Source organism: Sebastes umbrosus, chromosome 8 (assembly GCF_015220745.1).
Source record: "Sebastes umbrosus isolate fSebUmb1 chromosome 8, fSebUmb1.pri, whole genome shotgun sequence".
In the NCBI taxonomy this organism is placed as follows: domain Eukaryota; kingdom Metazoa; phylum Chordata; class Actinopteri; order Perciformes; family Sebastidae; genus Sebastes; species Sebastes umbrosus.
The window spans coordinates 3,974,922-4,047,010 of NC_051276.1; the positions used below are offsets into that span (position 1 = coordinate 3,974,922).

The following is a 72,089-nucleotide window of genomic DNA, read 5'->3' on the forward strand; positions in this document are numbered from 1 at the left end:
ATCAGGTTTGCCAGTTCATAGCCTTATCCATCTATATGATGATAAAGAGCCTCTTGATGAGCTGCTGTCTCTTCTGGTGCATCCTGCTCTGTGGGATACTGCTTCTACCAAGAACCACATACCAACCACTACATAATGATTACACTGGCATTATACATTTAATGTAGCAAATCAAATTGATCTAATCATTGAATATAGTTTGGGGATCTCCCTTATTCAGCAGGACTAAACAAATGAAAAGTAATTATTATCCAAAATGTAAATATGATACTGTAAGTCAGTGAGAAATTATGCTTTTTGGTTTCCACAATATGTTTAGGGAGAAAACATTTAGCTGCAGTTCGCAGCCAAACAACACCTTCTGAATATTGGTAGGAGGCGTTCACCAACCATGCTGACACCAGCGACTTGATAAGACTATGAGCTTTTACATTACGTAGATCTGACAAATGCGACTGCCGCGTGTTCACAACACAGTAAGATTCAAAAAGGCAAAGTCTGTGCATTTGGATTTAGTTGAAGATTTAAATGGGTGAGGAGAAAACACTCTCGTTTCATGACATTCTCACATTCTACAGGGACATCTAGTGGCCACAAGTGGTCAAAGCAATTCCATAATAGTCCATTATTAATGCTCACCAAATGGGGTAAGATTGTGGTGTGGAGCTTTGTAAAACTGAATTTCTTATATTTATTTTCCCAATCTATTATCAAAATAAATGACAGAACAAGACAAATAAGATGTGATTACAGAATTCTTCATATGAATCTGGACTATTCACTTAAAGCTGAAGTAGACGATATTAGAGCAAATATGATTCAAAAAACGGTCGCTATATCCTGACGGTAGTACATGAAACAGGCAACCTGAAAAAATCATGTCCCTCTGTGTCCTCCGGTGTCCTCCAGTGCTCCTAACGGCATCTGCAAGATTTCACAGACTGGAGGAAAACAAGCAGTAAGAGCTGATCTGAGGTCCGCTGTCCAGCTTCTGTCTATGAGAGCCGGCTGTCAATCACTCTTGAATTCTGACCAAACGGTCAAACTAGGCAGTGCTGATCAAATATGAATCAATATTCTGTTACGTTTATGCCTATTTATCTCCTCAAATGTTTTCAGAATCATCTTGTAGTGCACGGTTTAGCTGTAAAATGAGAAAGTTTGTGACGCCGCCGTCATTGTGAAATCTGGTGAAGGAACGCCAAATTCCGGTCACATGACAGCCAATAGGAACGCTCTCTCAATGGAATGACCTGTGATTGGTCAGAGTCTCCCGTCACAGGCTAGATTTTTTAAAGCCTGTAAACAGAGCCATGAGGAGGTGCAGAAGTCTAGTTCACTCTCAGAACATTTGAATTACAATATGCTGAAAGGTTATTATGGAATTTTTGCCCAGAGATGCCAAAAACAATCTGCCTACTGAAGCTTTAAATTTCAATTTGGAACAAGAAAGTGGAAAAAAGTCGTATTTAAAGACCCTGAAAACCATTTTCCCTTTCAGCTTCTCACTGTGAGAGATGAGGTCCTTCTTGAAAAAAAATGTATATTAAAGTTGGAACAGTGCTGGTTATTTGCCATGAGAGTTGTGTTTTTGTCCTTCGTCTTCTCACTGGTTTGAAATGGACAGGGCTCTGTGGTATCATATTGCTGTGCACCAATCAGAGTTGAGCTGCGTGTGAGTCACAGCTGATGACAGTTGTGTGGTTGTTTGTTTTAAGTTGCCAGCACTGTTAGTCATATGTGATCAAACCACACCCAAACGCATTAGCAGAGTTACAAAGCAGAGTACCCAAAATGATTCTTTTCACACTTTCATTGTTGCTCGAGTATCAATCTCATGAAGAAAACTCATTTAAAGGTCCCATATCATGCTCATTTTAAGGTTCATACTTGTATTTTGTGTTTCTAATAGAACATGTTTACATGCTGTTATGTTCAAAAAACATTATTTTCCTCATACTGTCTGCCTGAATATACCTGTATTTACTCTCTGTCTGAAACGCTCCATTTTAGTGCATTTCAACGGAATTGCAATGGAATTGTGTTGCTAGGCAACAGTGTGGGTCCATGTTTACTTCCTGTCAGCTGATGTTATTTACATACACTGCAACAGGAAATAAACTGGGACACATTTAGAATATTTACGTTTAAAACTGTGTAATGGTCTAAATATTGTATATTTGTGACATCACAAATGGACAGAAATTGTAACGGCTTGTTTCAAACACACAATTTCGGAATACGGGCTGTGTGTATTTCTCCGTATATTGAGTGTTTTCATAGTTTAACAGTATTTATAAAACACTTAAACCTACTTTATAATATAAAAGACATGAAAATCTCGCTTTATACAATACGGGACCTTTAAATAAATGTACACCATTTGGAATAAAGTGCTTGTCACTTTGTTTTGCAGTACTAGTTCCTGACACCATTAACTGTATGTAAGGTTGTCACAATTTGTCCTGTATCTAATGTGCAAAACTCCTTACTTGTACTTAAATATTAAAAATTCCAAACACAAAATAGTCGTTTTATAAAGGAGGGTTCACTATTTTGCATAATGGACATGGTATTAAAGGGATAGTTCGGGTGTTTTGGAGTGGGGTTGTATGAGGTAGTTATCCATAGTCAGTTTATTACCGACAGTAGATGACGGTCAGCATGCCCCCAGTTTGGAGAAAAAGACAGGAGTACCACCATGGGAGCAAAGCAATGTACTGCTGTAGACGGGTCCAGCAGCAAAACATATTTTAGCCACCGAAAAAAAAAAAAGATTTCAGTTTAAGTGAACACTATATTTAGAATTATATTCACCACTCTATCTTGCCGTCAGACAGCCCTTTCCCTCTCCTTTCCGACAGGGAACTGAAATGAAAAACAGTCTCATGGCAGCTTGTGAAATAGTCATGAATTTAATGTATTTGATTCGTGTACATAGATACAAATTGCCCTTTTATTTTCGTGACGCTCAGCCAACTTTCTGTATTTTTTGTGCTTTTTCCTACAAATGTCCAGCAACACGTGATGCACGTGTCAATTTCCGCACCAGTCTTTTTCAAAATAAAACTACTTAGGTTTAGGAATATATTGACTTGGTTAGGCTTAGGCAACAAACTACTTAGTTAGTTTTAGGAAAAGATTGTGGTTTGGGTTTAAATAACTCCGGAAGTACCCTAACTTAAGTACAGAAGTTACATGACAAATAAATCAACTTTCACTTGTGGTTTCACACGGGACATGAACACCGGTCCACCCCGACTTCCTCCCAACACGGCGTTCGCCGCTCTTTATATTTCCTGGTTCACAATTACGTGGATTACATACGGATTGATTTCATGCTGACCATCATGAAAAAAAAATTTAAATTTGTGTCTATGTATAGAAATCAATACATACAATTTTGTGACTATTTCACGAACTGCTGTGCGACTGGGCTGATCTGAAAGTGAAACTTATCTATGTTTTCTTCAAAGCCAGCAGACTCCGTTGACGACAGTATAGATAAGTTTCACTTCGGAAAATATGCTAAATATAGCGTACACTTAAACCCATAAATCGATATATATCTTTTTTTTTAGGTGAGCCTTTCTTTAAAGGTCCCATATCGTGCTCATTTTCAGGTTCATACTTGTATTTTGTGTTTCTATTAGAGCATGTTTACATGCTGTAATGTTCAAAAAACACATTTTCCTCGTACTGTCTGCCTGAATATACCTGTATTTACCCTCTCTCTGAAACGCTCCGTTTTAGTGCATTTCAACGGAATTGCGTTGCCAGGCAACAGTTTGGGTCCATGTTTACTTCCTGTCAGCTGATGTTATTTACATACACTGCAACAGGAAATAAACTGGGACCCATTTAGAATGTTTACGTTTAAAACGTGTAATAGTCTTAATATCGTTTTATTTGTGACATCACAAATGGACAGAAATCCTAACAGCTTGTTTCAAACGCACAATTTCTGAATACGGGCTGTGTGTATTTCTCCATATATTGAGCGTTTTGATAGTTTAACAGTATTTATATAGCACTTAAACCTGCTTTATAATGTAAAAGACCTGAAAATCTCACTTTTTACAATATGGGACCTTTAAGGTGCTAGAATATGTTTTGCTGCTGGGTCCGTCCACAGCGGTACATTGCTTTGCTTCCATGGTGGTACTCCCGTCTGCTTCTCCAAACTGGGGGCGTGCCGACTGCCATCTACTCAAAGTAATACACCAACTATAAGTTCCTCATACAACCCCAACTTCAAATCACCTGAACTATCCCTTTAAGTAGAATTAAAGCATCTTTGTCCTGTTGAGGCAAGTCTCTACGGAGCGGACTGGAGATGATGATTTAATTGTGGAGCTGACTCAGATGAAACTTTAAAAAGCTCAAGGAAAACATGAATGGCTCAACATAATTTATTTTCATTTTATGTTAAAATGTACAGAGTTCTTTGAAAGTACTTGCTAAGAAAGAAAGAAAAAAAACAAAACAGAATAAATGGAAATACATACAGGGACAGAGTAGAGTTGAGGCCGCTGAGCGCAAACCAACTTTCACTGCGTGCCCAGCCGTCACTCCTCTCGTTATTTTGCGCTCTCTCTCTCTTAGCATACAACGCAACATGTACAATTACAAAGGATACAAAAAGGGAAGCGATATAAACAGACAGAAATATACTGAGCTCCTTTTTACATGCCTCTTAAATGTAAGGAAGTCATCCTATACACACACAAGTAAAAAAAAAAGAAAAGAATGCCAAGTGACCTTTAGATATTTGTAGTCCTTTTTGTTTAAAATAGCATTAATATACTACACAAAGATAGAAAAACTCTAGAGATGAGATGGAATGGAGAGGTTAAAGGCATCTTAAAGTCACTAAAAGTGAGTGGTAATTTTTTTAAATTTTGAATTTCTTAGTAATTATTACCCAAGAGGCGAGCTAAAAAATATGTATTGTTTTTTTTTTTTTCCTGAAACAGAAGTGAAAAAAATGACAGTACCAATATCAATGTCAGAGTTTCCTTTTTATATTATAGAAAAAACATTTTTCTCTACAATAGGTTTTTCTAAAGTCAAAAAGAGTCAGCTTGTGTCATAAAAGAAAGCTGCCCAGTCTGATAAAATTCAGAAAGAAACAAAAACACAACAGAAGTACAGAACAGAACAATACACACAAATAAAGTATGCAATGTCAGGTCTGTAAGAAAATGAAAACTCCTCTTTTGACTTTTGAATACTGGTACATGGAGCGACAAGGTCAACCACTTCACCCCTGCGGGTTGAACGCCACAACCAGCAGAACCTCGAACACTTCCTCGCCTCCGACCCTGCTTTTATATGAGTGTGCCTCTATGTGAGGGCCGAACCATACACTAGATCAGGCATTTAGGCACACCTTTTAGAAAGGTTTACTGTCTACTGCCATATTTCTAGCCAATGGGAGTGCAGAATTTTGCAGAAAAGGAAAATAAAAAATACAGTTTTTAATAGAATACACCATTCAAAAGCAGACTCCTGGACCTCTCTGGGTCACTAACACTTAAGGAGGAGAGGTCAGCTATAGTTAACCGACTTTCCTTAAAGCAGTTAAATGGAAATCCCACCGTTTTGTTCTGCATTCCCTAAACTGCTAAAAAAAACAAAGGCTGACATAGTACACCGTCTGTCAGTGGAGTGTGGACAAGAACAGCTGAATGTTTCCTGAGCTAGCCACCGATTGGCGACGGCTAGCCGGCGTGTGTGTGTGTGTGTTTGTGGGTGTGTGTGTGCTGGATATCGGGAAGTACCAGAATATTTACATCTAAACGTTTCAGAGTGGCGGCAAACTGGAAAATAATGCTACTTGTTTGGACATTTGATAAGACAGTGACGCGCTCGTCTCTTCCGTGTCTTTGCCGTTTTTTTTGGTACAACGAGGTCCATCCGGGGAAGACTCTGGAAACAGCTCAACACCTCAAACACCGGAAGGCCCCGCTCCCGTGCTCTTTCTGGAAACTAGGTGAAAAGCCGTCTGACAGAGAGGCCGCAAGAGATGTTTGGGGGTTATTTCTGAGAGAGCGAGAATGGTGTTGTCACCGTTTCAGAATGCCACACATATAAAGACCAAAGCATATAAGAGGTCGGACTGCACACGAGTATTTCAAAAAACAACAAAAACGACAACAAAAATAAGATTTCAACATTATGTTTAACAAAAACAAAAGTCCGCCTACAATGTTTCATCGTCTCTTTTTTTTCCAAGGTAAGGCTTCCTATATCAATTAAAAGATTGTGTGCATGGATGAATATATTCAGTTGACCACTGTTTTTCATTCGCAGTCTGACAAAGCGAGCTACTCCTGTATTGTCTTTCTCTGTGTATCTTCCTCGTCATTCTTGTCCTCCCCCTGCTCTCCTGGAGCCTCCTGGGCCTGTGTGAAATCACGTTACAGAGGACTGTGTAGGCCTGGCCCGAAGCAGCATGGCGCGGCAGAGGTCCGTGTACACACCACCCCCGACCCGGAACCCCCACCCACTTGCTCCCGTACGCAGCCAGCTGGGAGGGGAGGGGAAACGAGCCCAAATGAAAAGGGACAAAATGACAACATAGAAAAAACAGAAGACCCTCTCTGTCTCCGACCACCTACGCTCCCGCGTGCCTGCCGTGGGCACTGGAGAGGGTGAACAGGAGTAATGGACATTTAGAGTACAGCGAGTATCAGCTCTGGCCTCATGTCTCCTTCCTCAACTTCTTGGCTGCTCATCTGCTCATGTAAGGTGACTGTTTTGGGACGCCGGCGTAGCTGTGATGGGAGGGGCCAGTGTACATCATGTTGCCGTGGTGATTGGGCTGCATAGGCTGCTGCGGGTAACCCTGCCCTCCCATCATGCCCATCTGCATCTGCATGGGGTACTGAGCTGGCTGATTCATGTAAGGGGGATTGCCGTGGTAACCACTGTTCATCATGGGTTGGGGCATTCGGTAGCCGGCCGACATGGCGTTAAGGGGCATGTTCATGGAGTTGTACGGCGCCGGCGTGGGCATGAGGTTTGGCATCATGCCGCGCTGCACGGCCAAGGTGCGCGGCGTGCCCTGCATGGCCACGGCCCCTGAGCTGCGGCCGTAAAGCTGCTGCTGGTGGGGGGCCGGGGCCAGCTGCTGGGTGGCTTTGGACCGGATGGAAATGTGGCCTTTGACTGTCGCCATCTGGCCCTGTAGCCGCTGCGTGTGCGGCGGGGGTCCCAGGCCGATGTTGGCGGTGGGCATGTTGCATTGCAGCTGCAGGGAGCCCAGGTTCATGGAGCCGGAGCTGAGGTTGGGGGGCGGGGTCATGGTGGGCTGGCCCTGAGGGAGAGGGGTGTGGGGCGAAGGGGCCAGCCCCGGGTTGGAGAGGGAAACACTGGTGGCGTAGGAGGTGACCGAGGCCGAATGGGAGTAGGGCATGGGGTGGGGGTCCATGATGGTGTTGGTGAGCTGCTGGAGTTTGGCCAGGCTGAAGGTCGCCGAGGGCTGGGGGTAGCCCCCCGTGCCAAAGTCCTGACCCATGCGCTCGTACAGGGAGGGTCTCCCTCCTCCGCCTCCACTCTCGGGTATCTCCATGATCATGGGCGTGGAGGCGAAGCCGTTGCCCATGCTACACTGGGACAGGGCCTGCTGTTGTTGTTGCTGCTGTGGTGGAGGTGGTGCTGACGGTGGAGGCTGGGGGTTGGGGGCTTGTTGCTGCTGAGAAACCTTTTTTTGGGACTGCTGCTGCTGCTGCTGTTGCTGCTGCTGGTTGGTGCTGGGAGGCCTCTCAATCACACCACAGCTCTGAGGAGACTTAATGCCACAACCGGGGGTGTTGGACGGTGGTGGGGGTGGGGGTGGCTGGGGCACGGCGCTGCCTACATTACTGGCACCCGGTCCGCTGTTGGGCCCCGGTCCTGTTTGCTGGATGAGGCTACAGCTGCCCATCGCTAGTTGGGATCCTCCCGTTCCTGTGGAAGATGTGAGGCTGGGGGTCGGCACGAAGGAGCAGCTGTTGGACTGGGAGGAGGACGGGGTAGCAGAGCTTGAAGAAGAGGAGGCTGATGACGAGGAAGCCGTGGAAGCTCCTGCGACTACGGCGGCAGACATTCCCCCTCCGTTGCCCCCGTTCCCCGTTCCATTCCCCCCTCCGCCCATGGTGGAGTCGTAGCTGCTGGGGTTGTCATAGTTCTCCGTGGTGCTCTCTATGCTGCCCAGGTCACTGAAGCCGCTGTCCACCACCTGCTGCGAGTGGTCCGACACGGACGGTACGTCCATCATTGGCGACGTCTCCATGTTCTGCTGGGAGGGGGCAGACAGTGAACTGGGATGCTCTGGCGTGATCTGGGTGTACCCCCCTCCGGCACCTCCACCGTTGCCCCCCGTGCCTCCGGTGGGGCCTGGCGTCCCTCCCCTCTGCCCTGCTGGTGTCGTGTCCATGATGCCCGAGGGCAACCCCGGACTGTTCACCGAGCGCACGGATTGACTGGGCAGGGGCGGCGCCGGGGGGTTAGGAAGGGGGCTGCTGTGTTGGGAGGCCCCGCACTCCTCGACTAAGGCCAGAGCTTCCTCCTCGGCCTCCCCCGTGTGGCTGTAACTCTGCAGCGTCCGGCAGGCAGCTAGGGTCTCCTCGCAGTCCTGGTATGCCCCGTGGTGTGGCTGGGGTTCCGTCTCTTCGTCCTGGGCTTCCCCCTGTGTCAGGGACTGGACGGCCTGCATGGTTTCCAGGTCCAGCTCATTGGAGTGGTGATGGGGGTGGTGTGGGTGATGGTGGCCCAGCTCCTCTTTGAAGTCAGAGTGCTGGTGAGGGTGCGAGTGCGGATGTGTGTGTTGGGGTTCCATCAACAGCGTGACGTCCTTGTCGTCGGAGTGCAGGGACTGGAGCTCCATGGGCTCAGAAGGAACAGACATGGCCGTCACCGTTTCCACCGCCGCGGCAGCTGCAGCAGACTCCTCCTGCTCTCTGCGCCGCCTCTCCTCCTGCTGCGGGTCGGCCGAGGAGGGCCGACACTTGGCCTCCTGCGCCTCCTCCTCAGCCTCCTCCTCCTCCTCTTCTTCCTCCTCCTGCTTGCTGACATAGTCCCGGGCCACGCTGTTCTCTATGTCTAAAAAAGCCTCTCCGCCTTGGGGTTCTTCTTTGACCGGAGGAGAGCTCGCACGGGAGGCGGGCTCCTCCTCCTCATCTTCGTCGTCGTCTTCGTCTTCAGAGTCCTGACTTTTTCTCTTCTTGCTGCTGCTGTTGTTGCTGCCGTTGCTCTTGTCCTCCAGGTGTCCGTCGCCTTCGTCGTCCGCGTCGTGGTCTTCGCTGCGCCTGCTTCCCGAACCTGGCGTAGGTGCCGTTCGCCTGTTGATGCTACCGCCGCCGCTGCCCATGCTGCCGCATTCCTCTTCCTCCCTCTCCTCGTCGTCGTCGTCCTCTTCCCTGTCGCCCACATCTGTGTCCTGAGGCCGGGACTGTGGGGCCCGGGGCCCTGAGGTGGAAGAGGAGGACGAAGGGGACAGCAGGGGACGGGACGGTGGACGGCTGGGTTTGTCTTCCTCCCAGGTTCTTTCAGTCTCCTCCTCCTCATCCTCTTCCTCCTCTGGTTCAGAGGTGGGAGGTGGTTTGGGGGCAGGTTGTGGTGGCTGGAGGAGGGGGCGGATCTTGGGCGGTCTCCCTCTTGGCCTCTTGGCCACCTTCTGCTCAACAGGTTTAGGGAGATAGTCGTCTTCGTCAGAGTCTTTCTGCTTGTTGTCTCTGTCGATGCTGGTTCTGCAGACTCTCTTGCTGTTCCGGTCGTCTGTCTTGAGCAGCTGAGGATCTTTGTCCAGCTGCTGCTCCAGCTGCCGTTGTCTTTCCTGCTCCTGCCTGTCTGCCTCCTCCTGGGCCCGCTGCAGGTACCAGCTCCGGGGCTTGCGGCCAGGCTTCATCTTGATTTTGGGGGGTGGTGGATCCCCACTTTGGGCCTGGCCGTCTGTGGCCGCTCGCTGGCCGGGTCCACCGCTAGGTGGTTTTCCAGGTCCTCGTTTCTTCCAGTGCAGCGGTTTGCGGCTCTTTCCCTTGGGCCAGCCTTTCTTCTTCTTGACTGGGACCTCAGGGTTGGCCGCCGGGGTCTCTGATGGAGTCGCTGGCAGAGCAGCCGCAGGCTTCAGCACAGGCGTTAGCTCTGAGAGGGGGGGCAAGAGGATAAGCCAGTGTTAAATAAAGCCGCACACATACTCTTTATATAAACACAAACCAACCATCGCTAAATCCTGCTCACCGTCTTCCTCTGAATCTGAGAGGTTGGAGTGCCGGCCCCGTTTGGGAGCTGGGTCAGACAGCCTCATGGCAGAGCGGGCTGGGGGGTAGCGGTGCAGCGGGTGTCCCAGGGGCGTCTCTTCCTCCAGCCTGGGCATGGGCCTCTCCGAGTCAGAGTCTACAAACGGCTCATCCAACACCTCCGTGGTCTCAGAAATTGTCTCCGTCACCACGCTGCTGTGAGGGTGGCTGCGCTGGCGAAAGCGGCGCTTCCTCAGTGGCTTCTGGGTAGAAACAGGACAAGTTACTAGGTGCGACTTTGAAATTTAGCTTGAAATGAGAACTACTGACGTTAAGGACTGACCCAGACTGACTGAGATCAAGATTATAGTAAAAGGCATCGACATAAATCCAGTTTTAAATACAACAGAATGCAAATTTATAGGGCTGGGACGATACACCTATCTACCGATTCGATTCCATCACGACACTCGGGTGCCGATTCAATATGTATTGCGATTTTTAAGTATTGCGATTCGATATTACAATTCATTGCGATTTTTGTTCACTTTTTTAACACTACACCATGGGGAAAAGTTGAATCACACACTTCTAAATTATTACAGTAAAAATGTTGATGATTTTCAGCATGTATGTAGTCAGAGATGTCCTGAAGTCAAATATGTCAGTCATTGTGGTTAATGTCATTAATGGTATTTTCTTTTTAATTTATAAGGGACATGTAATGTTTTATACTTCTGGTGAATATAATCCAATCAATCTTATTTCCATATATGTATTTTGTATATACAGTTCCCTTTGTTAACACCTTATTTTGTAAACCAGACGTAGTAACACATGTATACTTCCGCTAACTCCGTCTATAGCTCTCCCCGTCAGCCCCGTTTTCTTTATCCATCCATGAATGCATTGAACATAAATGTCAGTGTATGGGTGCTCTACAGTTGTAGCGTCGGCCCATTTGACCACGGAGATGAGAGCGACGGCCGGCTCGACCGCACGTTACCACAATACGATAACGTTTCCTGTCCATGACCGAGTTAGCATGCAGCTTGTCTAGCTCTGCTTTTCTTGGTAATGTTTGAAAGCCAAAGTGTTTCCATCCTTTACTGGATGTGTAGTGTTTACCACGTTGGATTTAAAATGTGAAGGTGCAGGTCGAATCCACGCAGACCCTCTGTCATTTTCTGCTCTTCGTTTCAGCTCGCTGCGGCCGGCAGGGGGTTTGTTTCGGTTGACGGATACGGAGCGGATTTGGCGTCACGTTACTCAGACTACAACAATAAACTAATAACCTTCTACCTCCATATAGACTCAAATGATGCAAATATATTCTGGCATCAAAAAATGTATTTCAAAATTGTAAAAAAAATAAATAAAATAAATTGTGATACATACAGTCATGAATTGATTTCTTTCCCAACCCGACTAATTCATTTAGATTTTTTGAGCCACAGAAATTATGAATCAATCTTAATTGTGAGATTTTATCATGACACTGTTAAAGTTTCTTACCTTGCATTTGAGCCCCATGGCAGGCTTGGTGAGGATGGGCGGGGAGCATGCTCTTCTCTCTTCGTCGTCTTCGTCGTCGTCATCCTCCTCTTCTTCACTGCTTTCACTGAAGCAGCTCTTCCTGACAGGCAGAGACTCATTCAACCTGGAAACGGCAGGAAGCGGTGCCAGCCCCTCTCCGGGCCCTTCCAGCAATCTGGGCTTCGGGCCTCTCTTTTTCCTCGGGGGCCGCCCTCTCCGAGTGGGGGTTATGGAGGGGTGCCTGGCCATGTCCAGCGAGTGAAAGGCTGTGGATTCTGCTTGTCTGTCCAGGGAGAAAAGGGAGGGAGGGCTGCTGGCAGAGCCGGCGGTTTTCCCTCCCTCCGTTCTCTCCTCGTCTTCGTCGTCCTCGTCCCCTGCTGGGCGGATCTTAGGTGGCCGTCCCACCCGTGCGCTGTCTTTCACCTTGCCCCAGGGCCAGTTTTTGGGCGGGCGCCCCCGTGGTCTGCGCTCTCCGTTTGTTGGGGGAGGAGGACGTGGTGGCTCTGGGACGGAGGGTGGACAGCGAATGGGAGGGGAGGAAGTTGGAGAGCTTTGGCTAATGGGAAACCCCAGGAAGCCCTTTCTCTCCTCTTCTTCCTCCTCGTCCTCGTCGTCCTCCTCATTCCTCTTCTTCCCTTGGCGCATGTGCCAGGATATTGGTGGGACTTTGTGACTTGGTTTGATCTATTTACACACAAAGTAAAATAAAAATCAATCAATAACGATGTACAACAAGTTTAATGTCGATCTATTATTTCCAACTTCAACAAATTCAACGTATTTACCTCCTTGCGCTTGTCTTCCTCTTGTTCTTCATCCTCCTCGTCGTCGTCATCATCTCCGTCGGGATCAGAGACCACGGTGTTGGTTACGACGACGGGAGTCCAGCGGAGACACTCGGGGTCGACATCCAGCTGCCGCGGCCGGGCCTTGAGACGGGTCATGTGGTTAGACACCAGCTTCTCCCGTCTCACCAGAACCAGCCTGACGGAACCACAGCACAAAGAAACAAGAGCGTCAGAACTCTGCATGCAGGTTTTCCTACATGCAAGCATAGAGAACTTAGAAGAATGTGTGTATGTCAGTATATGTATGTGTGTTATTGTTAGCTGGCCACACCCATTAGGTGTGCATATGTGTATGTGTGTGTGTGTGTGTGTGTGTGCAGTAGGGGCGTAAGAAAATATTGATACATATATATTGCGATATTATGTTTTGCGACACTGTATCGATTCTCTAAAATGCTGTGTGGATTTTTAATTAACCTCTTAAAAATATGCCGCTATTCAGTCTTTCGTAGGTTTTGGCGGGCTCAAAAAGCTAGAGGGAAGTTATTGATATCATATGAAACGAGAAACTCAAAGGAATCAGGAAGGAGTCACACATACTTGATATGCATGTTGTGAAGGAGGCTAAATAACGCTTCAAAGTTAGGCTAAATTTTGGTGAGGAAAAACTGGCATGGCCATTTTCAAAGGGGTCCCTTGACCTCTGACCTCAAGATATGTGAATGTAAATGGGTTCTATGGGTACCCACGAGTCTCCCCTTTACTCTGACCCAAAAACCCAGTTTCGTAGGTCAGTACTGACCGTACATTTTTAGTTTACTGGCATAAACTGAAACTGTGCCAATTACACTTACACCAACTGCCCATCATCCTTCCCTTTCAGTCCTACTGTTGCTAAAAATTGGCTGAATAGTAAGTGTCAAATGACTCGGGTGTAGGTCAGTATTTGGGGGCGGCTGTGGCTCAGAGGTAGAGCGGGTCGTCCACTAATCAGAAGGACGGCGGGTGTGATCCTGGCTCCTGCAGTCTGCATGTCAAAGTGTCCTTGAGCAAGATACTGAACCCCAAATTGCTCCCGAAGGCTGAGCCATCGGTGTGTGAATGAGCATTTAGATTAGATCCTGATGGGCAGGTTGGCACCTTGTATGGCAGCCTCTGCCATCAGTGTATGAGTGTGTGTGTGTGTGTGTGTGTGAATGTTGACATGTAGTGTAAAGCGCTTTGAGTGGTTGGAAGACTAGAAAAGCGCTATATAAATGCAAGCTCATCTGACTGTAATGCACAGTGGGTTACCTCAGGAAGATATTTTGGCTGCTTAGGCCGAGATCCAACATTTCATTTCATTTCATTGTAATTAAGAATTCTATTTAGAACAGAAAGTGTTATCAGGGTTTTAATTTGAATAAAGTTAACACCTGTGTCAAAAAGCTTTACAAGAATAACTGAGGACGCAATTAAGAGCTGCAGGGGGACACCTAACCTCAGTGGAATTTAAATACATCAGACTGCATCCACGTATTATTCTAGGGACTGTGAGAGCAATGATTTTACTATAGTCTACTTTAAAGGCTGGTTTTGTTTACATGCATGGTGTAACCCGACTCCAAACCACATTCTGTTTCGCTTGGGTTACAAGAGCCTTTCATACTTTGTGACAGAGTACTGACTCACATCCAGATCCTCATTCTGTCTCTCACTGCACTGTAGTAAATGATATAATATGTAGGGCTGTCAAAGTTAATGCAATAATAACGCACTAACGCAAATTTGTTTTAACGCCGCCAATTTCTTTAATGCATTAACGCAACTTGTGATTTTTAGGTTGCAAATAGGGGTATCATACAAAACTAGAAAAACCTAAGGAACCCATTGGTACCAACCATGTCATACTAGCTTGTCGTGAAGGAGGCTAAATAACGCAATTGATATTTCTGAGGATGTAGCGGGCTCAGTTTTAAAGCTGGAGAGTGAAGATACTGGTATTATATGGAACTAGAATACCTAAAAAAATCCATTGGTACCAAACATGTCATACTAGCTTGTCAGGAAAGAGGCTAACCGTAAGCTAAATTTTGGCAAGAAAAAACTGGCATGTCCATTTTCAAAGGGGTCCCTTGACCTCTGACCTCAAGATATGTGAATGAAAACGGGTTCTATGGGTACCCACGAGTCTCCCCTTTACAGACATGCCCACTTTATGATAATCACATGCAGCTTGGGGCAAGTTATAGTCAAGTCAGCACACTGACACACTGACAGCTGTTGTTGCAATGTTATGATTTGAGCATATTTTTTATACTAAATGCAGTACCTGTGAGGGTTTCTGGACAATATCTGTCATTGTTTTGTGTTGTTAATTGATTTCCAATATTAAATATATACATACAGACGTAGGCAAAATTGTTGGTAACGTTCCGTTAAAGAGAGAAAAACCCACAATGGTCACTGAAATAACTTGAAACTGACAAAAGTAATAATAAATAAAAATTTACTGAAAATTAACTAATGAAAATCAGCTGTTGCTTTTGAATTGTGGTTCAACAGAATCATTTTAAAAAACAAACTGATGAAACTGGCCTGGACAAAAATGATGGTAGCCCTAGAAAAGATGTAAAATAATTTGACCATAGGGACATATTAAACTAAGGTGTGTCCTGTAATTAGCATCACAGGTATCTTCAAACTTGTAATCAGTCAGTCTGCCTATTTAAAGGGTGAAAAGTAGTCACTGTGCTGTTTGGTGTCATGGTGTGTACCACACTGAACATGGACCACAGAAAGCTAAGGAGAGAGTTGTCTCAGGAGATCAGAAAGAACATTATAGACCTTCATGTTAAAGGTAAAGGCTATAAGACCATCTCCAAGCAGCTTGATGTTCCTGTGACTACAGCTGCACATATTATTCAGAAGTTTAATGTCCATGGGACTGTAGCCAACCTCCCTGGACGTGGCCGCAAGAGGAAAATTGATGACATATTGAAGAGACGGATAATACGAATGGTAACCAAAGAGCCCAGAACAACTTCCAAAGAGATTAGAGGTGAACTCCAAGGTCAAGGTACATCAGTGTCAGATCGCACCATCCGTCACTGTTTGAGCCAAAGTGGATTTAATGGAAGACAACCGAGGAGGACACCAAATCATAAAAAAGCGAGACTGGAATTTTCCAAAATGCATATTGACAAGCCACAAAGCTTCTGGGAGAATGTTCTTTGGACAGATGAGACAAAACTGGAGCTTTTTGGCAAGTCACATCAGCTCTATGTTCACAGATGAAGAGATGAAGCATCCAAAGAAAAGAACACTGTACCTAATGTGAAACATGGAGGAGGCTCGGTTATGTTATGGGGCTGCTTTGCTGCATCTGGCACAGGGTGTCTTGAATCTGTGCAGGGTGCAATGAAATCTCAAGACTATCAAGGCATTCTGGAGCGAAATGTGCTGCCCAGTGTCAGAAAGCTTGGTCTCAGTTGCAGGTCATGGGTCCTCAAACAGGATAATGACCCAAAACACAGCTAAAAACACCCAAGAATGGCTAAGAACAAAACATTGGACTATTCTGAAGTGGCCTTCTATGAGCCCGGATCTAAATCGTATTGAACATCTGTGGAAGGAGCTGAAACATGCTGTCTGGAGAAGGCACCCTTCAAACCTGAGACAGCTGGAGCAGTTTGCTCACGAGGAGTGGGCCAACATACCTGTCGACAGGTGCAGAAGTCTCATTGAGAGTTACAGAAATCACTTGATTGCAGTGATTGCCTCAAAAGGTTGTGCAACAAAATATTAAGTTAATGTTACCATCATTTTTGTCTAGGCCAGTTTCATTAGTTTGTTTTTTTAAATGATTCTGCTGAACCATAATTCAAAAACAATATCTGATTTTCATTAGTTAATTTTCAGTGAATTTTTATTTATTATTACTTTTGTCAGTTTCAAGTTATTTCAGTGACCATTGTGGGTTTTTCTCTCTTTAACGGAACGTTACCAACAACTTTGCCTACGTCTGTATATTGGCATAAAGCAAGCAAATGTGCACAGTCCCATGTTGATAAGAGTATTAAATACTTGACAAATCTCCCTTTAAGGTACATTTTGAACATGCGATTAATCGCAATTAACTATGGACAATCATGCGATTAATTGCAATTTCATATTTTAATCGACTGACCGCCCTAATAATAATGCTAATGCAGGAGAAATAATGCTGAAAATAATTAAACGAGTACAGCTCAGTGTTTTCATCGTGATGTACCTGTAACACTATGCAATCTGGAGGAACTTTCAACTATGTGGGATCTACTGTGTGAACCACTGGAGTGCATCCTTGACCCATTTACTAAATAACATGGAGCGTGTCTTGAGTGTATGAGCCAGTCCTTTTCTCTGACCTGTCTCCTCGCTGCTCCAGCATGGTGAGGCTGTGCAGGGTGGTGGTGATGTCCTGCGGGCAGATCCCGGTCAGTTTGCTGAGTTGTCGTATGGTGATCTGCCGATCGCGGACCTCATGGAGACACTCCAGCACCACGCTGCGCCAGTAGGCCATGTAGGACAGTCGCCCTAGGTCCGACAGAGGCTTCTCTGGAGAGCCTGGCTGGCCCTCGCGCTTGGACAATAAGTAGCCTGCAGGGAGGGAGGAACCAAGGACACAGACATCTTGAGCCAAAAAAGATCATATTTTTCTATTTTTTAATTGATTCATTTTGTCTATCAAAAGGAGTATCAACAGATACATTTCCAAGTTATTGGTGGTGTGCGTTTTGTTTAAGGCTGAAGCCACTTACTGAAGTCGATGAGAAAGCGTCCGTAGCCCCTGCGCTGGTACTGTGGAAGAATCATGATGCATGACACGTTGTATTTCTGTTGACAGTGCTTCTCCTGGAGGAGAGGGAGAGACGCAGACACATTCCACCATTAGAAAAAAAAAAAAATAGAATGGAAAGTACCTCACAGAGCAGGCCTGTGTGGGTGTACAGCAGCAGGGTGTTGATGATGCTGCGTCCGCTCACTAACTGCTGTGTTTTTGGCAGCGAGGTGGCATGTTAATGGGAGCACCTGCGTCTGCAGAGTCCACTGAGGGTCAACGGAGCTCACAGCGCCCCAGTGTTTATCTGGGACACAACATGGACATCTGTATGTTTTTGTAGGAATGCACCTGTGTGGGGTGATGCCGATGCTTTTCAATTTCATTTCATTTGAATATATTTTTTTCTCCATTTCGGTTCATGTCGGGGTTTTTTTTGGGGAAGTTTGTGCCGGGGTGGTTATGATTTACTAGGGCTGGGATGATACACCTATCTCCCGATTTGATTATATCACGATACTTGGGTGCCGATTCGATATATATTGCGATTCGATTTATTTACAATTTATTGCAATTTTTGTTAACTTTTTCAACAATAGACCATGGGGTAAAAGTTGAATCATACACTTGTAGGGACTTTTACTTTAGAAAATATTTAAATTAATACAGTAAAAATGTTTGATTTTCAGCATGTATGTAATCAGGGATGTCCTGAAGTCAAATATATCAGTCATTGTCAGGCATTATTTATAAATGTTTTTTAGCAATCACAAAATCAAAGAATAAAGACATTTCCCTCACAAATTCGCGATTGTTTCTTTTTAATTTCTAAGGCACATGTAATGGTTTTTACTTCTGGTGAATATAATCCAACCAATCTTATTTTTCATATATGTATTTTGTATATACAGTTCCCTTTGCTGACACCTTGAAACCGGACGTAGTCACACGTATATACTTCCGCTAACTTCACCAAGTCCGTCGCTAGCTCATCCGTCAGCTCTGTTCTCTTTATCCATCCATGGTCAGCTCCATCGGGGCCGTTTGAATACATTTAACATAAATGTCAGTATATGGGTGCTCTACAGTTGTAGCGTCAGCCGATTCGACCATGGAGATAAGAGTGGCGGCCGACACGGCCGCAATAAGATAACGTTAGCTGTCCATGACAGAGTTAGCATACAGCTTTAGCCGTGATGTCTAGCTCTGCTTTTCCTGACGAGTGTTTCCATACTTTACTGGATGTGTAGTGTTTACCACTTTGGATTTAACATGTGAGGGTGCAGGTCGTATCCACGCCGACACTCTGCTGTTTTCTACTTTAGCGTTTTGGCTCGCTGTGGTTTGTTTTGGTTGACGGATTCTAAACGAATATGAAGTCACGTTACTCAGACTACAACAATAAAAGCGGTAACTTCCTTCTACCTCCGTATAGACTCAAATGAAGCCAATATATCGTTTTTTTCCCCACCCCTATAATTTAAACAGTGGTGGTCTTGTGGACACTGAAAATAGAAAATTCAGACTGAATGTAACTTCGCCGAGAGGCTGTGGTTAAGAGGGACTGAAATCGGGAGCATCATACCTTGGAGAAATAGCCGACGAGGTGGCAGCCTTTGCTGTCGTTCTGGGTCAGGACGTAGAAAAGGAAGGGCTCCACATCATAGTAGAGGGTCTTGTGGTCCAGGAACAGCTTGGCCAGCAGACACAGGTTCTGGCAGTAGATTGTGCTCACATTCCCATCAACCTGTTGTGGGATGAGTGAAGAAAGACATCAGTACGACACAATGACAGAACGTTTCCAAAAAATCATTCAGTCCCAGATACACTGCTGCCCAGAAGTACATCATTAAGCTGCTGTTAGAGAGCTGTGGAACAAAGTGAGGGTGAATGGAGTAGAAGTTAGTGTCAGGCAATGATCTCAGCCGTGTCTCTGGAGACCTCGATGGATAGAGAGAGGGTGGAGGAGAGAAACAAAGAGCTGCAAAGAGAAAGAGAAGGAGGGAGGTTCGTGTTGGCAGCTCGCCAGTTATCTCTGCTCTCCTCTGAGCGAGGATGGACTGCAGAGCGGGGAAACAGGAGCTGCAGTGGCCATGGCCTGCAGACGGCAAGACACCGAATTAATCTGCTGCTGCGCTACGAGACCCAGAACAAGAGCTCAACTGTGAATTGGTAATTAGGAATTCTTCTAATAATAATAATAATAATAATAATAATAATAATAATAATAATAATAATAATAATAGTGACTTTCCCTGATTATATAAACAAAAGAATATTCCTCTATGGTAGGTAGGGATGTCAATTAATTATAGTAGGATTCGGACTGATTATTGTGCTGTATATGCATGATATGAATGTTAGTGGGACAGATACTCCCACTGTGTTAAATACAAATTTGTGAGTATATGACCTAAAATGTATATCACAGTATTTGTTTTGATTTTTGCGATGACGGCATTATATTGATATTACAAAATTAAAAGGGATACTCCACTCAAAACATGATGAGGGGACATATAGGAAAGAAAACAATTTTTTTTAGTGTTAATTGGCACCAAATAAGATTGAAAATGAGTAGGGATGCACTGATACCGATACGAGTATCGGGTCCGATACCGTGCTCATGTACTCGTACTCGCAAAACGGCTTCGATACAACGACACCGATACCACTTTACAGCAGCGCGACGTTAACCTCTCGTCACCATCTTTTGGGTGCTCACGCTCCACCTCCCTGACGGTGCGGGCGAGACGGGCCGGCCCTCACTTTCATTGCACCACGGGGTTTTGCTTGAACCCTCTGACTCGCGCGTACGTTAGACTCCTTGATCCGTGTTTCAAGACGGTTCAGGTGGGTGGCCGACATTGAGCCGCATTGGGAGCAGGGAGCCCCGTCACGGTGCGGCGAGGTCCGGACGGGGAGCGCTGTAAAGCTGCGGCCTTGAGCCACCTTCGCGAGAAGAGTTTGAAAACATACAGCGTAGACGCTGTTGGACCGGTACTAGAGATGCACCGATACTGTGATATCGGTCCGATGTTGACCAAAATAGCTGTATCGGATATCGTGACAATGGGGCCGATCTGGTATTAGATACCGTTATTTTAATAAATAACAATTTAGTAAATGTATTTCTATGTATTTATTAGTTACATGTTGTCTTACAAAGTTAAGAGAGCAATGTGTAAGTCAAGCCTGATGTTGCCTTAAACATGAAAGAATGATCCCAGTCACTTCCACACAGTGAGGCCTACAGCTTATTAATTAAACACCGGTATAAGATCAGTACTCGATATCGGCCGATAACCAAAGCCCAAGTATTTGTATTGGGACTGAAAAGGTCGGATCGGTGCATCCCTAACCGGTACTGTACAGAAGACACATTGACCGTGAGCAGCGCAGTACGTCTGCGGGCGGCTCATTTACAGATTCTCCGTGTGTCGCCTATTTGTTCCGTGTGATGCGTGCGGTTCTCAGCAAAAACAGACAGTGAAAATGATCTGTTGAGGGCTGGCAGCTCCGCAGCAGCAATGCTGTCTGTGTGGACGCCACAAACGTGGGCGCCGAAATGAAAAGCAAAAGGTTCCGTGATGAAACGGAACGGCGGTAGCCTGTAACCGTAGACATCCTGTGTGGGTGTGATGTAGTTTATCAGGCGTTGTATCTACCTCGTGTGTGTGTGTGTGTGTGTGTGTGTGTGTGTGTGTGCTAAACCAAAACGTGTGTGTGTTTATCACGTTAATGACAGTATTGCAAAATCCATGTCCGTGGCCGAACGTGACACCGTCGATGAAACCAATATACCGCCCACCTCTGGTGGGTTAGGGTGACAATCTATGGAAAGCATGGAATACATATGTGAGAGAGGATTCGTTGGTCTGTACTGTGACTATACTGGACGATTGTGTCTAGACCGAGGTGACTAGCAGAGTTAGAACGCTAGTCGCAGAAGAAGAAAGGCATCTTTGGTAAAGGATGTGGCTGTAGCGGCGCTGTGGTTTGTTGGTTCATCAGAGGCGTCTCTGTTACAGTGTCATCCACAATCACTCACTCACATTCTTTCATCATTCTTCTGGTCTTTCAGTTCATTAAAAGGGACTGTTTGTAACTTCTTAGACGTATAAATCATTGCGGGTCGGTTTCCCATACGCGCTCGCGTGTGGCGATGCTGTGCAGACTCAAGACTCCAACACAAACTACACGGAAGCACCAAAACCACAAAGTTCTATCTAGTGAAGCCCGTCTTGCAAAACAGTGTTGGCCGCGGTCGGAGGATGCGGGGGAGACCGTAGCTTTGGTCTCCAGGGCCGGAGTCTCTGCTGTACTCTACTCCTCTGCCTGCTTGCCTTCACTCACACGGCGCACTCGTTCTCACTCTTTCACTCCACTCTCACATGCATGCGCGCACACTCCACACTGCAGAAGAGTTAGTTTAGCTCTGAGAATATCTAGTGAATGTACAGTGGACGTTTGTGCAGAAATAACTGCTGCAGCTCCTCCAGACCAACAGAGGTTTCCCGTTTCTTGTGAAGTGACGGGGCTCCGCCGCGAGAAACGTTATCGTCTCCGACCAAAACTCCGGTGTCTCCCCTGTTCCCTCTGAACACGGTCGGGAAGCTGAAGCAGGAAAGGCCAACACTAGGATCAGCATTGATTCATTGAGAGACCTTCGTCTGGTCAGCTAACATTACTGCCAAGCAGCTGAAATATAGAGTGATATTGTGGTTTTAGCTGACGTGTGTCGCCTCACTGTTTTGAGCGATGCTCGTTCATGTCTATGAAGGGCGAGCACAAGCGCGAGCAACAGGACGCTGACTTTCGTTGACTTAACGGCCACAGGTGTCGCTGTTAACAAGCAATTTCTGATTCTTACATAGAGTCCCTTTAACTATCATCATCATTCAGTCCATCTTCTTTCTAATCAGCTCCTCACCTCGTACACGGACACATCGTCCTTCCTGTAGATCTCGTTAGCAGGGGGGTGGAACCAGTTGCACTTCTTCATGTGCTGGTAGAGGATGCTGCGACTCTTCATGTAGCGCAGGCAGAACTCACACAAGTAGAGTTTGGGTAGTCTGGAAAGGGGAAAAGGGAGTAAGGGGAGCACAGTGGAAGAAGGAAAAATGTTTGTAAAAAAGTCCCAGCTAGAGCTGAAATGAATATAAATCAGTATGTATAAATATTTTGACAATTCTTTCAAACATTCTTCTGTCTTCTATGACAGTTAATTGAATATCTTTAAGGTTTCGGTCAGACAAAACAAGCAATATGAATGTCAATTTGGGCTTTGGGAAAGTGTGATGACATTTTATGGACCAAGCGATTAATCAAGAAAATGCCAGATTAATCTATAATGAAAATAATTGTTTCTTGCAACCCTTTTCAGAACTCTTGTTTTAAATGCCTGAGACATGCGTGGAACAAATAGGATTTGAACAACAGCAGATTTGGTAAGAATAGTAAATATTCAACAGTTACATGCATGATAAAAAATGAATACACCCTCAGAAAATCTGAATCAAATTGCCTCGCTGGCTCTGGCTGGTTACCTGCCAAAGTAGGTGGTACTGTAAACAAGCTTATAATTGAGCTCCATTACGCTGGTGGTGATTTGCTATGCCTACAAGCAGGACTGTGAGCTAAGCACATTATGTTGTTGTGCTTCATTAGGGCCATTAGCTTACCTGCTGTACTCCTGGGGGTAGGGAGACGAATACCACGTCTGGATTTCAAACTTGCCAAACTCGATGACTGACGGACAGCGCATCTGAGGGTCCGGCGGACCCGTCACCCCGACTTTCTGTTTGGGTGAGCGATAAAGATGGAGGAAGAAAGGAAGGGAGAGACACGGAGGGTCAAGTCCAGGTTTACACTGCTGGAGTGATTGGCAGATCATACGGCCAAGCAGACGGATTACACACCAGGGCCGACTGGCTTAGCACCTTACACTAATGCTGTGTTCACACTACGAGCTACAAATCAAAGTTGAGCCGGTCTCAACTTCTTTCAGCGCTCCAATGACGCATCAACCAATCATATCAAGTGACAGCTGCCTCATTTGCATAATGAGGCAGAAATGCATAAAGAAATGTAAAAAGAATACAGAAATAAATCAATTTGGGGAAATAAATAAGGGGTTAAATGCAAAGGGGAAAAAAATAAATATAAAAAATAAATAAAAAATAAACAAATAAAAGGAAAATATCAATTTATGTCACATTTTATCAATTAATTAATGACTAGATTTACTTTCCATATTATTTTTGCTACATTTAATGACATAATTATTGATTTATCTTTGATTTTGTGCAGGTTCCATCCTCCATAACTGGGTGTCATCAGTAAGACATCTGCAACACGGGCCAACCAGTAGAGCCCCCAAAAAAAGATAACATTAGAGCTAAAACAATTAATCGATTAAGTCAGCGACCAAAAGCCACTTCTTTTTTTATTTCTCCCCGGGGATCAATAAAGTATTTCTGATTCTGATTATTACTTTGGGATTCTCAGAGAGACCAGGATACCTGCTGGCATGAGGATGAAGCTTTAAGTGGAGCTGTTGTCTCAGACTTTTACGAGAGCAGCTTCTGCCTGTCGTTTATGATGATCACGTCCTCTGTTCCACTGCTGCTCAACCTAGACAATCACATCTGCCCTTTTCACACATCATTTACTCCTCAGCCTTCATCAAATACTTAAACACTAGTGTGAATATTCCAGCCGGAGAGTTTTTAATATGACTCCCGTGATGCCGGCCAAACACCCGCTCTCTGGTCAATCCGCTGCTGCGCTGCATGAAAAGGGCCGTTAATGTGGCTAATTTCCCTCTCTTTAACTACACTGGCTAGGCTAACACTGTCATTAGAGCTGCTACTCAATATTCACTCCATCGAACATAGGATGTTCTTTGACACCATAGACTGTGTGTAAAGATGGACAACATGACAGCTCCCTAAAAGTGAAGCCAAAAAATCTTGATCGCCTGCAGTATAGGTCATAAGTCCCGCCTCCTCCATGTTAGCGGATGGGATATGGACCAAACTAAACAGTCAAAGTACACGTCAAATCATTTTTCTGATAAGTTTGGTTTTAATTAGTTATTTGATGCTATAAAAAGGGGGTGAGACGTCATGATTGGCAGCTGTGCGTCTCTCTCGCTGACAAGCTGTGGCTGTGCTCGGCTCGCGATTGGTTCGGGCGGGACCCTCAATACTGCGGTTCTTCCGCCGGATCACTACAGCGCAGACTCTGGCTCCAAAATGATGTCAAAATGTGATGGCAGCTCCCGTATCTGGGATTTTTATTTGCTTCACTTCTGTACGGTGGGAGGAAGAGGGGTCGTTGCGTCGTCCATCTTTATATACAGTCCAGGTTTGACACCAACACTAACTTTATGTGCCTAACTGATACATGGCAGAGGACTCGTGCACTTAACCACGTCGTGCCTCCAGGGTGTGGTTCCACTGAGCAGCCCGGCCCTTTCATACACAGGAGATTCACAAATGACAACACCATAATTGTACCGGAGTGAAGTTGTTGTCCCTCATTATTTGCATCTAGTGGTTATTTAAAACCGAACCTTTGATCCTCACTGTATCCCTGCATCGATGCTAATGTCTGATTTTAATACACACGCTGAATCTAGCAGTTGTTCCGTGGCAGATTAATCTATTAACACAACGGTCTCACAGCTCATTGCCTTTTCCACCCACAAAAAACGTGCCTCCATCCTACAGACCTCGCCTGAGCCACTGACTTCATCTTTTACGACCTGGGTGTTGTTGACTCTGCCCTTTCTGACCACATTCTCATCACCATTGACATCCAGCTCCCCTCTGCTGCACACCGCGGCTTTACATAACATCACATCCAATGACTGTAGCCTGGCAGCCTCCGTCATAGCCTCATTACAGGTGTCACTCTACGACGTGGCACCTCTTCAGGTCCTCCCTTTCCCATTGTCCTACTTCTGTTCATTCAACACATTTTAATTCATATACGGTCTCTCTTGTCTGTGTACCTGCAGTGCCAGCTCCTGGATGTGTCTGAACAGTTCGATGTCTTTTTCCGTCAGGTTCTCGTGGCCGGGCAGCTTCTCATCTTCGTCGCGCCAGTCACTGCCTTCCTGATTGTCTGGGGATCGAGACACAGAGGCGACATTAATGCAAATCTAGTGAGGAAGCTATTTAGACTAGACTGCCAAGATTGATTTTTTTACAATGGTGCTACTGCCACAGCGGGCAGACATTGAACATTGAAGCATTTATACATAGGCCTGATAATCAAACAATGTTGTTTCTCTAAAGTAGGGGGGATTTTTGCGACACATGGGGATGGATGAGGTGAAAGACAAACATGCAGGTCCTAAATCAAGAATAAAAGTCCTTTTGCCACCTTGATCTGTCGTTTACTAAACGGTGCGAATGGAGTTAGCTTCACCCAGTTCTCCTGAGTGTGTGTATGTGTGACAGAGGCGTGTGTTTTTGTATCTGGAGGGAAGCAGGGAACGACCCTGGAGAGAGCGGACGAACAGAGACGCACCAAAGCAAGTTTATACGTGTTGAGTTCGGAAACCGTGATGGAAGATGTCAGCCTCTATTACGAAAAAGACGGTCAGATTAGCCCCCACGTTGTTTTACCGTACGTATATATTAAAAGGTGGGAATCACTGGAGGCCCCATGATACAATATCATCACAATACTTAAGTCACAATACAATCTTATTGCGATTTTAAACATTTTGCGATATGCTGAGTATTGCTATAAGATATATTGCGATATATTGCAATTTATTACCTTTTTTCAACTGCAAATGATGCAGTCTGTCAGCATCGGTTTTATCTAATAAGATACAGTTTTCTTCGCCAAAATTTTGTGTAAATTTGGAGTGTTATTTAACCTTCTCCCCGACAATACCGATGCCAATAGATTCATTAGGTTTTCTATGATACCAGCATCTTCACTCTAGCTATATAACTGAGCCTGTTACAACCTCTGAAAGACAGAACAGCAGCCATCGGGTTGTTAAGAGGTTAATCATTTACATAATAAAAGATCGACACTTGACGTCCGTGTATCGATACAATATCGCCACGCAAAATATTGTGATGCTATGCTGTATTGATATTTTTCCCCACCCCAAGTGTATACGCTAGGCATTACAGTAAGAGTGTGTAAGAACTAACTTCAAAATAAAAGCGACCTTCCGGAGAACGTGATTTCACATTCATTCAATAAGTCAGTCAGTCAGTCAATAATACATACAAATAAATACATAAAAATACTTAAATGAATAAATAAAACAAAATTAATATTAAATACTGAATAAAAAAAAGCCTACTATCTGCAAAAAAGTATTTCAGAGAAAAATACAATTTTAATTGTGTGAATAATAAGTCAAACTTAATGATAAAGAATAGATTTCCAAAGACCAACCTGACAAATCTGACACCACCTTCAGAGTGTCATTGAGAGACTTCCTGTTTCCACAGACCAATTTCACTTTAAAATGATAGCGGACCACCTCAGAGTGTCACTCAGACAATACGAGGACATCCTGATGTGGAATTTCAAAATAAAAGCCCTTTAAAATGTCATATAGGCTATGAGCTGTGTTCTCCTCTAAATTCAGATTAGTTTGCTAGAATGATCAAGCTGGTATGATCGTTCGGTGAAATCAAACAGTTATCTCATCATCTCATTTCCAACAGCTCCAGCAGGAGACCCCAAACTTCCCTTTCCCGGGCCACATTAAGCAGCTCTGACTGGGGGATCCCGAGGCGTTCCGGGGCCAGTGTGGAGATATAATCTCTCCACCTAGTCCTGGGTCTTCCCCCCGTGGCCTCCTCCCAGCTGGTCGTGCCTGGAGCACCTCAGGGGGGCATCCTTACTAGATGCCCGAACCACCTCAGCTGGCTCCTTTCAACGCAACCGAGTAGCGGCTCTACTCCGAGTCCCTCACAGATGACTGAGCTTCTCACCCTATCTCTAAGGGAGACGCCAATATCGAGATATTTATCGTATATCACGGTATAGCCTAAGAATATGGAGATATCATTCATAAGCCATATCGCCCAGCCCTAGGTGTAGAGATGCGCAAGTGTTTTCAATGATAAACCTACTACTGTGGCTGATGTGGCTTTTTATTCATATGTAAGGTAAACTGGTTTGGAATCATCACTCTGGATTTGTCACAAAACTGGATTCATACAGGTTGTATATAAACCTGCTTATCCATGATTGTACAACACATTTTTCAAAGTGGGTCAAAACAGACACTGGTGCCAGTGAAACTTGAAGTGAATGCTCCCAATGCGTCTGCTCCGTCACATTTAATCTCTTCTACAGCGCGCGGTACTCGAAAAGGGAACTGCAGGTGGCCACTTCATATTACAAAGCAATTTCTTTTGATGCACAAGCAACAATTTTCCGAGGCTCGGTCTACAATTTGCAAATAAGTAACTCGAGGGCCGGATAATTTTTTACAACGGGAAGAACACTGAAGCAACGTCTATGCGTCGCAATAACAGCCGGCAGTCTGTTTGTTAGCAAACCGTCGAGTCTGATCAAAGTATTGGGAAAAGATGCACAAAGATACAGTATTTTTAATGTCACGATGCTGACGGCTCATTAAAGTGCAACTATTACCGATTTATACAGTGGAAGTTTTTGAGATGTTAAAAATCATAGCCTGCTTTTCATGTTTTCTGTTACTGCAGTGTTGCAACTTTGCTTTACGCCCTGGTCACTACACACTATACAGTACATTCACATCCCTTTATGTACATCACCTATCACTTATATTACAACTCCAAAAACATTTATGATATCCATGTCAAGCATATTAACTTTATAAACTTTACAATAACGTATTCTAAGCTGCCTCACTTTTTGTAATAATAAAATTAGGTGTGAATCTTCACTGGCCTCACAATTCGATTACAATTCACCTGTCAGCATCTCGATGTATTGCATCCTCAATTTTCTATATTACTGCCCGTCTACTTTTTCATCGATTAATGCAAGCAGTCACATAATTCTGAACTCCTTTTTATTCAGAAAGAGTTTCAAAAATTAGACCACAACATTCTACAATATAAAAAGCTTTTCAATATCAGTGTCTGTGTGACCCACAGCAGTGCCTAATCATTAGAAGAACAAAACATAAAAGTGTGCTGTAATCTACAAAACACGCATTTGTTGTAATTTACTGTCACGCTTGTTTCTCTCCTCTGATCATCGTTTGTCACCCATGAGTGTCACCGAGGGCGGAGGCGGAGCATTGGACACATTCTGTGTGTGCAGAGCTGAGAGACGGCACCGTCAGCAATATTGTACAGAGCGTACCCTCGTGGGGAAATTAAGTAATAACGGTAACAATGAGCCACCCAAGTTTTGCCATTGCATTATTTATATATTAAAAGAATTTTCATATTGGCGCAAATCGGACAAGATGTTCTCTGATACCAATATATCTGTGATAGGCTGATATCGGCGGATAAAATTGTCCAACAGACGTTCGTCGTTGGGCTCTAAATTACATACTTACATTTGTTCAACTGGACCAGTAAAAATGTAATATCTTGCATCAGAGATGTTTATCCGCAGACTGAAAGTCATCCTACAAAAGGCAGTGAAGCTAATCCTTACCTCTGTCGTCTCCTTCTCCTTTGCGATTGGCTTTCTTTCGGATGCGGCACTGCTGTGAATAGTCCACTACTTCTTGCCGTGCTTTGCGGCCCTCGGGCGACGGCGTGAAGAACTTTGTGAGGGCGTCGATGAGGCCCTTGGTCTTGTTGTTGAAGCGCAGGCTGCCCTGCGACAGGTCGTCGTCGTCCCGCATGGAAAAAAGCAGCCGGTCGTCGCCTGGGTAACCTTCGCAGGAGGAGCTGGAGGATGAGTTGGCCGAGGCCGAGCGCTTCCGCCGACCACGCCCGCCCAGCTTCTTGAAGGGCCGCCCCGGCCTGCGGAGAAAGTGAGGAGTCTTGTTAAAGACTCTGCTTATGGAACCACATATGTACTTACTGGACAAACCGTACAGTATATACTTATATATAGATAATGATAAATTACATAGAGAAAAGAAATGGCAATAAAAGAATAAAAACAGCAGTAAGCTCATTTTAGAGAGTAGGCGTTGTGGCTGGTGAAGCAGATACAGTACATCCTGCCGCCACGGCTCTCCGCTGGGCTAACAATGAGGTAGACGCCATTAGCTGAAGGCATTTCTTTACCTGTTCTTGGGCCGCCCCAGCGGTGCGTTGTAGCGCCGTTTGATTTGTGCTGCCTTTTCGTGTAAGAGCTTCTTTCCCTTTTTCCTGGGTTGGCAGATTTGACAAATCCACATGCCTGGGAGAGAAAAGAGTGAAAAGCACAGGTTCATATACCCTGAGGTGGAGTAGACAAGACGGGCTTCAGAGCAGATACCACCATGCTCCAGGACATATCCAACACATTAGCACTTAATCATTTAGTGTGACTATAACGCTCGTACAGAGTAGTAATGTATGAGTTTTGTGCATTCTTTTAGTTGAATTCAATAGGGATGCACCGATACCACTTCCTTTTAAACTCGTGCAAATACAAGTAATCACATTCGGGTACTTGCCGATACTGAGAATCGATATGAGTACTTAATAATACCATTACAGTTCCAACATTGACTTTGAAAACATGTTTTATTTCCATCAGATGTTCCTCACTTTCTGACTATAACAAATTTGATACACAACATAATGCTGTTGCTGACATTTTAACATTTTTTCTTTTCCTGATAGAAACAGAGCCCACCTTAAGTGAACCTGAGCCGGAATTGTTGCTAACTCCGGGGCTAACCCCCCCTTCACTTTAATCAGCAGGTGGCCAAGCAAGACACAGGAGTTTGGCTCGGGTCTTGAGGAGTTGTAAAAACTTCACACTCATTATCACACACCCGCTTTCTCTCTCGATCCAAGCACCCATAAAGTGTGGAGGGCTTTGAAACAAAGTTTCGTAGTGGCAAAACGGTCTGTCACGTGATGCTGCTGGGCCCATAAAGAGTTTTCCCCATAGACTTACGTTGGGAAAGAGACATCTGTAATTCAGCAGCTAATTGTTTTTGAGGTAAATCAACTTCTCAGTATGAACACTCTAATAGCCCTTATATAAATCAGTAGGTACTAAAAGTTGTAAAATGCACTAATAGCTGAGTTATTTTCCTTCTTCCATTCATGTGAGGGAATGACTGTACCGGCCGTGTGTACTCAGACTTGCATGGCTTAATCTTTGAGACAAGCATATGCTACTGGCAGGATCAACCAGGTAGCCCTCGGGACGCAGGTGCCGTTCGCGAGCGCGGACGCCCGACATTCGGACCTGTGCTCTGGGGTTTTGCGTTCGGGGTGGAATGAACGGGCGCCCGGCTTATTCTATGTTTATAATTTAGATTTTTTTGATGCTGGTTGTAGTAGTCGGGTATATTTATAGTGTAATCCAATATTCTTTATATTTTGTATTCTATGGATATATTCCTCCGGTGTTAACATGTACATTTTATGTACTGTTCCTGTGCATTGCTTGGATAACCTGCTGTTTGGGATCAATAAAGTACATCTATCTATCAATCTATCTATCTATCTATCTATCTATTCATCTATCGCTAGGCAGACACACAGCTGACAACTGCGCAGCTAAACTAATCGATGCAGTGGAGACTAAAGTGGCTGCATGTGTCCGCGACAATGCACGAAACATTGTGGCTCTCCCGGACGGGTGAACTGGGGACTTAGTTGCCTGTTTGTGCAGTTGGGGGTGGCACTTCAACCACAGCAGCCCTGCATGCAAGGCACTAATCTTGTCGGCTAATGTCACGTTGCCGTAAAGCGGTATGGTACCGGTGCATCCTGAGCTGTTTCTCATTTTCTCACGATTCTGTGCCTCCTCGTCTCCTCGCTCCTCCGGCTTGTGACCCAGAAATCGATCTCTGCGCTCCATCTTGAAGGACGTCCCAATTCCTAAAATGCATCTCGAGGAGCGAGGAGGCTTGCCGGAGGAGTTATAAGCGAGGACACACCGGTGTATCCTTTGCGGAAGTGTTTTTTGGCACCCGCGACGTTAAAGAGGCGTGACACACAGCTGGAATAATCTCAAACCATGGCAGGACTCTACAAATGTAACTGCTCCTTTTTCATTCATCAGTTGTAGTTATTTAAGATGATCTCGTAAGGCGTTGTTCAACTTGATATTACATATTACGTGTTTATTATTGAATGTAAGCTACATCCAATTCAAGTGCTATAATCTATAATAACATGATGTTTACAGCTGCAAACAGCAAATTATTATATCAATTATATCAACTCTTTATTTGTATAGCATAGTACTTTTCATACAAACATCTGTTGTGCTTCGTTCAATAAAATATATAAAAGTTGCAATGTGTGTGTGTAAAAAAACAAAATCTGACATCCGTTCATTCTTGTCACATAATGCTACGTTGTGAATTGAATTAGTGATAGTAAATAAAGCCTATAAGTTGTCATGAGCACTGTTACAGTATGAGATCATAAAATACAGCGGTAGGCCTATAACAAAACAATGGACAGCTGCTGCAGCTGTGCCACATGTCATATTTAACTGACGTCGCTTTAAAATGACGTCTCCGAGGCGAGGATGTCTCATTTTTGTTAAATGCCTTGTTGCCTCGGCTCCCCTGTCCTCGCATCTCTTCCTCGCCTCCTCTGCTAGGAGAGATGCGAGGAGTCGAGGGAAGAAAATCGAGGATGTACAAACTGGGAAATATGAAAGGCCTCTGGTATCGGTGCATCCCTAGAATTCATGGGAGGCCGTAATTAGGCAGTGAAGAGGTAGGTGATGAGTTAACGGATTCCTGTTTACTTACCTTTTGGCATCCGCGTGAGGGGAGGATCACAGCACTCCATGTGGAAGCCCCGGTCACAGGAGTCACAGAACAACATGTTGTCCTGTACAGTAAACACACACACACAAGTATTGATGATTATCAAACGCTTTAGATGTGTTCAGACAAGGTGAGTCTCAGTGACTCAATGTACATGATAAACACACGACAGCTAGAACAATATCCAGGGGCAAAACTGTGTTTTTTTAAGTCAAATAAACATCACCCATGTCCAATAAGATGCACTTTTGTTAGAGGATACATTTATTAGCAGTCCTGAGCTCCTTCTAAAGACACATTCTGATGAGATTTCCACCTATGTATGCACGAAAGTGCATTAAAATGCTGTTTATTTCATTACTATAAATTTGCCATTTAAAGTTGGATGGTACTTTTGAAAATATCCACCATGATCAGTTTAAGCTACTTCTCCGGTTCCATGTTATTCCCCCATCCTCATAGATGTATTTTATGATTGTGCATCTTGGCAGCATGTTGTGCATTTTGTCTCACCGTCAAACATTCTCTACAAACATTTGAATAACAATGATTCCTCGCTTGACAAGTAAGGAAAAAAACAGAGTGAAATGGTGCCGGTGCTGACTAAAATAGCTCAATCCCAGAGACCACAGATACGTCTATCAGCATCTCTATCTGGCACTTAAGCAGAGAAGAGAGTGTTCACAGACGCTGTTAGGCTGCCGGTCCGCCATATTCGCTCATCCAACTCACCGCATTCTTTCCTTGATCCTGACAGCTGCTGCAAGTCTTGCATTCGATGCACTGCCACCACAGAGCCTTGACTCGCGCTGTGAGCTCTGGGGAGAACTTGAGACAGGACGGGTGGCCTGCAGGTAGACAGAAACGCATACACAAACAAGTGCGTCAACGTCACAGGCTTTTTTTTTTTTTTTTGTGCCACTGCTGAGACTGACAGCCGTGACCCACTTGCATCATTGTAACAGAAGGAAAAAAAGAGCTCCTTTTGAAATTGAAAGCCCTCCCTGAATCAAACCTTGCTGCAAAGAGAGTGTTCAAACATAAATGACAATCTGTCAGAGCTGTGCTTTTGCTGTTTGAAGAGCAGCAAACAAGATGGTCTTGTCTGGGACAGAAACCCGCTGAGGGAAAGAGGAGGAACACAATCTCTCCTCTGCTTTCACTCAGCAGTAGGAAATACATATTTATACCCACAATTTCTCTGAAAACATAGACCAGCGCCAGTATCTGTCAATTGTTGCGTTCGTCTTACTCAAGTTTAAGCATTGGCATCCTGCACCCAAAAAATGGGCAGAGATAAAAGAAAAATAACCCAAATAACATAACAGAATAGGGCTGTACCGAATGGTTCCGAAGCTTCATTCATAACGTTGACATTGAAATTATAAATGAACATTTGAATGCTGCACAGATAAAGTTGCACAGTTGACAGATAAAGATCAGGCTACACTAATATTATTAGTATTATACTCCAGAGTGCTGTTTAGTCCAAAAGTCAACATTATTTATTATTTATTGAAAAAAGATAGATATAATCATTTCCAAAATTTCTAAATATATAGGTTAATATATTGTAATTTTAGTTATATATTGTTTTTCTTCGTAATTTTATAATATGTCTGAGGGAAATGTTGATTTTCACAATTGACTAATCTTTTTCCTCTGTCATTATGCCTTTGCATTTCCTGCATTATGCTGCCCATGTGCTAGCATTGTTAACCTCTGTGGCTTCTAGATGCCGACAGTAACGTTAATATTGCCACTGCTTAGCAGCAGTGTTCTCACGACTTAACCGCTTGAACGCCAAGCATATCGTGTACACGACTTCCCGTGTCGTAAACACGAGCTCACGAGTTTCATTCGAAGGCATCAGTATTCTAACCAATTCTTCTGTGGTTGTTTCTACCACAAAACTATCAAAGTTTAACCAAGTCATAGACTTAACTGGTGCTTAGACGTCGGGGTCTTACAAGTCACAAAGCAGCACTCACCACTATTGCCACAGTCGGCGCAGGAGATGAGCTCCTCCGGCCTCTTATCGCGATTCTGCTCCTTGGTGCCCAGGCAGAAGCTGCAGATGGGGATGGGCTCTGCCACCGGCTGGCAGAGGGACAGGAGAGGTGAGAGGGGGGAGGAGAGAGAGAGAGGAGAGACCGTCAGTCAACTTAACAGCTTAATTGTACAAATGAAAACAACAAAGTGGCCTTGTGTGTCCTGCCACAGTGAATGACTGTCGCCGTGTGTATTAACAAGCCAACGGCGGACTGAAAACTATAACGTCACCGCAGAGCATGTGGAGCTGTGAACAGAGAGTTTAGGATAATGAAGAGCGTGAGAGCTACACTGTGACGATTTAGCATGTATAATTCAAGCGACATGGCATGTGAGAGGCTGCCGTCGTGTGTCAGTGTCTCTGCTGACTTCCTGTGTTGTGTGATCAAAAGCTGTGTCTCGCTTCCTTTGGTTCTAGTTGGCTCAGGAGTTTAATTCCAGTGCAACGTGTCCCATTTTGACACTTATTCTGAAACACGCCATCAGACATTCAGCATAAATCTTTTAGCGTGTCCCCGAAAAACACAAACCATGTCAGCAGGTGTGTGCTCAGACACAGAACAAACACATTATCTGATATGTGCGCACGAGTGCAAAACCGAAGCCGGGTTTTGTGTCCGAGAAAACAAAAGGCAGGAGAACACTTAACATGTTGTTAGACATCAAATAGGACTGGTGTGTCCAATAAAGCTGAAAAATCACATCCCTGAAGCACTGCAGGTGCACTTCACAGGCACAGACACAAGAGGGAGGAGGGGGGAGGAGGCATGGGGTGACTCTCCTTGAAAGTTTCTGGAGCCTGGAAGCCCTGAGGGGAAGTGGTGGCTTACTGCTACCTCAGAGTACACCACAAGTCATTCTCAGCAACACATGCTGTTTACTGCGGGGTATCTAACAGATATAAGTAAGTCACTGTTTAACCCTAAACAGCTTTATACTCCGGCTGTGATATTTACAACTCACATAAATGTCCTGTATACAAATGAATTTTGGTAGCATCAAATAGCAGAACTTGTATTGTGTTTTTATAATTATGTAACAGTGTTGTGTTGTGATTTAAGGTGCCTATAAACTCCTTTTGGCATTTTCTTACTCTATTGCTTTAAAGGTCCTATATTGTAAAAAGTGAGATTGTCATGTCTTGGTTATAGTATAAAGCAGATTTAAGTATTGAAACGTTCAAAATACGGAGAAATACAGACAGCCCATGTTCAGAAATTGCGCGTTTGAAACAAGCCGTCAGGATATCTGTCCATTTGTGATGTCATAAATATACAATATTTAGACCATTACACGGTTTTAAACGTAAACATTCTAAATGTGTCTCAGTTTATTTCCGGTTGTAGTGGATGTGAATAACATCAGCTCACAGGAAGTAAACATGGACCCAAACTGTTGCCTAGCAACGCAATTCCGTTGAAATGAGCTAAAACGGAGTGTTTCAGACAGAGGGTAAATACAGGTGTATTCAGGCAGACAGTATATGAGGAAAATAATGTGTTTTTTTTAACATCACAGCATGTAAACATGTTCTAGTAGAAACACAAAATAAAAAAGTATGAACCTGACAATGAGCATAATATGGGACCTTTAACACTGAAAAAAGCAGTGGGTGTAATTAGGAATTTCTGACAGTGGTCAAACTAAAAAGCAAAACCAAATTGATACAAGCTAGGGATGAGCATTTCAATCAAAAATACTTTTGGATATTCACTGGGAACTGCCAAACACATTTTACTGGTGCATTACTACCAGGTGCTGGTAAAAACAAGGGAAAATGTTTTTTTATGGCTGTCAAAGTTTAAATGAAAATAACGCGACAACGCAAATTATTTTACTGCCACTAATTTCTTTAACGCATTAACGCAACTTGCGATTTTTAGGTTGTAGCAAGCTAAAGCTAGAGTGAAGATACTGGTATCATATGAAACTAGAAAACCTACTAGCTTGTTGCCAAGCATATTTTTTATGCTAAACGCAGTACCTCTGAAGGTTTCTGGACAATATTTGTCATTGTTTTTTGTTGTTCTTTGATTTCCAATAATAAATATTATGTGCAAAAATATATATGCATACATTTGCATAAAACAGCATATTTGTCCACTCCCATGTTGATAAAAGTATTAAATACTTGACAAATCTCCCTTTAAGGTACATGTTGAACAGATAAAAAAAAATGTGATTAATTTGCAATTAACTATGGACAATCACGTGAGTAATCACAATTAAATATTTTAATCAATTGACAGACTTAGTAACCACTTATATCGTCACTGGTCACATACTGGGTTGAATGAAGATCATTAGGGTTAAATACACCTGGAAGTTTCAACTGATGCAAAGTACTTTATAGTAATCCATCATTGTTTTCAGACAGACGGACAGATTATACTACTCGGCAGTCATCAGAGGATGGTTTTCTGTTGTCTCTGTGTAGAACTAGTTTAAGACGGAGAACAGTTCAGTATCGAGCAATGGAATTTATTACCAAGTTTTTAGATTTTTGGAAAGTAACACAACATGTAACAACATGTTAAAATTATATTTGTTTACACAAGGAATAGTGTAGAATATTATGACTTTGTTTTGATTGTTTATGTCCTCAAAGATGTGATATGGATGTAAAGAGCTACCCATCGCACTTTATTTGTGATTTAGTGGATCAGTTGAGTGCTTGATTGAGTGAGTTGAGTCTTTTATTAGGACCCCAGGGAGAGAAGCTTCTGTTGCAATACAGTAACTAATGGGGATCTAAACTAAACTAATCCCCAGTACAGTGTTCATCAGACAACAATGTAAGAGTGGCATAGCCTGTCTAGAGCGAGCTGAGTGTCTGTGTGAGTAGAGCACAAGTGATGGACACTGTGAAGGAGCTAAGGGCTCCGTGGCTGACATGGGAGACACTGTGCGTACGACATCTGTTGCCCGCCTGCTTCCACATCCTCAGCTTTATGTTAGAGCAGCAACGAGGAAGCCAACAACAACAACTCAGACATCTGGGCTGGTGTTTGCCAGCAGGCACATGGGGGAGACAAAGTGGAAGACAGTTCTGTGATCTGATGATGCCAAAGTGGAGCTGTTCGGCCATGATACTATCTACTCTTATGTGTCAGCACAAACACTGCATGGTAGCAGTGGTCATGCTGTGGAGATGCTTCTCCGCAGCATGCTGCTGAAGGTAGCGGGTAACATGAGTAAAATCTGAAGACACATGCCCAAATATAAAGCCAAAAACAACAACGTCCTGGAGTGGGCAAGTCAGGATCCAAACCTCAATCCAATTCAGAACTTGTGGCAGGAGTTGAAAATTGTTGTTCACTCCCAGTCCTCCTGAAACCTGACAAAACTTGAGCAGTGTCACAGCACTCGCAACTCAACTTCAAGCTAGGGATGTGTGACTAATCAAATTTCAATTGCAATTCTGGCTTCCAATGATTATGAAAACAAGATAATAAAATTATTATTGTGCTGCATTCCGTTTTACAATGAAACTCTCGTTTTGTCTTGTGTTATAAATCCAGCTAGGCCCTGTCCTTTACAGTGGTGCACTTTGGCCCCGCGTGGCAGGTCAGGGATGGACGCTTGGTATGGGAGGATCCCCTAGTGGGAACTCTCCCCAGCGCTGGCTGGCTGGCTGGCTGCCTCTCGCGCGGCATGTTTGCTGCGATCGGCTCTAGGTCGCCTTGAAAGGCCCGGGGGTGAGGGTGGTGCTTAACAGCACCCCTCGCCCCTGACCTCGCCACTTATGGTTACATGTCCAGACTCTGTCCTTTCCACACTTCCCATTCATTGTCTATGTAAGCAGCCATGCAATGCATTCTGGTAGCGTGGCGGCGCGATTGGAGAAACGGACCGTCACGTCACCCGCTCCTCATTTGCATAAAGTTGAGGTCTAAGCTACTTTATGCAAAACTCAGGTGCAACTCACCGCCTCTGGAAACTCCCTAGTAACTTTTAACCTAAAAGTTATCGATCTAAAATGAAGACAGATTTAGCGACTGAATTAATTATTTCTCGCATGAAATGTTTTCAGAAACATATTTCGGTGAACTATTTTCATAATATAAGAGAAGAAAGTTACTAAACCAGCCGCCATGTTGGTTCCGGTTTGAAAGCTGGGAGCAGCAGCCCACGAGGGAAAGCCTTCGTCCAATCAGGTGCCTAGTGTGTAGTGGCATCCCATCAAGCGTCCAATGCTGGGAAGCGAGGCGATCCCTCGGGATTTAAAACGCCCCTGTGGATACGTACCATGAGTGCTCACTGTGCCCTCGCTCCCTGCGGAGAGGGATGGAGCTCCCTGTGAGACTGTCAACCGGGACGGACTTTCCTAAGTCGAGATGTCGGCAACCCACCTGACCCGTCTTGAAACACAGAGCCCATCTCGTTTACCACGCTTTGTGGGTGTGACTTTTTTTTTTGACGTGTCGTCACCACTCATATCTACACAACCAATGTGTTTATGAATATATTGTTTACAAGAGCAAAGAGTTCTTCTTAGATCTAGCCTCTTAATTTTGCCCTCAAAGTGCAGCAGATTGATTCATTTATCTGTAAAATGTAGGCTACAAAATGTTCTTTCTAAATGCATTAAGTCAATGAGTAATCGTGTTAGCAGCCTTACTTGAAGTGGATAAATAAATACTAAGCACTTTTTGTGTTTCAGATCCTTGCTTCATTCAGATTAACCTTCAGAGATTTGTTTTCACTTTGACACACTCTTTGTGTTCATCGGTGTCATAAAAAGCCTAATTATCCTACAAATTATTCAGAGCTGTAACACAAACCATAAACCATAAAAAATCCCAGGGCAGATGAATGCTTCTACAGACACAATAAAGCCAAATCTTTTAATCCTTCAGACACTTCATAAGAAAATATCCCCTTAACACAAGGAGCCCCCAGTATTGCTGGGTTCAAGTATCTGAGTGAGGGAATGGTTTTCATTGTTCACACTTACAGGATGTGCTTACAATATTATGAAGCAACCGTGTATTGCAAGCCGGCCCGCCAGGCCTAAATTGACTCCCTGCCAGGCCTAGTCATCAGAGATTTATGTATTTTTAAGGTGGTTTTTTTTAACTAAAATGTGTCAGACAGGTAGCAAACGACCTTAAGGAATAACTCTGTGCGTGGGTTAGCGAGTGTCGGCCAAGAGAGAGAGAAAGAGAGAAACAGAAGAGATGCACCGCGCACGTTGTGTTTGTTTACTAGAAAGTTCATGCGCCTTTCGGGGTTACGAGACAAAACGGGCTTCCACCAGCCAGGCAGCCCGTAACGTTGGCATCGACCGAGAGAGAGGGAGAGAGAGAGAGCGAGAGCGAAAGCGAGTGACATGTGTGTGACAGACGGTGAACATGTCGGTTAATAAATCAATAACAAATCCCAGGCCAAGTTAGGCCCGTTAGCCCCGCAGTTAGCGACAACAACAGCTCGCTCACTCAGAGCTAGCGACGGACTTGGTGAAGTCAGTGGAAGTATACATGTGTGACTGTGTCCGGTTTTCAAAATAGAGTGCAAACAAAGGGAACTGTATATACAAAATACAAATAAGGAAATAAGATTGATTGGATTACCTTCACCAGAAGTATAAAACATTACCATTGTCCCTTATAAATTAAAAAGAAAATACCACTAATTTGTGAGAGAAACGTCTTTATTCTTTGATTTTTGGGTTGCTGGAAAAAAAATTATAAATAATGCCTGATATGTTTGACTTCAAGACATCTCTGATTACATACCTACTGTGTCAATTTAGATATTTTCCAAAGTAAAAGTCCCTAGAAGTGTATGATTCAACTTTTTCCCATGATCTAGTGTTTAAAAAAAGTTAACAAAAATCGCAATAAATCGAAATATCGAATCTCAATACTTGTAAAATCGCAATACATATTGAATCGGCACCCAAGTGTCGAGATAGTATCGAATCGGGAGATAGGTGTATCTTCCCAGCCCTAGTGCATACTGCGTTTATGAATCATATGTTTACTTTTTGTTGAGTTGTTGATTCGATTAATTAATTAAGTTTGTGGTACCTGACCATTGGTCCGCGTCTTTCTCTTACAAAATTCTGTATTCACTTAGCAGAAAGCCTGTTATGTGTGATAATATAATATGACATCTTAAGAGGCCGATACTGTAATCACAAACCACTGATAAAAAAAATGTGTTTATTTTATTTTAATTTACAGGATAGACACCAAACATAATTGAAAATTGAAAGGGAAGTCTATTCTCAAGCATATCCCTGGTGACAGTGATGAATACACTATCAGAGTATACTAATCTGTGCATTTTATATCATTGTGAAATCATGAAAGACTTTGCAGGAGGCACACACCTAAAGCCATAACATTCACTTTAACCCACAGGAGACAATCAAATCATCTATTTAAAATGTGGAAAACAACGACATGACATTCAGTGAAGATGGTGTTACTACAGGACAACAGTGTGAATGCACAGAGCTGCAGAGAGCTCGGCAGGCAGCAGGTCCTGGCAGGGAGGAGACGGGGACAAGAGCTTGATTTATTGGGTTCATTTCCTTCTGACTCAGGCTCCTTCCAACACCCCCCCCCCACCCCCACCCCTCCCACCCCTCCACCCCTCCACCTAACAGCACAGGGACAGAGAGAGCAAGAGAAACAAAAGGTACGAGTGAGGGAGTAATGAGAGAGAGGTAAAGAGACAGAGGAGGGCTGTAAAGAATGAGCGGTGAAGAGCGAGGCAGATAAGCACAGACACGCAGGGTGCAGAGAGGAAGATAGAGTCTTACTTGAGGATAAATGTACAAGCAGTAGCTCTCTATTTCTGAAACCGTTTTACATCCTCACAGGTAAAAAGTATATGGGATGGTGATTATGTACTGGATTATGCTGTAAGATTCCAAAACAAATCATTAATTATGACCTGAATGCATGATGAAAATAGCTATACTGGGCTGCAAAACAAACCACAGAAGAGAAATGGAAGTCAGCAGCGAGAAGAGAGAAAAGAGGAGTGTGAAAAAAAAAGACAGAGTGAGGACAAAAATAAGAATCCAGAGGGCAGGAGAGTGAAGGAAATGGGAAGTGTTAAGAAAGAGAGAGAGAAAAATCTGCAGCAGCAGTCCTCTGAGCAGCCTGCGTGCGACCAACACCTCAATCATTCCTGACGCTTAACCCCTTCCCCGCTGGAGAAGGTCAACTGCTCCCACTCGCCCTGTGAGCGCTCGAGTAAACACGAGCCGAGAGCAAGCGAGCGAGGGAGCGAGCGTTGCCTTTCACACACATACAGACACCCTGTATGGCGACGCACGTTACAGTGAGGCTTCAGTTACTGGCTGCCACTGTAAATTAATCCCCAACAGATACTAAAAAATGAAAAGCTAATCCTCCCTCCATGACAGGGATATTGGAACAGTGAAACACAAGCCTTAAATTCCTCCTGAGAGATGTTTTTCCCTCCCTGTTTCAGCCTTTTCTACCTCAGCCAGCACTGGCTGCCAGGACTGCTCTTACACCACAACATCGCTCTAGAAAATTTCTCACATCGACTGACTGTTCATGGCCGACTTTCGTCTTAAGATGTGTGTGCGTGCCTATTTTAAGCCTGCGTGTTGCTGCTTTGGCATGTGCTCCTCTGTTTTTCCAACATAAGGAGCGTTCAGGAACAAAATGCTGTTCGGAGCCAAAAAGACACGCCTTGTGGCAACTGTTAGCGACTAGCTGTGTCGACTGGGTGGACTTGAAATGCCTTACAAACATGTCTTACAAGTTACAGCGTCCTCTATAAATACACGCCTGAACACAAACGGACAGGTGAAGGTACCCTGGCTGACACACCCACTCGTGCTTTATGGGTCACTTAAGTACAACCGTAGGGCTGTGTATTGGCAAGAATCTGGCGATACAATATGTATCATGATACAGGGGTAACAATTCAATATATTGCGATACTATAAGCAATTGCGATTTTTTTCAAATTTAAGTTTAGGAAAACTGTCATAACACCATGTGTATAAAATCTGACTAAAAATAAAAGTCACTATGTGAAATGACTACTATGGGGACTAACATCATTGCACATGAATACAATTGGACTCATTGGATATCCAAGAGTCTCAGCTTTCCAGTCACACCCAATTTATGCAATTCTAAGACTGTTTAGGGAACCCAGTATGCAGACATATTCAAGCACATCATTTTAGAATAGGTAAAAATAACACATTTGTACTGCATGCAAAAACTGTATGTTTATTTCTCCCATAACTGCATGTGATTATCATAAAGAGAGCATGTCTGTAAAGGGGAGACTAGTGGGTACCCATAGAACCCATTTTCATTCACATATATTGAGGTCAGAGGTCAAAGGACCCCTTTGAAAATGGCCATGCCAGTTTTTCCTCGCCAAAATTTAGCGTAACTTTGGAGCGTTATTAAGCCTCCTTCTCGAAACATGCAAGTATGACGTGGTTGGTACCAATGGATTTCTTAGGATTTCTAGTATAATATGATGCAAGACCCTTCACTCTAGCTAGAAAACTGAGCCCGCTACAACCTCCGAAAAACAGAATAGCGGCCGGGTCTGCCGGCGGGCTGTCAGATTTTGAAGAAGTTAATTAAAAATCTATACAGCATTTTGGAAAATCGATACAATATCGCAAAACATAATATTGAGATTCTCATGTGTATCGATATTTTCTTGCACCCCTACACAACAGTGTTGTCCAGCGTTAGCCTGGCTCTTCGTTTTGTTTTTTCGAAATTAATACTTGAGGCAGCACGCAGCATTGTCTGAGACCTTGTGCAGAGAGATAATTGGTTATAGAAAACAACTAGCGGTGGCCTGGTTTCCCCTTTATATTAACTGGCTTCTGTTGTCCAAAGACAGAGGACAGAAGGGTGAGACAGGAAGGAGAGAACAATGGAGGAAGGACAAAATGAGAGGGAGAAATAGAGAAAGGATAAAAGGCAATGGGAGAAAAGAGAAAGAAGCAAAAGCGTTGCTGTTGTCCTTGTCTCGTCTCAAGTCAAGGATCTCATTAACATGGGAGCCCAATCTCAGCAACCCCCACCACCACCACCACCACCACACTTCCCTTATGGCCGCCCCCACCTCCAACACAAACTCATTGATCACTGTTACAGGACACACTGTGCAGGCAGAGACAACACACAAACACTTTTGCTCTTGTAGTCATTCGATGCACTGAGCTCTAGTAGTCCTGAGATACATCTCAGCACGCCATCGACACATTTTCACACAAACATGTGTGCATGAACGTTCGAGTTGGCGGTGGAGAAGAGTAAACTTGACATTTCAAAACCTGAAATCCCTGCAGCCCCACTAGCCTAGAAATGACATGAAGTAACTGGTTTTCATGTGACACCTACGAGGAAGACCGTGTGTTGTGCCAACATGACCCTCCCTTTCAGCCGAGCATCACCCTCCATTAACGTCGAGGTTAGCCAGGGAGCACAAAGCTAAAAATCGCTGCATCAAACGGAGCGGGGCTGGCCGCGCTCCAGCCGTCACTTCCACAGCTGCTCAACACATTGGCTCTATTTGTGGGGTGGTGAGGTTAGCCATACGCGAGGCCTCACACAGACACAGCTGCACTTCCCGTGCCAAATGCCATCCACGTCACAGTCACTGGTGAGCTCCAGGTAACTGCTGCCCACGGGTGCCGCTGACACTACTACTAATGTGGTTTCTATAGACTCCTATACGCTCGCAGTGTCTGCTCCAGGTGGTTCTTCTGCAGCCAATAGGGTCAAATTGGAACACCTTCACTAAGAAGACAAGTGACGGCTAGTGTAAAGGCTACAAACTGGTAAATCACTGGCACTGTTTAAACCCACTCTCCAGCCTGTATAGAGCCCTTTTCTGTTAGTAAACATGATGACATCATTTGTGGACGGAGCTTTAAGTGGAAGCAGAAAAATTCTCTGAACACGTTAGTTAACGCTGACTAGGAGGTATTGTTGGCTTGTTTTTTTAACAATGGCTGAGGAAAATACGAGTTTCTCACAATATGTACGGTTACTCACTGTCCGGGATCGCAAGTCTTAGTCGAGAAAGTTAACATTGACCAATGGGACCAGATAAGCCGACCTCTATACGCAGCTGTCAGACTACTTCGGGAGGAGTAGACGGTTGACTAACATTAGTTAGCTGGCTAGATTGTCTGTCTCTGGAACTGGCTGGTTAGCCAGCTTCTTACTTCTGCTTTCACACGGGGTACGAACAGCTGTTTGTTGTTTTTTGACCCCACCCATCCACCCCGACCTCCTCCCTACGCAGCGTTTGCCGCTCTTTATATTTCCTGGTTCATCATTACGTGAATTACATACAAACTGATTTCGTAGGATATAAACTAATTAAAGTGCATTACTTTTCGTAGGTATAGCTACGAACGGTTTATGAGAACAGCCTGCCCCACGATTGTACTTTCAGTGGCAGCAGACCTCCGAGAGGCAGATATGACAAGTAGCAACTACCAATAAAAGGCACAGAAAATAATACCTTCATTACGATTTGTGTGAACTGATCCTTTAGATAGATGATACAGTTTTTCCATTTCTCTGCTGGCGTGTACTGCTACATGTCAGACAAGCACTGGGCCCGTGGTAGCAGCGCGGCACAAATAAAGCTGGTGCCATCAGAGAGTGGAACAAGCTCTTTCAACTTTAGGCACTAATAATGGGTCAACTGAGGCCAGGGCTCTGGCAGAATGGAAACAACAGATCGCCTGTCAAGGAAATGGAGGCAGAAATGAAGCATTTCAACAAGCTACACCCCCCTCCTCCTTGAAAAATGAAATCAGCCCAAAATCTGAAACTCAAGTTGACAATGAGAGTCAAGGGAGACCGTTTCATTGCACCCAACTCAGTCATTTCCCCAGCATTCCTGTGGTGTGATGCTAACCCTGAAAATGTTTCCATCCATCCAGCGAACACACAAAACCATCTCCTGTGACTACACAACATGATGTAGCGGCGACGGGGGGAAGGGAAGAGAGAGAGAGAAAAAGACGAAGAAGCAGGTTGCACCCGAGGCATATAATCGATGTCTGGGGGGCATTTTGTATTCACCGTCCTCTGAGTGATGATACATGATTTCTTCACCTTGAGCCAACACAAGCAGAGGTAATGTGTGTGATGCTAAGGAGACGGGTGGGGGAGGTCGATCTAATATTGGAAAAAGGAATGAATTACAGTGGATAAATATATGGTTATCATAATATGCGTTGCCTAATGTAGCAGCTCTACAACCACGACCAGCAAAGGAACCATTAGCTGCGGGATGCTCGCCGGTTACGGGGTCAGTGGGACGTTTTGGAGGGAAATCACCACAACACCGTGCACAAGCAGAAAATGTGACCATGTTGTTCACGGGCCAATTTTTTCACACGTCCTCGCCGTGACACTGCACGTCGACATCGAGAACTCTGGTTCACCCCGCTCCAGCTGTTGAGGAGAGGGCAACCGCGGGGCAGGGAGAATGCTCTTGCCTATTATGACGGGATGATCATACACTCACACATACACAACTATATACCCACACGGATATACACACAAAGGCTCAGCGTCAAGCCCATCCCACCTAATGGCCGTAGCCTCATATTGCTAACGGGCGCTCAGGGAGGCAATGAGGTTTGCCATCTATATATCCATGACCCCTGGTTGACTTCGCTCCCCCGTTCACCTCCCCCTTCATGACCTGGCAATGGCACCCTATTAGGGTGAGGAGAGGGGAGACAGAAATAGGGTCTGGGATCCCGTTTGAATGGAGCGCTCTGACACAAACATCAGCGTGTTGAGTACACAAATCTCCCCGCAAATGGGGTCAAAGCCAGTGCTTAGCCATTTGTTTTGATTTTCCTCCCCCCCTCTCTGCCTTCCTTCACACTCTCTCTCCCGCCTTTCCTTGGGAAATCATAACTGTTAGCAATCATGCGGGGCAATATGGCAATGATGCGCCATCGGAAGAGTAGGAGAGCGGAGGGGAGCGATCATGCACTTCTTCTGTGCGCGCACGGTTTCTATCTCTTTGACGCATACGCCACTCGCACTAACATATACATCAAGAACATACCAACAGTCACTCGCAAATACACACATGATTGAGCAGCAATAAGGTTGCATCCTCTGGAGAGATATATGAAAGCAGCATCACAAGAAGAAGCGGGGAGGGAGAGTAAACAGGCTTGTGTGAATGCCAGACACAAATGTCAATTTCCTCACTGCTGCAGCAGCTTCTCTGTGCTCCATCTAGCCTGAAGATGAGAACAACTAAACCTCCCTAATCATGTCCACACGTTTATTTCATAATCTTTGACTGATAAATAAGTTCACTGATGCAACAGGGTGGGCTTTTTTTTTCAAAACTGCTCGTGCTAAAATTCACTCTCGTAAATATTCAGTTTGAATTCTCAGGATTTGATACTTTCTGGTGCGATATGAAGTTACATAAAAAAACGTATTCACCTAAGTACACATTGTTTTCACATAGAAGGCATGCATTACTTTTAGGGGTGGGAAAAAAATGTATTCACCTATGTATCGTGATTGTTTTTTTTTTTACGATTTTGAAATAGATTTTTTTAATGCCAGGATCGATATATTTGCTTCATCTGAGTCTATGCGGAGGTACAAGGAAGTTACCGCTTTTATTGTTTTAGTCTTAGTAACGTGACGTCATATCCGTTCCGTATCCGTCGACCAAAACAAACCGCAGAAAGTAGAAAACGGAGGAGGGTCTGCATGGATACGACCTGCACCCCCCACATGTTAAATTCAAAGCGGTAAACACTACATATACAGTAAAGTATGGAAACGCTTTGGGTTTCACACATTACCAGGAAAAACAGAGCTAGACATCATGGCTAAAGCTACATGCTAACCCTGACATGGCCCCGATTGAGCTGACAATGAAGAGAACAGAGCTGACGGGAGGATTTGCAACAGACCTGGCGAAGTCAGCGAAGAACACGTGCGACTGCGTCCGGTTACAAATAAGGTGTTAACAAAGGGAACTGTATATACAAAATACATATATGGAAATAAGATTGCTCGGATTATATTCACTAGAAGTAAAAAAAAAATACATGTCCCTTATAAAGTAAAAAGAAAATGCCACTAATTTGTGAGGGAAATGTCTTTATTCTTTGATTTTTGGGATGCTGGAAACATTTTTATAAATAATGCCTGACAATGACTAATATATTTGACTTAAGGACATCTCTGATTACATATATGCTGAAAATCAAACATTTTCACATTATTAATTTAGATATCTTCCAAAGTAAAAGTCCCTTGGAGTGTATGATTACATTTTTCCCATGGTCTAGTGTTAAAAAAGTTAACAAAAAAACGTAATATCGAATCGCAATACTTAAAAATTGCATCAGATCGTGATAATATTGAATCGGGAGAAAGGTGTACCGTCCCAGCCCCGATTACTTTGTGTTTTTTCCATTTGGTTCTGTGAGGCAGAATAGCGGGTCGATCAGTAGCTGAGTCAGAGAGGAAGAAGAGGTTGATCTCTATTCGTCTTCAAGAGTGGGCCATCTGCAGCCAAGCAGGTCACTGTGTTAGGCAGACCCCATGTGACTCCAGCCTGCTCTCTAGGCTAATCCTACTTTGTGTGTGTGTGTGTGTGTGTGTGTGTGTGTGTGTGTATGGGCGTCCTCACCAGGAGCTTCTGTAACTGCACAGACTTGCACACACACACCCACACAGGGGCCAGATAAAGCCAGGAGCCAGTCAAAACAGTGTTTAGGGCTGATCTAGTGTCCTCCACATCTACTGGCTGTCTGATAACCTCAGTGACATATGAGCCAATGACGGGCCACGAGGCTGGCAGATAGTAGTGTGTAGCGCTAACAGGCTTATTTACATGCTGACTGTTAGAATGCGTGTTTGCACGTCTGTAGGCATCTGAAGCAGAGGATTTATGACATGTGACGTGATGTGTGTGTGCGTGTCAGAATGCACTCAGTTTGTATTTACGTCTGTGTGTGTGCCATTCTCTCTTTGCATGCAGTTGTATGGTTTTTTATGTGTGTGTGTGTGTGTACACATGTAGCTTGGCCCTTAGAAGCGGAGGTTAGCAGCCGGCTGCTCTCTCTGATCAGGTTACAAAAGTGGGTGTGTTCCCTCTCTCCTCTGTCGCCTGCATGTCTGCCTCTCCCTCTCTCTAACTCATTCTGTCTCTCTCGCTTTCTTCTCCCTCTATGTCTCTGCCTCTCTCTCCCATTCTGGTTAAGGAGGCCTGCAGCTTGCGTCATCCAGGCCTCTTGCTTTGGCACCACAACAGACCATCTCTCCCTCACTTGTTCCTCCCCTTCCCTCTCTTCCTTTCATTCTTTCACCCATCTCCTGACAGGGAGCAGCCCTGCAGCTGGTCCACACTCCCTGCAGGAGGCTGGGAGCCATGTGACTCTCTCCCCTGACCTGCTCCCCGGCTGAAAACCGGCCCACCGGCCGCTCCACCCAGCATCACTCTAGGATCGCCCGGACCACAGCGCACACCACCTGGGATTCTGTCATCCCTGCTCTCCCCAACACACACTGATAACGTCTTAAACACAGAGAAGCAGACTCCAGTTTGTGGAAAGACCCTCACTCTGGCATCTGTCAGATCTCACAGATCAACCCTTCTCAGTCACTTCTAGAATAACTTTGCAATGTGCTATCTGGAGTAAACCACACTGCACCATATGCTGGATGAAAACTCACAAAGACCATACTGTGCTGTAGTAAATTTACAGCGCCGTAGGCCATGACCAATTTGAACAAGAAGAGAAAATGCAGTGCCAATGTCTCGGGTATTGCCAGCTGATAGATCTGGACTAATCTGGGTGTGCAGCAGCTATTATGTAAGTCAAATGAATGTTGTGTGGATTGCATAAAGAACCCAGAGCGGGTGTTTTCTGTTGCTTTCACAGATCACACTCACATTCTTTCTGTTGTGCCAAAAAGTTTTCACATCAGATTTCTTGCCACAATTGCCTCAACTATAGCTGTTGTTTCAACAGGAAATCCGTGATCTTATCAGACAAACGTGACACCCATTTCTCTTTTTACATGTGTAATGTATGTATACTAAAACTTTTGCTATTAACAGTGATCAGCAACATCCAACTGATAATTGTTATATCCATTTAACGTGCCAATAATGCCCATAAATTATGTGACCAGCTGTTTACTGTTTAATGTATTTTATCAATGTGTGTAGGTTTGAGGTGAATGCACACAGCTTTACGTGTTTGTTTGTGGCAGATGTACATGTACGTGCAGAGATATTACCTTGTCTTTCTCATGGGGCAACAACCGGACAGGTGGCAGTGATTCCAGAGACACCGTCCCGGTCCCGTCATCCAGGGAGCTGCTGCGGCTGATGAGCTGGAACAGAGGACCCTGCTTGGCCACGCGTCCGTGGGCCACGGCCCTCTTCAGGGCCACCCTCAGCTGCTGGTGGAAGAGGCCGGGCCCCATGGAGCCGCTGCCTGACAAGTAGGCCGCCACATCCGCCTGGCACTTGAGAAAGCGCTCAATGTTCTTTAAGCCGGAGCCGCCGGGCTCGTGGAGCCCCTCCAGTGCCCGTTTGATCAACTTGTTCCAGTCGAGTCCCGGCTTCTTCCCCGAATGGTGTGAGTGCGAACTACCGCCTCCGCTGCTGCTGCCGCCACCGCCACCTCCTCCTCCACCGCCTCCGCCTCCTCCAGAGCTGCCACTGCCTTTGGACTTGGGCAGAGCCAAGCGCCCTGGGTTGTCAGGGTCCTTGTAGGAGTTGAGACCTTTGTTGGTGACCTTAAGGATGGTACCATCCTTGACGCTAAGCTCCAACTGCTCCAGAACCGTTTTGCGATCCAGACCGTGGGACATGGAGACCGCATTGCAGATGCGCTCCTCCGATGGTCGCTGCTTCTGCTTTTTCACCTTCTTGATGGCCTCTAGGATCCATTGGGTGTAAGTTGGGTTGGCCAGTTTCACCATGGCTGCGGTCTGCGTGGGTGCGGGGGCCCTGAGGCCTTACCGCAATGACCACACACAAAAATGGGACTGTAAGCCAAGGAAACACCTGGCCTGCGCCGTAGCGCCGCCTCCTCCTCTTCTTTTTCGCCCTCTGCCTGCGTACTATCCCTTGTCCTGGGGTCGCACAGAGAGTCCCTCAGAAGCTGAGTATGAGCAGCACGGTAATGAGCAGCTGACCATAGCACAAACCCCCTGAGCCAACTCCCCACCTGGTAAAATGCAGTCCACCCACCACCCACTCCCAGCCAGGTGAAGGTCCCTGGCGAGAAGCAGGGGGAGTGGAGGAAGTAGCAGATCTATTAGCAACTTAAACTCCCACAGCTCACAATGTAGGGTAGAGTAGATCTTGGCAATAAGAAGGGCTTTCAAAAAATAAGGTGTTTCCCACTTCACCTGTCGCAAAATACCTATACTCGGACAATAAAACCTGCTCAGTCAGTTTCCTGCCACTGGCAAACTAGCCAATCCTCACAGCGACTTGTGAAAGATGATCATGGTCTCCCAACACATGAAATGAGTGTTTCAAAGATAAAGATGAGGGCGATACAGTAAAATATGTTTTCTGTAGATTATAACATTCCACAAGCTGGGGACTTTTTTTCCTGCATCCACGTCTCCTCGTCTTTACTCGTTCTCTCTCCGCTGTCTTTTACTCTTCCAGCAGTCTGGGCTTCTCAGCTCTGGGATGGAACAGATATCTCACCCAAGGGAGCAGCCACGACTGATCACCTTCATGCTTATTGCGCTTCGGTAGCTGACAGACCCTGCACAGAAAAAAAAAGAGAATAACACACAGAGACAGAGGTTAGTGAAACCTTGCAGGAAAAAAAAGCGACACCTTTTTAATAAAGATGGGAAAAAATATGTCAACAAAGTTAAGTCTTTAAAAAGGATGACAAGTTTGAATGGGATGCAGATAAGGTTAGAGAGGGTGCAGCTTATAAACAGTACTGACACACTACTATACTGTGCCTTCACACAGATGTATATAAACAAAGCCATGCATGCCCTAAAGCACCAGGAGGTTTGGCCATGAGCTACTAACAAACTGGAAAATTAGGAAGAGGAGGAATCATTTAGCTGATACCTGTCAGCTTGCTGATCATTTTTATGAACTCAATTACACACATATGACAGACATAATAGTACAGCAATCAACAACAAACCACAACTCTCTAACAACCACTAGAAATGATGATCATATAATGATGGAAACGATGAGGCATAAAAGGGTAAACAACAACATCATCCTAAAAAGCTGCACTAGCAGGTTGACCACTGGGCTAGTTGGGTTGCTAAGGTAAACATGATGCAGTCAAAACACAGACTGTTAGCAAACATTAGCTGAGAGGCTAGCTAAATATCACAGCCTAGTCAAATGCCGCATTGAACAGACTGTTTCCCGCCGTGCTGTTTACTCTCCCTGTTACAGTATTATTATTAGGCAGCTAAATATGTGACAACAAGCCTTCCCGCTAAGTGCTGCTGTTGTTTAGCGGGCTGCCGTTAGGAGCTACCCGCCGAGCTAACGGTACATTTATGTTACTAACGTTAACCCCGAAATGTAAACATCATGAAACCAGAGGTTAGCCGGAGCTCCAGATCAAAACACTACGTGTATCCCCTTTAGACCGATATATCAGACAGTCCTGAGCACCACACCGCAGCAAACACAGCCAATCATCTCACGGTGAATGTCATTCAGATATTAACGGGAGATCGCGGCCTTGTAAAAAGGCACAATGCAACTTGCAGACGGCCATCTCTGCTAGCGGGCAAGTGCACAGAAATCACATCTCATAGCCGCTGATTGTTCATGTTCTCCGGCCTCCTGCTCTCAGCCTGAGCTCTCTATGGCCGAGCAGCCTCTGGTCGCTCAGACGCGTCCCTACAGCGGTGTCCCCACCTCACTGACTTCCTCCCTCCACCAGCCACCAACCAGCCAGCAGCCAGCCGCCCTCCCACGTACCGCTCCAGCCTGCGGTGCGGTGAAGACAAGGCCGCTACGGAGCGGAGGAGCTAGGCCTCGGCTCCCCCCTCCTCCGTACCCCCCTCCACCACCACCACCTCCGCGACCATCATCCCTCCGTACCCCTCTCTCTCTCTCTCTCCCCCTCTCTCTCTCCCTCTCTCCCTCTCGCGGTTCCCCCAGTAAAGCCCGAGCTGGTCCGGTTCTGCTTTCCAAAGCGAAGCTCGCGTTAAAACCAAACCTTGTTAAAAAAATCTCTCCCCCATGTTCCGTCTTCCGGCTGCTACTCACCGGAATCTGGTGTGCGGCCGCCGAGCAGAAGGAGGCAAAACGGTGCGAAACGGAGACAACAACAAGCCTCGAAACGCAGCCACAGAGCAGGGGTTCTAGAGCCGACGCCATCTTTGAGTGAAACAGGAGCAGGGCTGGTGGGGGAGGGGGCAGCACGGAGCCGTCAGGAGGGAGGCAGGAGGCGGCGGGCCAAGGGACCGTCTGCATGGTGCGAGGAGCACATCCAGGGGAGGGAAAATACACTGCAAGGCGCGGGAGGGAGGGGGGGACGGCGGCGGTGTGCTGTTGCTATGAGAGGGGTGTGGATATTGCTTGAGCAACATGAAATGGAAGAAAGGGACAGATGGTGGTGGTGTTGGAGGAAGGAAAAAAAAGAAAAAGAGAGGATAGGTGTTCTCGCCTTCTCTGCTGTAGTACTGCTAGGCCTACACAGAGGGGGAGATTCAAGGGAGCGTCTGCATTTTACCCATGCAGTTGTAAAAAAAAAAAAAGAAAAAAAATCAAAGCCAATGAGCGTGCCTTAACGTTAGAGGGTATTTAAAGATCAAAGTGAGACACCCCTCCACACTGCAGTCTATTGTAGCAGCTGTGTGTGTGTGTGTTTTTAAGCTAAAGATGGGAAGAGAGCCACACAGATCCAGCCCCACCCCCCCCCCAAGAGATGATCAGATGTTACAGCACAGCTATCTGGAGTATTACAGTACATGATAAAGCATGTTATCTGTCCATGCAGAGTAGTCGGCTAATGCATTGCTTGTCAGACTGTGTGAAACAGAGTATTATCTTTCCACCAAAAGAAAATTATAATGTAAACTGTCTGCAGCCGATCCACTTTGTTGCATTTCATTAAATGACAGTCTAACGCCTTTTTCTTTCTAATTTATGTTTTTTTTTTACAGCTCTCAGTGCAACATAAATTACAGCATCTGGTGACAGATGGAAGCAACGTAATGTAAAGGCATCACATTTGAGTCTGCAGTGTGCTCAATTTAAAAGTAATTTGCACTTAATATGCGCTTATTATGGATACTTTATGTTGTAGAAAATTAAAAACTATAACGTTAAAAGTGAGACTATTAATCATGGCTCAGAACACACAGAGTTCTGCACAAGGATTGATAAAGCATCGCATGTTGCCCCCCCGTAATTTATGAATCCGCCTTGGGGAAATTTGAACAACTTAAGTGCAGCCTTCTTATTCAGAAGAAAAACAATCAATAGGGGAAAACTGATTTTGCTGCTTCAATTTCATGATCACAGTGATACAGAGGCACTTGGGTTGGAAATCTGGCAGCAATCTTCCTTTTCTATTACAGCCTAACGCTGAAAGCTCCCTGGGTGGAAATTAAATTATCTGCAGCTTTGTGTAAAATGATGTGTACGGCAGTCCTCAGAGACAGATTATGGAGTGTCTTATAGGGAGCAATTAGACCTGAGGTTTTCCCATGTTAGAGGTGTCTTGTGAGAGGGTGAACCGCTGTCAGCGCAGTGGCGATCAAATAAAAACCAGTAAGGTCACACTTTACCCGCTGTTTATCCTGCACTTCTTCAGGGACAGATAAATCACATTGTGACGACAAGGCACTAATTATAATTAACGGTAGTGTTATTACACAGATAAATAGTGTGAAGCGTTAACACATGAACGGCTATTAGTACGCCTCCTGAGGACTCACATATTACATTAGTGTGTGTACAGTAGGCCAGCGAACAGATGGACAATACTCAGGAGAAGCTTGCACCGCATCTATCCTTCCCGGCCATGAATTAATAATGTTGTGTGCCATGATCTACAGCAAAGGCCATGTTCACCAATACACAACTACAGAAACAAACTAACCGGGGTGGGGCGTGAGGGTGGAGGAGTCGGGAGTCATCTCACTGTAATTGTGATAAGATCATATTGATTTTCAGCCTGAAAAATGGAGGCAGAGGCACAACTTGAAGACTTTTTACTTAATCAAAATGCAGTCAACTTCTACAGTAGTTGGAGGAATTGGGGCAGAAATGTAAAGGAGGCCTGTTCACTTAAAGGGAGATGTCGGGTGTTTTGAAGTGGGGTTGTATGAGCTACTTATGTATAGTCAGTGTATTACCTAGAGTAGATGACGGTCGACGTGCTCCCAGTTTGGAGAAACAGGATTACCACCATGGAAGCAAAGCAATGTACTGCTGTGGACGGGGCCGGCAGCAAAACTTATTTTAGCCACCTAAAAGAAAGGCTAAAGTCGGACGGGGGCTGGCGGTACCACAGTTTTACAAGTATGTTGGAGAACTATGGTGGCCTTCAGGTAACGTAAAAACATGAAAGTCTCTCTCTAGAGGTTTGTCCGTTCTGGGCTACATGGCAGAGCAACATGGCGGACTCTGTGAAGAGGACCCGCTCCCTATGTAGATATGAAGGGCTCATTCTAAGCTAACGAAAACACAACGATTCTTAGTTTCAGGTGATTATACACTAATGAAAACAGTTATGAATATTATATTCCATTTCTGCCCATTAGATCCCCGAAATGTTACACACTGTTCCCTTAAGTGTATGCTATATTTAGAATATTTTCCAATGGGGAACTGAACTGAAAGTGAAACTTATCTATGCTGTTTTTGTCTGAGTTTGGCTGCTTTGAAGAGAGCATAGATACGTTTTACTTTCAGTTCAGTTCCCCATCGGAAAGGGCTGTCTGACAGCAAGATTATGAGGTGAAAATATTTTAAATATAGTGAACACTTAAACTGATATTGATTTTTTTAGGTTTCCTTTAGGTGACTAAAATCTGTTTTGCTGCCGGCCCCGTCAACAGCATTTCATTGCTTTGCTCCGGTGTCGGTAACTCCTGTCTGCTTCTCCAAAATGGGGGTGTGCCAACCGCCATCTACTGTAGGTAATACACTGACTATGGATAAGTATCTTATACAACCCCACTTCAAAACACCCAAACTATCCCTTTAATCTTAAAAATAACACATTGTTATTGGAGTTAACTCGCCTTTTATAAGATGTTACAAATTGCTATGTGATCACTTTTAAAGCATACATAATTGTACCCAAAATAAAAGTCATGTATGCTGCATAAAAGTAGTTTCAAATAAGGAAAACATACCAGAGCTAAAACGATAAATCCATTAATTGATTGATATAATTAATGGGCAACAATTCTGTTCATTGATTAACCATTTAAAGGAATTAATAGCATTTTGGAGATAGGCTTATTTGCTGAGAGTTAGATGAGAAGATCGATAACACTCTCCTGTCTGTATGAAGCTAAAGCTATAGCAGCTGGTTAACGTAGCTCAACAAGAAGGTGGGAAACAGCTTCAGCAACAAAATGTTCCTATTGGCTCATCGAAAGCTCACTAAAGTTGCTGTTTGACTCTAAATAGTAAATAATACACTAATCAATAATAAATAGTAGTTATTTGCATCCCTAAAACATGCATTTATGTTTAAAATGTAACATGTTTGTGGACCTTTTCACTTGCTACACTGTATAAAGGAGAATCTCACTGCATATCAAAACATTGGTCACCCAAATACGAACAACCTCTGATCATCCATATGGTTGAAAAAATGAACAATTGGATAATACGCTATGCCCCCTAACCCACAAATGGATGTTTTGGTATGAGACCCATGGCTTGTATTCTATCTTTGGTGGAGAAAAGGAGACAAGTAATCCTTGGCTTCCTTTCATCCCCTTAATCCCTCCTCTTTTAATTTCTATTCTCTGAGCATCCACCTGCTAGGGGCCCTGAGCCCCCAGAACCAGTGTCCACCTGCCCCCTGCAACCCGCCCCTCTCACTCACACACACACACACACACACACACACGCACGCGCACGCACGCACGCACGCACGCACGCACGCACGCACGCACGCACGCACGCACGCACGCACACACACACACACACACACACACACACACACACACACACACACACACACACACATCCCGTCCACCTGATGCACAGCAGCACCTCCTGCGCTCCAGGCCGGCTGTCGGGCCTGCTGGCTCTTGCTCTGCTCCACTTCTTCCTGCCTCCGGTTCAAAAGCTGGACCTTTGCCAAGCCAAATAAACTTACGGCTTCCCTTTCGGTCAAAAAAAAAAATCATGCTACAATTACAATGCTTGTTTAGTTTAATAGTTGTTGCTATTGTTTTTTTGTTACCACATTTTTAATTGTGAGCTGGCCAGTTTCCAGACCCTATAAATAGGTTTTGTTTTTATTATTTCCAGTTACATGTCAGATCCCCTATTGTGAAGTGCACTTAAAATAGGATCTGATTGATTGCCTGTTTAAGTTCAGCAAATGAGGATGTTTACACATTGAGTCCAGCTGAGGGGGACATTAAAAACAAGGCGTCTTGGGACATAACTCATTCAGTATTAACCCACACTGGATCCTTGGCAGCTTACTTCTGCATTGTGGAAAAGGCAGGTAAATATACAGGCCAGTCGCACAGCCGTTCGTGAAATAGTCACGAAATTTAATGCATTGATTCGTGTACATAGACACAAATTTAAAATTTTTTTCCGTGACGGTCAGCACAAAATCAATTTGTATGTAATCCACGTAATTGGCAATTGGGAAGTGTAGAGAGCGGCGAATGCTGTGTAGGGAGGAGGTCTGGGTGGGTCAAAAAACACAGGACTTTCACCCAGGAGACTGGTGTTTGTGTCCTGTGGAAACCACAAATCAAAGTTGATTTATTTGTCACGTAATTTCTGTACTTCAGTTACGCCACTTCTGGTGTTATTTTAACCCAAATCGTGATCTTTTCCTAAACCTGACTAAGTAGCTTTGTTTCCTAAGCTTAACCAAGTCAACCTATTCCTAAACCTAACTAAGTAGTTTGTTTCCTAAGCTTAACCAAGTTGATCTTTTCCTAAACCTAAGTAGTTTTATTTTGAAAAGACTGGGGACGAAATTGACACCTGCGTTACGTGTTACTGAACATTCGTAGGAAAACGCACAAAACATACAGTATGTTGTTGAAATTTGTGCTGAGTGTCACAATAAAAAAGGGAAATTCCTGTCTATGTACACGAATCAAACAGATTAAATTTCGTGACTATGTCACAAACTGCCGTGACACTGTGTTGGCACGTAGTGTGAATTGATGAGAATTGAAAAATAAGACATTATCTAATGGAAGTCTGGAAGTGACTCAGCTGAAAGGAAAAGCGGGAAACGCATCCTCTCTAGCTGGTGCCTTTTTGCTCTGTCAACAAAATAAGGAAATATGAATGTTGAGTGGGAGTGAGTATAGCAGTCAATCTGTGCCGCCACCCGTGCACGCTACATCTCTCAGTTCCTGTTTTTTTGGGGTGATGACTGGAGTGCTGCGCTCAGATAGCCAGGCAGTGTCCAGGACTGCTTTTTTTGTCCGTGTGAAACTAGCAAGCTTCCTGCTGTGGCTGGCTGGCTGCCAAGACCCCGAACCCCCCCCCACCCTACCCAAACTCCAACTCCAAACCCCTCCCATCCTGAAAAGCGCTGAAACATACAACGGAAATTTCCAGGGCCCGTCCGCCCAAGAGCATGCCCCCACCCGTCCAGTGACCCCCACCAGCCATCCAAACCCCTCCTCCCTCCCTGTGGCCCCTGCTCCCTCCCCTGCCTTCAATCCAAAGGGACAGAGAGCAGCTGGAAGGTGAAGTGCAGCTTGCCGGCACTGAGACTGAAAGTCCAGCCAGACGCCTCTCGTGCTCCCTCCGACTCCTTCTGTCTGAGATCTCCCTGAAAACGCCACCTCCTTCACTTGAACCCAGAAGTGCTCAAGAGTGCCGCGGAGTACACTCGTACGCCAGACATGAGCGGTGGAGAGGGCCAGGAGGGAAATGTGGAGAACTACTCTGTTTGACAAATCAATTGTCCTGCTGTGGTTAACAGTCGCTTTAAGTGTACGTACGTCTCAAACAGGGGGCCTCTGACAAGGCCATTAAGATGCACAAATAGCTCTGACTTTAACACTATTAAGTACAGCAGAGGAGGAACAAGTCACGGTAATCGATAGTACTCAAGCTGGGAAAACCCCTGACACGTCTATTTCTTAGTTTTCTTAGTTTTAAAGGCATAAGGTGGCTATGTCTAATCAGGTTGTCTCTTTGAGATCAAGCTTTCAAGAAAACTGTCATAGTCAGACAAACATGCAGCCAACATGCAACATGTCTAAAGCCAGACAACCAATCAAGCAAGGAAATATAATTGATAAAAACCGGGGCTGTCAATTGATTCAAATATTTAATCATAACTAATCGCATGATTGTCCATAGTTAATCGTGATTAATTACAAATGAATCACACATTTCTTATCTGCTCAAAATGTACCTTAAAGGGAGATTTGTCAAGTATTTAATACTCTTATCAACATGGGAGTGCGCAAATATGCTGCTTTATGCAAATATATGTATATATTTATTATTGAAAATCAATTAACAACACAAAATGATGATAAATATTGTCCAGAAACCCTCACAGGTACTGCATTTAGCATAAAAAAAATATGCTCAAATTATAACATGGCAAACTGCAGCCCAACAGGCAACAACAGCTGTCAGTGTGTCAGTGTGCTGACTTGACTATGACTTGCCCCAAACTGCATGTGATTATCATAAAGTGGGCATGTCTGTAAAGGGGAGACTCGTGGGTACCCATAGAACCCATTTTCGTTCACATATCTGGAGGTCAGAGGTCAAGGGACCCCTTTGAAAATGGCCATGCCAGTTTTTCCTCGCTAAAATTTAGTGTAACTTTTTTGGAGCGTTATTTACCTCCCTGACAAGCTAGTATGACATGGTTGGAACCATGGAGTCTTTAGGTTTTTTATAGTTTCATATGATGCCATTATCTTCACTCTAGCTTGAAAACTGAGCCCGCTACATCTCTGAAAGACTGATTGCATTAATGCGTTAAAAAATGTATTTGCATTAAAACAAATTTGCGTTAACGTGTTATTATCGCGTTAACTTTGACAGCCCTACTAAAAACAATTATAATGGTCAACATCAAATAGTAAAACACTCAAATGTAGCTTGAGGGCAGTTTGCAGCTCTTTCTATTTAAAAGGTGCATAGTACCTGAAAGTAGTTCTGCAAAAAACAAATGCATACATATGGAATATCTAGGCTACAATGATGTACAACACACCGTGATAAACAGGGTTTAACTGCTTTAAGGTTTACTTTTTTCAACTTGGATCCTATTTTCCCATGTTTTTATGTCTTAGTAACTAACGGGGATAACATTTTTTTTCTTTTTGTTATTGTGTCATGTGACCTGCTGCTGAAAGTGGAAATGTGAGTGCCGCGGGACACCGCTGTTGTCAGAGTTTGTTGTGTTGGAGTACAGAAAGCATAGCTTAGTGTCATTTAAAAGATTTTCAATGTCATAGCTGAATTATTTACATGATTTCGACAATGTGGATGAGGTAACGCAAGATTTAGGAACAAGACTTCCCCGAGCGAGACACGCAATAACAAACAGACCGGCTCAAGCGAAAGATAAGAAAAACGTTTCATTTCTCTGTAGGGTCCGTTCCATGATGTTATCAGACACTTATAATAACAATCTGAGCCTGTCAGTGGCAAAAACAAGCACTTTGAGTTGCCCCGAGCGATTACATTGCAACCTGTTTAACGGCTGCCGTCTGCAGCGCTCTACCTCAATACTGGACCAATTTAAAAAATTGTTGTCCCCATTAATCACTAAGACACATAAACATGGAAACATAGGGTCAAGTTTGAAAAATACCAAAGTTACCCTTTAAGTGATGATGAAGCAGTGGGACAATAGAGAATGTCTCGAATAGTTAGGGTTAGGATCGGAGGCAGATATACCAGATCAGATATCGGACCGATACTGACTGAAATAACTGGATAGATAGATAGATAGATAGATAGATAGATAGATAGATAGATAGATAGATAGATAGATAAATAGATAGATAGATAGATAGATAGATAGATAGATAGTAACTTTATTGATCCCGAGGGAAATTCAAGATCGTGTATCGGTGACAATGGAGCCGATGTATCCAATTCTAATCTCTGTTTATGTACTATATACATTATATACTGTAATTTTAATACCTGTTTAAATTTTGACCAATTTGTTGCTGCATTAAAAAGGTTTACACTTTTATTGTAACTCCTTTAATAATTTTGAAGATTTTTTACCAAGTTGCTGGTGTACGATTTATTATTTTAATAAAAAATAAAAATTCAATTTGTATAAATAGAATAAAAATAAATTGCATTTATTTGTTCCATTTTGTTTTACAAATTTAAGAAAACAATGTTTAAGTCAAGCCTGATGTTGCCTCATGGTGCATGTCCACAGCCTCCGTCATTTCCACGCTTCCCGTTCATTGTCTATGTACGCAGCCGTGCAATGCATTCTGGTAGCGTGGCGGCATGATTCGAGAGACGGGCCGCTCCTCATTTGCATAAAGTTCAGGTCTAGGCTACTTTATGCAAATTAGGGGCGTCTGGAAGCGCCGCTTCTGGAAACTCCCGAGAAACTTTTAAACTAACCGTTGTCGATCTAAAATAAAAGACAGATTCAACAACTGTATGGATTATTTCTCAAATAAAATGTTTTCAGAAACACATTTTTGGTGAATTATTTTCATGATATAAGAGAAAAACGTTTCCAGCAGCAGCCCACGAGGGAAAGCGTTCGTCCGATCGGGTGCCTAGTTCCTTGTTTCTAGTAGCGGCCCATCAAGCGTCCGATGCTGGGAAGCGAGGCGATCCCTCGCGATAAAAAACGCCCCTGTAGACATGTAAAAAATGGTAAAAATCAAGTCTTTTCCACACAGTGAAGCATACAGCTTATTAATTAACCACTGGTATCGGATCAGTACTCAGTATCGGCCGATACCCAAAGCTCAGGTTTATTATTCACCAATGCTGCGTATGGCAGCCTATTTCTTGTGGTTATACTCCAAGGCACTACCAGCAGCAGCCTTCGGCAAAAAACACCAACCAGACAAGTCCAGACAGTGAAGAAGAAAAAAGGGAGTGTACACACAATCAAAATACTGCGCTTGATCCAATAAAAAGTGGAAACAAGATGGGACGGAGGATAATTAAAAGAGGATGATAGCCATGGCCTTGCCCTTTTTAGTTTCTATGAGTATAATGTGTTCACCCTGCTTAAACAGCATCAAAGCACCTTTCCTTAAAAAAGTTAATCTATGACTACGCAACCATATCACATGATGCCTTGTTTAGGCTGTTTTAGTATCCAGACCTCCCACATCACAGGCCCCTGTCCAAGTCCAAGCCTCAGAGTCTTGGGGTATATGGGAGCTCCTCAGTGTTTGCAGAGCAGGATGCACCACAGACAACAATGCAGCCTCCAGGACTCGCTCGTACACACATTCCTGTGGGCCTGGTGGTGGTGGTGGTGGAGGGGGGGACTTAACCTCTGGAGCTCAGCAGGCTTTGTCTACTTCTCCCCCACCCCTCCACCTCCATCCCTCCCAACCACAGGCTACCCCCACCTTTTTTTTTTACCAAGTGCTCACTTGCACAACGAGCTTTTCTCACACCAGAAACAAGAACACGGAAACCTTCTCAATCAATTCCATTAAGAGTCAGGAAGCGAGATTTATGTCAAAAAGGATATGTCGGTTAATGGACGCAAACGATGTGATTCTCTGATTTCATCAATGCGAGCCATGCAATATATATTAAAAGCCGCTCAGTTCGCAGTCATTTATATTAATGATGCCACTTTCAGATTACTGCGGGGTAATGGGGGCAAAAAAAGTGTACATTCCCGTGAATGATGAGCCCTCCACGGTCGTTGTAAATTGCATTACAGAGGCAGTAATGATCTGTGTTGTTATTATGTAAACCGTGGCGAATCAGTTATTCATTCAATACGGACCCTAATAGAATAATTAGATCCTTGTCTGTGTAAAGATATGCATGTTTGTCTCCCCCCTGCGCTACCGAGAGGCAACAGATGGAGCACGTTATGTAATCATATTGATGTAAATTAAAATCACAGATTATTCTGAGAGACGTGTAACAAAGTGACACGCTTATACGTATCACACTCGGGGTGATAAATACCTTCGGTCCTCTGGGATAACAGTATCTGGCCCAGGTGACAATGACAGAGGGCTTTGCTGTGTTTTTCATATGGAGAAAGACAACGGAAACTGCTGCTGAGAGTGATGATAATATCACGTCTCATCCATCTAGGCTTTCCACATACACATTTCCTGCCTGGAAACAGGCGTCTACAGGGATGGACTGGAGGGTAAACTCGTGGCAAATTGGCTTTTAGCCTTTTTTTATATGTGGGATGCATTTCAATCACTTTGTTGGCTGATATACATGTAAATCCTAAAGGGGATATATAATTGATTTGTATTCATATAGAGAGGCGAAGCCCTCCCTTTCTGGTGAACCAGCGTGGGATCTTATTTTATAACGGCGACAAATAATATTTTGATCCCGTTTGAATTGCACCATGAATCCCACATATGATATTTGTCAATTTAAAACCTAATTTTGCAAGTCAAGAAAGTCGCAGTTTGGTGTAAAACTGATTGTGAAAATGCGTAATTAAAAAGACGACACACCCAAAAGATGCGTAAGTGACGTCTCTCTCGCTGAAGCTATGATGCCTGTGTGTTTCCTACTGGGATGAACTCACACCAGCAACGGGTCTAATCATTCTTTCTCTTCCCACCTGTTAAAAAGACCAGGAGTCTCTGGATAAAACACATCGGATCACACACATGCCGACTGTTTATATGACTGATTATGCTATTTATTATGTATTTAATTAATTATTATAATCATTGTCTTTTATATTGTTTTAGATTGACTACTTACTTTTACTACCCTTTATGCACATACAACACTGTCTTTATACAGTACCCTGTATTTAAAGACTGTCTTTTTATGCATCGGGTATGTGATGGGGAATTAATAATAATAATAATAATAATAAATAAACTTATATAGCGCTTTTAAAGATCTCAAAGACGCTTTACACTATCGGGGGGAAAACGGTGTGAGACAAACAGGAGACAAACGACATACACAGGCGACATACACAGGCGACATACACAGGCGCACTCTCATACATACACACGGACAAATGGGTAAGGGGAGGGGGGGGCTACAAGTAGGCAGAGGAGAAAAGATGGGTCTTGAGGCGGGACTGGAATAGGGTGAGGGAATCGGAGTCTCTGATGAGTTTCGGGAGGGAGTTCCAAAGCTTGGGAACTTCCCTGGATAATGGGCATTTGCAAACTCAATTTCGTTGTACCTGTACAATGACAATAAAGGAATTCTAATCTAATCGAATCTAATAACATTACATTTGTGCTTGGAACATAGCTAAGTTAGCTAGCTAGCTAGTGTTGGTGACGTATGTCGTGCGAGACGAGACACAGAGACACAAAACTAAATGATACCTCGACAAACTGACACTTTCTTGACTTGCAAAAAATGACATTTTAAATTGACAAACATCATATGTGTGATTCGTGGCGCAATGCAAACGGGATAAAAAAATATTTGTCTCTCATTGTTGACTACCGTTCATCATTTTTATGAAATAAGGTCCCATGGGGTCCACCGGAAGGAGGGGGGGGACTTCACCTCTCTATTGATGGTTGTTTGCCTTACAACTGATACATACGCACAGTTTACATTTTGCGTTTTTCTACTAGAAAATTGCACAACCCACCCACACACCGGGCCAATATACCGACACGATATCACGCCAGAGGATAGTGTGTCAGTGTCATGTTTTTGCCTCGCCGAGGCATGAATATAACTCACATGTATAACGGTGCAGTACCAGCAGGGGGCAACAAAACCACTCACTTAGGTTTGGGGAACAATACCACATAGTTAGGTTTAGAAAAACGTTATGTTTGGGTGTATGTAACCTATGTAAAATACATACGGAAACAACGTGACATCACTAACGGTAAATACGAGATTAACGTCACTACGAAACACGTGACAAACGTCACTTACGTAACTTACAGAAGAAAACACCGGCCTCCTAGTTGAAAGTCCCGTCCACCTCCCCTCCCTCCTGCCATAAGTAGTCTTTCTCCCTTTTTATTCTCTGTCATTACATTGCAGTTAGTACAGACTACATGGCGTGACACCTAAAGCAAGAATGGCGTTCTTATTCATTAAATAACTAACTAATTATTATTCTTATTGCATACTAGCCTTTTTAGCGACCTTTAGCGACCATCCTGTGTTTCTCTGCACATATTCATCTTTTTCATCACTGTTGTGATGCAAAAGCATGAATGTAACTATCAGCTCTAACCATCATGACAGGAGCAAGTATCAGCCAGTCCACACAGAGACTGCCGCAGAGCTTCAGCGCCAGTGAACTTCCCTCTTCGAGGTCATCAGTCCAAGTAACTCAACTTAACCCCGCCTTGGCAGACACTCCAGCCTGGCCCCCGAGGCTGTGAGTCCTTCCCTGACCCACAGAATCACAACATCCCCTTTTTACTGCAGCGGGGGCCTGGAAGTCATCACTGATACTGGCAACACACAGGGAGCTCTGAGGTCATCAATAATGACTCCATTTACTTAACACCGACCCAAACACCTGCTCATTTATCACGGCTGACACATGTCAGCCTGACCCATTGCTCACAGAGGAGCCAGCCAGCTCAACTGCAGATCTTGATCGGGTCACCTCCGGCTCTGAGAGGGCTCAGCGAGGAGATTGATACACCGAAAACACGCAGAGTTAAGTGCAAATAGTTACACAGTCATGCTAGTACCAGGACTGGCTTTTTCTTGCAAAATCCTGGATGCTGCCAAATTGTGTGCACGGATGTTAGAAATTCACAATACCTTGATTGTACTTGGTAGATTAAAGCTGGGGTAAGCACTTTATATTTGGCATCATTGGGCACATTTTTTTTTAACCTTCCAGCATCAAGTGGTCTCAGAAAAAACTAGACTTCTGCACCTCCTCATGGCTCTGTTTTCAGGCTTTAGAAAATCTAGCCTGTGTCGGTTGACTTTGGCCAATCACAGGTCATTTCAGAGAGAGAGGGTGTTCCTATTGGCTGTTCTACAAATGCAGATGTGCGTACGCCTCCCTTCTGTGAAAGCCTGATTCAACGGCGGAATATCCTGCAGGAAAAGTTACTATTCCAGCATTGGGGGGGCCAGCTTTGGATGACGTAATAAAGTGTTTCCCATTGGATTTAGAGAGACTGTGGTGGGTGCTCCACCAGAAGAAGGTTTTGTACATTTTAAAGTTAAACGCATCAATCTGGAGCACTTTGAGAGCAAAATTTCGAGGCTAGATCTGTGAAGAACTTGGTGCTCTAGTAAACAATTTAATCATAAAGGTTGTCTGTTTGTGAATGTTGATGGCAAGAAGTCACACATCATAAGCATGGTAAAGGAAATCCCTCGCACTGAATGAGGACAGTCCGCCACGGTTGACAGTCTCGCCGGGAAACCCGTCCCTACCCACATAGAGAGAGGGCGTACTGCGTACCGAGAACTCCTCGGCCCCGGGCAGCGGCGAGGTCTGCGAGAGGGGTGCTGTAAAACTCACGGTCAGGCCTTTCCAAGCAGAGCTCGGTCGAAGCAATGCGCCTGGCGAGGGCCAGCCCACCAGATGAGAAGTGTAAAAAATATTTTGGGTTCATTATGAAACCGTAGCGGGATGGATGTCAGATCATTGTGATTTCATTTGTATTAGGCTACACAATAGTTGATTATGACTGGATAAAGATCCACATCACACTCTGCTCCGCTGGTTGCAAAACGTGGATAAATATATTATTCAGTGCTTTTTCATTGGGCATCAACTTCGCGTTTACGCACGTATTGTCGGGAAAAAAATAGACTAGAAGTGTAAATGAACGCTTCAGTTCAGGTTGTGGTTACGTGAGACACACCTGAGACGGATCCGTGCGGACAGCTGCTGCACAGATGAAAATGAGAGCGTATCTGTAGAGTAAAAAAAACACTTATGAAACATGTGAAACGTCTTTTTTACCGTGTGCAATATTTTATTTGATTCGCGACCTTAAAAAGAAAGTGGGACAGGGCTGTAAAGTGTGGGGGCCAATGGCCCCTTGGCCCCCCCTTACTGCAAAACCTCACCTCAGTGAGTCCTTGACTTGCCGCAAGTCGGTCTAGTTTATGTGGAGGTCAGCCAACTACAACGTTCGCTATGGCAACGGCACACATAAAAATGGCCGCCGCTCTGACCATCCTTACTACGTTGATTTGAATGGGAATGTCCGTTCTACTCCAAATAATATTTCTATGCTTGGGACCTTTTTTTTGCATGTCAAACCCCCCTCTCTCTCCTCCATTTCACCGTCATCTGTCAAATAAAGGCAAAAATGCCCCAAAAAAAAGATAGAAATTAAAAAACGGAATGTTGTGGGTGGATGACAGACCAGCATTGTCCCTTTCTAGCTACTAGCATGGCTAAAAAATATTCAGCACAATCATTATTAGTATATGTTTTATTTTACCTCCCTCTATTCTTGTAAATTATGTATGAATGTACAGTATATCCTTTCAAAAATGCTTGCATTGTGAAGATCTCTGGTTTATGAGTGCAACAACTTCTTTTCTTTCTTGAGTTTATAGCTCTTCTTAAACTAACTCTCTGAGGCCCCTTTGCAGAACAAGTAGCAGCAGCAGCCTTCAGTGCCCTTGAGCTCGATGCTCACACCGCCGAACACCGAGTAGAAGATGGAGCTTCCCTTCGGGGACTTCTTCAAGAAACAGCAATAGTTTTTGTCTTCCAGTTTGCAACGGCAGGCTGCCTCCTTTCTCTGGAGACGCCGTGTTGATGATGTTGGCTCCGTTGACTCCTCCGCCCAGGTCTAGAATGCCTCAGACGGACACGATTTTGATATCATTGAGCATTTATGATTTAGCCCTGCAGTGTATGTATTGGTTTGTTCTTTTTTTTTTTTGCCCCTTGTATTCCTTCGTCTACTAACTACAGGGAGGATATAGTGGGCCTGGAACTTTTCCCTGCATGCAACAGTCAGAGGGTGAGGGAAACACCCCGGACAGGTCACCGGTCCACCACACGGTTACATAACACGCAGACAAAAAGGGAAAGCTCACATCCACGCCCAGAGGGAACACATGTTTAGTGGAATGTGGAGGAAACTCATATGAAAATGGGGAAATCATAAATTGAGGCAGAAGTATCGACTTCCTGTTAAGTTTTGTGCAGCTTCAGTGTGTCTCTGGACATACAAATTGATAATAGTTGGGAATGAACTGTAAACATGAGACATTAAAGCTGATACAATTATTTTTATAAAACGGCCACTATATCCTGACAGTAGTTCATGAGAAAAATCATGTCCCTCGGTGTCCTCCGGTGCTCCTAATGGCATCTGCAAGATATCACAGACTGGAGGAAAACAAGCAATTAGAGCTGAGCTGGAGCCTTGCCGTCTCTGAGCAGCTGTCAATCACTCGCAAACTCCGATCGAACGGTCAAACTAGGCAGCGCTGATCAATTATGAACCAATATTCTGTTACTTTAATGCCATCTTGTAGTGTACTGTTTAGCTGTAAAATGAGAAAGTTTGTGACCCAGCAGCCATGTTGAGATCAAGTTGAGGAAATACCAAGCACCGCCCACCAGCCAGAGCAAACTTTCGCATTCTACAGCTAAACAGTAAACTACAAGACGATTCTGAGAACATTTGAGGAGAGAAATAGGCATTAGAGTAACAGAATATTGATTCATATTTGATCAGCGCTGCCTAGTTTGACCGTTTGATCGGAGTTTGCAAGTGATTGACAGCTGCCTTCGTTGAATGAACAGCCAACAGGAATGCTCTCTCTCTGAAATGACCTGTGATTGGTCAAAGTCTCCCGCCACGGGCTAGATTTTCAAAAGCCTGAAAACAGAGCCATGAGGAGGAGCAGAAGTCTCTCTCAGAACACTTGAATGTTTAAAGGTTATTATGGAATTTTTGCCCAATGATGCCAAAAATATTCTGCCTATTGCAGGTTTAATTTCATATTTCTGTCTGGGGGTTTCTATAGCAATATAAAAAAAAAGTTACACATCATCATTAGAATTTGTTTTGTTTGTTTTAGAAATAGCGAGATATACAGGTTTTTTTTCGGTAGGAGTAAACATGTTGGGAGTTAACCTTCAAGCAGACACTACTTTTCCCCATCTGAAGACACTTTTCCACATTGTATCAGTCAAGACTGAACCGAGTTCGGACATGCCCAGATATTTGGGAGGTTAGTACAGGTATGTTAGTGGGCAGCTCTCTGTGTCCTGCGTAACACACTTAATACTGACAGCGCTGTTTGCCCTCAGTCCTTCTGTCTTTAGACACAACCTCACTCCGTATGTTCAGACACACTTACAGCATGTGATTGCTAATACATGTAAATGATGAATGTGTCTGCTGGAAGGCGCTCCTTCCCGTTACATGTAGGCCTACTTAAAGATATAACACATCATTGTCCAACTGATCATGTTCCATAAACACCTGAGACTGTGGTAACGATAATTGGTAGCGTCTTTCATCTGCAACGTCATTAGACAGAACACCAACAGTGTTGTTAGCACCCGTGTCACAGAATTTACCATAAATCCTGTTGCTTCCTGACACAAACGGGATGTTATTAGTCGTCTTCTCCTCCTCTACTCTGGCTTTCCTCTGCATGTGTTTACAGATAAAGCAAAAAAGAACCTGACAGCACTTTATAAAATCCGCTATACATTCAGACATAAACTAGCCGGAAGATGCTTACACAGCAGGAGCACTCTCCTTATAGGACAATAAAGAAAGCTCTCAAGGAAATGTCACCCACTCTGACCCAAATGAAGGAATATCCTTTTGGAAGAATGATGTTCATCTCCTCCGGTGGAGTTCCAGAGATTTGGATAGTATATGACAAAGCGGTTTTGGCAGCTTCAAGGTGAAACAACACCGTACTCTGTAGGCTACACTGTACTTTGCTTTTGTCAGAGCAAATTCATTCACCTGTGACTTAAAAGAGGGGGAAAGGGATCTAAATCCATGCAGCAGAACCAGACACATCATCTTTTTTATTATATGCATTTTTGTCAAAACCCGCCGCCTACATTACCCACAATGCTACCTGACCATCGATAGTTCAGTCAGAGTGAAAAGTGAAGCCAATGCGGAAGTGCCTTAAACTTGCATTCTTTCTACTAGCCAGCAGGGGGCGACTCCTCTGGTTGCAAAAAGAAGTCTGATTGTATAGAAGTCTATGAGAAAATGAGCCTACTTCTCACTTGATCTATTACCTCAGTAAACATTGTAAACATGAGTTTATGGTCTCAATCGCTAGTTTCAAGTCTTCTTCAAAACAGCATGATGTTCATTTAGTAAATTATGGTCCCATTTAGAGTCAGATAGACCATAAAGCAGGGTATGCTTTAGGGCGTGGCTACCTTATGATAGACTTGCTACCACGGCGTTGTCCGATCCGTGTTTTTTGGTCATAGAACTTTAATCCTTTCACAGCGCCTTTTCAGTTCATGAAAGTTAAATTGTAACATTGTGGTAGCCTAAAAATGTCTTAGGGGGCATTCACATGCCGTGTTTTTTGCGCCCTCAAATCCATTATTTTCAATGTAGACGCGCTGAGGGAGTGCTCAAACTCGAGAGCGACGCCGTTGCGACATGAAAGCGTCAAGAGCCGGCAGGTATCTTTTCTATCTATCCATCCGAGGATGTCACAACATCCAGTGGAAAGGTCAGCCACACTAACACAGTGAAATGGAGCAGTAAAGCCACTGTGAGGGATTTACGGAGCTGGAAATCCATTTGTATTTGTTGTGACTGTGTTTAGTTTAGTCAGTGAGGCTTTTACTGATAAATTACTACAACTTCATCACCGTGATCGCAGTGCGCAGGTTTTGGTTGCTTAGTAACAGCAGGTGTGACAGGAGCGCAAGCACTCCCAAGCACCTTGGTCAAAAGGATGAAGGCTGCACGGCTGGTGTTTTCCACGTGTTTTTAGACGCAGCATGTGAACGACCCCTTTATTCAACGTTCTGTTGTACTTAGCTCCACCCTCTCGTCTCACTTCTGGTTGCAAAAAAACAAGATGGACAAAATGCTGAGCCTGAGGCTTCAAAACAGCAGTCAAATAACCAATGGGTGATGTCATGGTGACTACGTCCACCTCTTATATAGCTACAGTCTATGCTTGTGATGCTCTATATGCTAGTAGTAACGGCTGATGTAGCCTCGAACAGCTAGCCTCAAGCAGAGATGTGGAGCGCTACAGAGGTCTGGTGAGACAGATTTTTTATAACTTGTATTCTTTAGAGCCAACTGACATCGACTTATAGTAGCAGTAGGCAGTATTTTTTTGGCATCATTGGGCAAAAATTCCATAATAACCTTTCAGCATATTGTAATTCAAGTGTTCTGAGAGATAACTAGACTTCTGCTCCTCCTCATGGCTCTGTTTTCAGGCTTTAGAAAATCTAGCCCATGACGGGAGACTTTGACCAATCACAGGTCATTTCAGAGAGAGAGAGAGCGTTCCTATTGGCTGTGCTCCGGTCATGTGACCAGAACTTGGAGTTCCTTCACCAGTAAGTGTAACTGAGTAATATTGATTCATATTTGATCAGCGCTGCCTGGTTTGACCGTTTGGTCGGAGTTTGCGAGTGATTGACAGCCGGCTCTCATAGATGGCAGATGGACAGCAGACCTCAGATCAGCTCTTACTGCTTGTTTTCCTCCGGTCTGTAAAATCTTGCAGATGCCGTTAGGAGCACCGGAGGACACAGTGGAACATGATTTTTTTCAGGTTACCTGTTTGATTTACTACTGTCACGATATAGTGACTGATTTATAAAAATAACTTTTTTTAATCATATTTGATCCAATCTCGCCTACTTCAGCTTTAAGTGACATCACTTCACGCAATTTCTTCACAAAGCTCCACCGAAGGCTTTTAACAACTTTTTTGTCTTATGCAGTTGTACGCCCTACGATCAGACTGAGATGTGTAAAATTGGTTAAATTCCCCATTAATGTGACCGAAATGAAAAGCATTGCGCTAAATGTAGGTTAAACTAATGCGGTGTTCCCACTATGAGCGACACAGCGAAAGGCTACAAGTCACTTTCACTTTCTAAAAAAGTCCCTCAGCCACTTCAATGGCGACTCAGCAACAATGTAGCTGGCCACGTTTGGCTGTTTTGTCTAGAAGGTAAAGCGCAAAGGTAAAGCCACTGACCTTGAATGATTACGCTTAGGACAGGTCGTTGGGCAGCGAGTCTTGCAAGATTATTTTCACAATTTGGGGGTCACCTTCTAGACACAACCCTTTTGTCGCTTTTAGTGTGAACATAGCTTCAGGCAGCTGAGGCAGATACAATTTGACCTAAAGATGCACAGAATACCAGAACAGGGTTAGAGACCACCAATAAATGTATTGTTGTTACTGATGTACCATAATAAAGCTTTTAAAAAGCAATTCAATATGCATTC

The 72,089-nt window shown here is 44.2% G+C and overlaps 1 protein-coding gene across 5 annotated transcripts; it reads right to left on the reverse strand.

The window, feature by feature from the left end:
• Positions 1–4,396: 4,396 nt before the first annotated feature.
• Positions 4,397–53,232, reverse strand: kat6a (K(lysine) acetyltransferase 6A). Of its 5 annotated transcripts, none has more exons than XM_037776627.1 (17): positions 52,576–53,232; positions 49,587–51,079; positions 34,236–34,344; positions 32,977–33,092; positions 32,227–32,308; positions 29,582–29,696; positions 28,998–29,311; positions 25,369–25,481; positions 23,033–23,148; positions 22,282–22,423; positions 18,934–19,095; positions 17,329–17,422; positions 16,936–17,167; positions 12,545–12,743; positions 11,739–12,443; positions 10,225–10,483; positions 4,397–10,128 (listed from the first exon to the last, which is right to left on the reverse strand). In XM_037776627.1, the coding sequence occupies exons 2-17, from the start codon at positions 50,274–50,276 to the stop codon at positions 6,737–6,739; spliced, it is 6,840 nt and encodes a 2,279-aa protein (XP_037632555.1). In that variant the 5' UTR covers positions 50,277–51,079; positions 52,576–53,232; the 3' UTR covers positions 4,397–6,736. The 5 variants fall into 5 exon arrangements, with proteins under 5 accessions (XP_037632555.1, XP_037632551.1, XP_037632553.1 ...); XM_037776623.1 differs by having other exon boundaries at positions 10,225–10,486; positions 52,576–53,231; XM_037776625.1 differs by lacking the exon at positions 52,576–53,232 and adding an exon at positions 52,285–52,426 and having other exon boundaries at positions 10,225–10,486.
• Positions 53,233–72,089: the final 18,857 nt, after the last annotated feature.

Bases quoted from the DNA above. Each gene is read 5' to 3' on its own strand.
- kat6a (XM_037776623.1), bottom strand. From the start codon at position 50,276: ATGGTGAAACTGGCCAACCCAACTTACACCCAATGGATCCTAGAGGCC. The intron at 23,149-25,368 runs GTACACAGACAA...TCACCCAAACAG, and splicing joins TCCAGGAGCTGGCACTGCAG to AAAGTCGGGGTGACGGGTCC. The intron at 17,423-18,933 runs GTATGATGCTCC...CCTCTCCTCCAG, and splicing joins TCGTCGGCTATTTCTCCAAG to GAGAAGCACTGTCAACAGAA.